At 46.6% G+C, this 70,742-nt stretch overlaps 3 protein-coding genes, 3 long non-coding RNA genes and 1 other non-coding gene across 93 annotated transcripts in view; 5 read left to right on the forward strand and 2 right to left on the reverse strand.

Annotated features, from left to right (window-relative positions):
• Positions 1 to 4,620: 4,620 nt before the first annotated feature.
• On the reverse strand, positions 4,621 to 13,364 carry LOC127910881 (uncharacterized). Its single transcript, XR_008076515.1, has 3 exons — positions 13,318 to 13,364; positions 7,280 to 7,533; positions 4,621 to 4,764 (listed from the first exon to the last, which is right to left on the reverse strand). It is a non-coding gene; the product is annotated as an uncharacterized LOC127910881 (long non-coding RNA).
• On the forward strand, positions 6,658 to 22,821 carry LOC118377486 (zinc-binding protein A33-like). The gene is made up of 5 exons (XM_052475959.1): positions 6,658 to 7,807; positions 16,118 to 16,348; positions 16,446 to 16,468; positions 21,884 to 22,002; positions 22,281 to 22,821. Exons 1-5 carry the CDS (start codon positions 7,757 to 7,759, stop codon positions 22,805 to 22,807), a joined length of 951 nt encoding a protein of 316 aa, XP_052331919.1. The 5' UTR covers positions 6,658 to 7,756; the 3' UTR covers positions 22,808 to 22,821.
• Positions 22,822 to 26,533: 3,712 nt separating this feature from the next.
• LOC118377485 (activin receptor type-2B-like) lies at positions 26,534 to 50,131 on the forward strand. The gene is made up of 11 exons (XM_052475960.1): positions 26,534 to 27,340; positions 34,892 to 35,099; positions 35,637 to 35,752; positions 35,978 to 36,129; positions 40,207 to 40,350; positions 41,221 to 41,364; positions 41,541 to 41,689; positions 41,787 to 41,901; positions 46,249 to 46,387; positions 47,256 to 47,386; positions 48,389 to 50,131. Exons 1-11 carry the CDS (start codon positions 27,289 to 27,291, stop codon positions 48,584 to 48,586), a joined length of 1,548 nt encoding a protein of 515 aa, XP_052331920.1. The 5' UTR covers positions 26,534 to 27,288; the 3' UTR covers positions 48,587 to 50,131.
• LOC127910883 (uncharacterized) lies at positions 49,695 to 50,861 on the reverse strand. Of its 24 annotated transcripts, none has more exons than XR_008076576.1 (5): positions 50,735 to 50,859; positions 50,471 to 50,678; positions 50,202 to 50,416; positions 49,945 to 50,037; positions 49,700 to 49,832 (listed from the first exon to the last, which is right to left on the reverse strand). It is a non-coding gene; the product is annotated as an uncharacterized LOC127910883 (long non-coding RNA). The 24 variants fall into 24 exon arrangements; XR_008076583.1 differs by having other exon boundaries at positions 49,702 to 49,832; positions 49,945 to 50,028; positions 50,277 to 50,416; XR_008076589.1 differs by having other exon boundaries at positions 49,695 to 49,888; positions 50,001 to 50,416; positions 50,735 to 50,861.
• On the forward strand, positions 50,664 to 54,962 carry LOC127910884 (uncharacterized). 15 transcript variants are annotated; one of them, XR_008076605.1, is made up of 4 exons: positions 50,664 to 54,285; positions 54,450 to 54,517; positions 54,586 to 54,701; positions 54,750 to 54,962. It is a non-coding gene; the product is annotated as an uncharacterized LOC127910884 (long non-coding RNA). The 15 variants fall into 15 exon arrangements; XR_008076602.1 differs by having other exon boundaries at positions 50,664 to 53,861; positions 54,006 to 54,285; positions 54,586 to 54,962; XR_008076592.1 differs by having other exon boundaries at positions 50,664 to 53,861; positions 54,054 to 54,285; positions 54,586 to 54,962.
• A 9-nt stretch (positions 54,963 to 54,971) lies between these two features.
• Positions 54,972 to 57,951, forward strand: LOC127910882 (uncharacterized). Of its 50 annotated transcripts, none has more exons than XR_008076533.1 (5): positions 54,972 to 55,999; positions 56,066 to 56,131; positions 56,165 to 56,387; positions 56,450 to 56,870; positions 56,970 to 57,951. It is a non-coding gene; the product is annotated as an uncharacterized LOC127910882 (transcript). The 50 variants fall into 50 exon arrangements; XR_008076534.1 differs by having other exon boundaries at positions 54,972 to 55,966; XR_008076529.1 differs by having other exon boundaries at positions 54,972 to 56,387; positions 56,450 to 56,674; positions 56,774 to 56,870.
• A 6,896-nt stretch (positions 57,952 to 64,847) lies between these two features.
• The window catches only part of LOC118380138 (rho GTPase-activating protein 29-like), a 99,325-nt gene continuing 93,430 nt past the window's right edge, over positions 64,848 to 70,742 (forward strand). The window contains exon 1 of the mRNA XM_052477393.1: positions 64,848 to 65,869. Within this exon, the coding sequence (XP_052333353.1) occupies positions 65,581 to 65,869 (289 nt within the window). The 5' untranslated portion in view covers positions 64,848 to 65,580. The remainder of the gene's footprint in view (positions 65,870 to 70,742) is intronic.

Below are 70,742 nucleotides of genomic sequence, written 5' to 3' on the forward strand. Positions count from 1 at the left end.
GAGCCCTGTCTGAATCTGCCACAGTGGGTTGAGCCCTGTCTGAATCTGCCACAGTGGGTTGAGCCCTGTCTGAATCTGCTACAGTGGGTTGAGCCCTGTCTGAATCTGCCACAGTGGGTTGAGCCCTGTCTGAATCTGCCACAGTGGGTTGAGCCCTGTCTGAATCTGCCACAGTGGGTTGAGCCCTGTCTGAATCAGCTACAGTGGGTTGAGCCCTGTCTGAATCAAACTTTTTTGACTGGTACCGTTTAATGTTGATGTTGTTATTGTTTATCTGTAATACTACAAGCCACCTAGCAATTTTATGATTTTGGCTTTAGGTGGCCCAGATATGAGGTCGGGAGGTTGGGCACCTAACTAGCTACCATTTCAGTCTATCAATCAAGTTAGAGTAGCTATCTCAGCTGGCATTCCTGCCAAGGTTGGTAGACTTTCGAAAAGCAAGGAATTAATAAAGGCTTTTTCACAGTGAATTGTGGGCCAGTGTTCCCAAACACATTTATTAACCCTGGGCTTGAACTTTTCTGGAACCAGGAGAAATCATGCAACAACTATTATCATGGATATATCCAATTAAATATCAATAGCAAAGTATATGAAAACATAGACCTTCCAACTGCAGAGCTTGTAGCTTGGCTAAGTGATAAGACGTTACTAGGTAGTGTGACTGATGTGAAATGGACGAGAAGCAATACTGTTACATTGGTGCCGTGACCCGGATCACTGGTTGCTGCGGAAAAGGAGGAGGTCAAAAGGGGGGTAAGTGTAACCAATGTGAAATAGCTAGCTAGTTAGCGGTGGTGCGCGCTAATAGCGTTTAAATCGGCTGACGTCCTTCTGTGGCTCAGTTGGTAGAGCATGGCGCTTGTAACGCCAGGGTAGTGGGTTCGATTCCTGGGACCACCCATACGTAGAATGTATGCACACATGACTGTAAGTCGCTTTGATAAAACGTCAGCTAAAAAATAAAAAAAAAAAATGGCTAAATGGCATATATTATTATTATTATACTCGCTCTGAGACCTTGAAGTGGTTGTTCCCCCTTTGCTCTGCAAGGGCCGCGGCTTTCGTGGAGCGATGGGTAACGATGCTTAGAGGGTGGCTGTTGTTGATGTGTGCAGAGGGTCCCTGGTTTGAGCCCAAGTAAGGGTGAGGAGAGGGACAGAAGCTATACTTTTACAGTAGCATGCATAGCAACTATTATTGTTAGGCATAGTGAGCAATGTTTTTGTACAGATGATGTATTCAGGTTTTTGTCTTCAGATGGAGTTCGTACAACTGAGTTCCCTCAACTTGTGCGAACGTGGCAAAAGTATCATTGATGTAAACGTCTGAAATAGTTGTAATGCCCTTTCTCTTCCCGAATAGAATACAGTATATACAGTATATACACCCTGATCTGTTTCACCTGTCTTTGTGCTTGTCTCCACCCCCCCTCCAGGTGTCGCCCATCTTCTCCATCATCCCCTGTGTATATAGTCAAGCACCAGTTTGTTTCTCAGCTCCTGCTTTTTCCCAGTCTATCTTTTCTCCCCCAGTCTCTCTGTTCTCCCCCCCCCCAGTCTCTCTTTTCTCCCCCAGTCTCTCTTTTTTCTCTCCTCCCCCAGTCTCTCTTTTCTCCTCCCCCAGTCTTTTTTTTCTCCCCCTCCAGTCTCTCTTTTCTCCTCCCCCAGTCTCTCTTTTCTCCCCCCACCCAGTCTCTCTTTTCTCTCCCCCCACCCGTCTCTCTTTTCTCCTCCCCCAGTCTCTCTTTTCTCCCCCAATCTCTCTTTTCTCCCCCTCCTGGTTTAGACCCTTGCCTGTCCTGACTGCGAGCCTGCCTGACCACTCTGCATGCCTGACCCTGACCCTGCCTACCGATCTGTACCTTTACCCCCAGCTGGATTTTTGACCTCTGCTGACCCTGAGCCTGCCTGCCGTCCGGTACCGTTGTCTCACCTCTGGTTTATTGACCCCTGCCTGCCTTGAACTGTCTATTCCCTGCCCCTATTGGATCATTAAAACTATTGTTATTTTTTTATTCTTACCTTCCCATCTGATAGATATGGGTAAAGCAGTATGTAAACACTATTAAAGTGACTAGTGTTCCATTATTAAAGTGACCAGTGTTCCATTATTAAAGTGACTAGTGTTCCATTATTAAAGTGACCAGTGATTCCATGTCTATGTATATGGGGCAGCGTTGCGTAACCGGCTGGAAGCCGGCTCTAGTGAGGGATATTTAACAGTCTAATGGCCTTGAGATAGAAGCTGTTTTTCTGTCTAACCTCTGGGTGAGCAGATCACATAACAAGCGTCACAATTAAAGGGATGGTTCACTCATTTTGAATGTTATCATTGTTTTTGTGCATCTCTTGAGGGATTGTTCTGTCGATTCCCTGGGTTTTCATGTTTCATGTTTTCATGTGTATCTGTCGTTCTGCCCCCTGAACAGGCAGTTAACCCCACTGTTCCTAGACCAGTTAACACACTGTTCCTAGACCAGTTAACCCCACTGTTCCTAGACCAGTTAACACACTGTTCCTAGACCAGTTAACCCACTGTTCCTAGACCAGTTAACCCACTGTTCCTAGACCAGTTAACCCACTGTTCCTAGACCAGTTAACCCCACTGTTCCTAGACCAGTTAACCCCACTGTTCCTAGACCAGTTAACACACTGTTCCTAGACCAGTTAACCCCACTGTTCCTAGACCAGTTAACACACTGTTCCTAGACCAGTTAACCCACTGTTCCTAGACCAGTTAACCCACTGTTCCTAGACCAGTTAACCCACTGTTCCTAGACCAGTTAACCCCACTGTTCCTAGACCAGTTAACCCCACTGTTCCTAGACCAGTTAACCCACTGTTCCTAGACCAGTTAACCCACTGTTCCTAGACAAGTTAACCCACTGTTCCTAGACCAGTTAACCCCACTGTTCCTAGACCAGTTAACCCCACTGTTCCTAGAGGCAGTTAACACACTGTTCCTAGACCAGTTAACCACACTGTTCCTAGACCAGTTAACACACTGTTCCTAGACCAGTTAACCCACTGTTCCTAGACCAGTTAACCCACTGTTCCTAGACCAGTTAACCCACTGTTCCACTGTTCCTAGACCAGTTAACCCACTGTTCCTAGACCAGTTAACCCACTGTTCCTAGACCAGTTAACCCACTGTTCCACTGTTCCTAGACCAGTTAACCCCACTGTTCCTAGACCAGTTAACCCCACTGTTCCTAGACCAGTTAACCCACTGTTCCTAGACCAGTTAACCCCACTGTTCCCAGGCCGTCATTGAAAATAAAAAATAAAAAAATAAAAAAATAAAGTAAAAAAATAAAAAAATAAGAATTTGTTCTTAACTGACTTGCCTAGTTAAATAAAGGTAAAATTCAAAAAAAATATATATTTTTATTATGTAGTATCGTGATAAAGTCGCTCCCACTACACTGGAAGTTTACGACTTTAAGATTGCTAAAAACATTATCATTCAGCGCATTCGGAAAGTATTCAGACCCCTTAACTTTTTCCACATTTGGTTACGTTACAGCCTTATTCTAAAATTGATTAAATCATTGTTTTCCCTTCTCAATCTACACACAATAACCCATAATGACAAAGCAAAAACAGGTTTTTAGACATTTTTGCAAATGTATTCATTTAAAAAAATCAAATGTACATCCTTTCCCGAATGCACATGTCTGATTTCAATACTGTCTGATGTCACAACTGTCTGATGTCACAACTGTCTGATGTCACAACTGTCTGATGTCACAACTGTCTGATGTCACAACTGTCTGATGTCACAACTGTCTGATGTCACAACTGTCTGATGTCACAACTGTCTGATGTCACAACTGTCTGATGTCACAACTGTCTGATGTCACAACTGTCTGATGTCACAACTGTCTGATGTCACAACTGTCTGATGTCACAACTGTCTGATGTCACAACTGTCTGATGTCACAACTGTCTGATGTGACAACTCGGGAGGATGTTGGCACAGTGATGCCATCTGTTATCTTTTCCTTGTTCTCGCTCACAATTTTGGTTGAACGACAGTTTCTGACAAATGATCAATCTTCTTTGGATGTTTCTTCGGTAGCCCACTCTATGATGGACACTTTGGAGAGCGTCTTGTTTAGTAGACAGGGACTGGATTGCAGAGAAAAGTTCTGACATGGAAATGTCGTTTTTTACTTTTTTCACCGGTGGATTTTTAATTGGGGTCTGAGGTAAAGAGGCTGCAAGGATTTCATCCTGGTCAGCTTTTTGTTCTTTCGCTTGCTTTGAGTTTGTGGCTTCTTGTGTGTCCATGCTGCTCTGGTTTTCGTTGTGGATAACTAGCATGTCTGCTGTCTTCTGTGAGACTTGGATATTTCGTCTACTCTTGTCTTTCTGTCATGTTCTTCCCATTCAACTTGACAAAAACTAACTCTGAACTTATCCCATGTCCATAAAACAATATTTGACTGTTAGCCACCTAACCCTCGATGTTGTTTTGAAGAGCGAGAAAACACTCCCTCTCGCAGCGACGCCATATTGGCTCCCTCTCACAGCGACGCCATCTTGGCTCCCTCTCACAGCGACGCCATCTTGGCTCCCTCTCACAGCGACGCCATCTTGGCTCCCTCCATCTTGGCTCCCTCTCACAGCGACGCCATCTTGGCTCCCTCTCACAGCGACGCCATCTTGGCTCCCTCTCACAGCGACGCCATCTTGGCTCCCTCTCACAGCGACGCCATCTTGGCTCCCTCTCACTTGATTTCCCTGAATTTACAAGCTAGTAAAAAAATCAAAAGGTACTTGAGGATATTGGAAAATAAACAACACACTTCTTAAAGATACTACTCTCACTGAAAACATCAAATCATTAACTAAAGATATTTTTGCAAGAAAAGACATGGGTCACGGAAGTAAGATGGGAATGTTTCATATATAAAGTCAGAGTGGTAGCCACTAAACGTGCCAAAGAGCTGATGCAATTAAAGAACCTTAGAGAAAAGGGAGATGATGAGCAAGCTTGGCAGTTTTCTAAAGAAATATAATCTATCTGAAGAAGAGGAGTCTGTGTTCAAGTCTTTACAACTAGAATTAGAACAGCTTTACACAGATCTGGCAAAGGGTGCCTTTGTAAGGTCATGAGCAAAATGGATTGAAGGGGGAGGGGGGAGTGATGCCATCAGTTGGTAAATGTTAATTACTGCAACTCATGTGTTTTACAGGTGTGCTTGAGATACCCGGATATAATTGCAATGTACTGAATAAGACTGGTTACTCGCCTCTGTCTCGTCTTTTAACATTCAAAAAGATGTCTTCATTCGAATGAGCCATCTAATCCTATTTTTTTAGAAGGGATTGCGTGACGATTAGCTTAGCAACCGCGTGACGCAGCATGACAAGGTGAACCGGATTGGTCGACAGTCTTGTTATACGTTAATTTGTTCATTGGGATTCCTTTCTCCATTCTATAATATCTACTTCACTTGCTTTGGCAATCTTAACATATGTTTCCTATGCCAATGAAGCCCTTAAAATGTATTGAATTGAGACAGAGAGAGAGAAAGAGAGGGAGCGATTGTAACTCATTGCTGTCATTCATCTTTGTCAAAGTGATTTCATTCACTATATTAGAAATTGTACTGACAGAGATCGATGTGTTATTTAGAGTTGCATACTGTATATACCTGTCATAGCAGGCAGGGACACCGTAGGGGTTGTGTCCCAAATGACACCCTATTCCCTATACAGTGGCTTGCCAAAGTATTCACCCCCTTTGGTATTTTTCCTATTTTGTTGCCTTACAACCTGGAATTAAAATGGATTTCTGAGGGTTTGTATCAGTTGATTTACACAACATGTCTACCACTTTCAAGATACAAAATATGTTTTATTGTGAAACAAACAAGAGATAAGACAAAAACACAGAAAACTTGAGAGTGCATAACTATCCCCCCCAAGTCAATACTTTGTAGAACCACCTTTTATAGCAATTACAGCTGCAAGTCTCTTGGGGTATGTCTCTATAAGGTTGACACATCTAGCCACTGAGATTGTTGCCGATTCTTCAAGGCAAAACTGCTCCAACTCCTTCATGTTGGATGAGTTCCGCTGGTGTACAGCAATCTTTAAGTCATACCACAGATTCCCAATTGGATTGAGGTCTGGGCTTTGACTAAGATATTTAAATGTTTCCCCTTAAACCACTCAAGTGTTGCTTTAGCAGTATGCTTAGGGTCATTGTCCTGTTGGAAGGTGAACCTCCGTCCCAGTCTCAAATCTCTGGAAGACTGAAACAGGTTTCCCTCAAGAATTCCCCTGTATTTAGTGCCATCCATCATTCCTTCAATTCTGACCAGTTTCCCAGTCCCTGCCGATGAAAATCATCATGGGATGGTGTTCTCGGGGTGATGAGAGGTGTTAGGTTTGCGCAAGACATAGGGTTTTCCTTGATGGACAAACAGCTCAATTTTAGTCTCATCTGGCCAGAGTACCTTCTTCCATATGTTTGGAGAGTCTCCCACATGCCTTTTGGTGAACACCAAACGTGTTTGCTTATTTGTTTATTTAAGCAATGGCTACTCTTCCGTAAAGCCAAGCTCTGTGGAGTGTATGGCTTAAAGTGGTACTATGGACAGATACTCCAATCTCCGCTGTGGAGCTTTGCAGCTCCTTCAGGGTTATCTTTGGTCTCTTTGTTGCCTCTCTGATTAATGCCCTCCTTGCCTGGTCCGTGAGTTTTGGTGGGGGGCCCTCTCTTGGCAGGTTTGTTGTGGTTGGTGCCATATTCTTTACATTTTTTAAATAATCGATTAAATGGTGCTCCGTGGGACGTTCAAAGTTTCTGATATTTGTTTATAACCCAACCCTGATCTGTACTTCCCCACAGCTTTGTCCCTGACCTGGTTGGAGAGCTCCTTGGTCTTCATGGTGTCGCTTGCTTGGTGGTGTTCCAGACCCTGGGGCCTTTCAGAACAGGTGTATATATACTATATATATATACTCATGATGTAAGAGATCATGAGACACTTAGATTGCACACAGGTTACACACACACACACACACACACACACACACACACACACACACACACACACACACACACACACACACACACACACACACACACACACACACACACACACACACACACACACACATACACACATACACACTCCTAAGCCCCACCCCTAAGCCACCTGTACTGCAGAGAGTCAAAAGTTCAGAAGGGTACAGTCCCAGATACGGTGGCCAGAAGACACTATAAAGGACTCTATAACTCACTACAACTAACTTACCACAACTTCAAGACTCACAGCATCTATTGAAGAGCAGGACAATATCATCAACACTAAGATTTAAACAACACTGAAGTCAATGTCTGCTTCTTTCAGGGGCTATTAGAGGGAAGTGACTGATTTCATTACAAAATGGCTTCTGGTTCATCTTTCCAATAGCAGGATCTCTCCTGTCTTGTGTGCCGTGACATCTTCAAGGATCCCGTTCTAGTGCCGTGTGGCCACAGCTTCTGTGACACCTGTCTGCGGGAAACCTGGAAACAAAGGGGATATCGGGAATGTCCGGTCTGCAGGAGAAAATGTTCCAAAGACTGGTATCCTCCTAACCTTCCTCTAGAGAGCCTGTGTGAGGCCTTCTCACAGTCACATACAGGTAGTCAGAAATCAACAAGCAAGATAAGCTCTGCACTCTGCGGTCTGCATGGAGAGACACTGGAGCTGGAGGACAAACAGCCTGTCTGTTTGGTGTGGCAGGATATGAGACAACGTAACCACAAACCGCTAGCTGAGGCTGTACAGGATCATAAGGTATCAATATGTTCTTGTGTATTTTCAGCTGTCTAAAATGGTGTGTGTGTGTGTGTGTGTGTGTGTGTGTGTGTGTGTGTGTGTGTGTGTGTGTTAATGCCTAAGAACACAGAGCTAGAACACAGAGGCTTTGTCCATAGTAACACTAGAACACAGAGACTCTGTCCATAGTAACACGAGAACACAGAGACTCTGTCCATAGTAACACTAGAACACAGAGACTCTGTCCATAGTAACACTAGAACACAGAGACTCTGTCCATAGTAACACTAGAACACAGAGACTCTGTCCATAGTAACACTAGAACACAGAGACTCTGTCCATAGTAACACTAGAACACAGATGCTCTGTCCATAGTAACACTAGAACACAGACTCTGTCCATAGTAACACTAGAACACAGATGCTCTGTCCATAGTAACACTAGAACACAGAGACTCTGTCCATAGTAACACTAGAACACAGATGCTCTGTCCATAGTAACACTAGAACACAGAGACTCTGTCCATAGTAACACTAGAACACAGATGCTCTGTCCATAGTAACGCTAGAACACAGAGACTCTGTCCATAGTAAAGCTAGGACACAGATGCTCTGTCCATAGTAACACTAGAACACAGATGCTCTGTCCATAGTAACACTAGAATACAGATGCTTTGTCCATAGTAACACTAGAACACAGAGACTCTGTCCATAGTAACACTAGAACACAGATGCTCTGTCCATAGTAACACTAGAACACAGAGACTCTGTCCATAGTAAAGTGTCAATGTTTCATTGTAGGAGGAGCTCCAGACTGCCCTGAAGCCCTTACAGGAGAAACTGGAAGTCTTTAATAAAGTTAAACTAACCTGTGATGAAACAGCTTGGCATATTAAGGTAAGAATGAGTTGTATTGTTCAGAGGGGTTCGATGCTTACTCCTTATGCAAACATTACAATCTGGACTTTGTTTGGCGTGTCAAGGAATGGAACGATAGCAGATGGTACCTAAGATTCCTTATAGAACCAAAAAGGGTTCTATTGCTTGCTTCCTGTGTGGAACTCCTCGACATTCTATATTAGAACCCTTTTATAGGGTTATTTGATCAGAACCCTAGAGCAGGGGTATTCAACTCTTACCCCTACGAGGTCCAGAGCCTGCTGGTTTTCTCTTCTACCTGATAATTAATTGCACACACCTGTTGTCCCAGATCGTAACCAGTCGCTGATTAGATGGGAGAAATATTTTTTTAAATGCAGTTGAACTGGCTTCGAGGTCCAGAGTTGAGTTTGAAGTCCCTGGAGGTTCTTCTTCACTGAACCAAAATGGGTCCATATAAAACACTGCCATTTATGAATTATGCTACTACTAATAAATAATCACTGAACCAGAGGGACGAAACCAGGAGCAAAAACATGAGTTCATCTGCACCAATCAGCATGAGTTGTCTGCACCAATCAGCATGAGTTCATCTGCACCAATCAGCATGAGTTAGTCTGCACCAATCAGCATGAGTTCATCTGCACCAATCAGCATGAGTTAGTCTGCACCAATCAGCATGAGTTCATCTGCACCAATCAGCATGAGTTCATATGCACCAATCAGCATGAGTTCATCTGCACCAATCAGCATGAGTTCATCTGCACCAATCAGCATGAGTTCATCTGCACCAATCAGCATGAGTTCATCTGCACCAATCAGCATGAGTTCATCTGCACCAATCAGCATGAGTTCATCTGCACCAATCAGCACGAGTTAATATGCACCAATCAGCACGAGTTAATATGCACCAATCAGCATGAGTTAATATGCACCAATCAGCATGAGTTAATATGCACCAATCAGCATGAGTTAATCTGCACCAATCAGCATGAGTTAATATGCACCAATCAGCATGAGTTAATATGCACCAATCAGCATGAGTTTAGAATTGAGTTCTCAGTGTTCATAAACCCAATTGAATTGATTACTCAGCCTGATACCCATAATTTGTAGGAAACTGCTTGTAAAGAATCATACCGAGGCCCATCTACAATTGTCAGGACTGTTTATTTAGAGAGCTCTGGTCATAATACCATGTACATTGGTTTATATACCGCTCATTTCGTCAGAAATGTCCCGCCTCCTCTCAGATACAATGGCAATATAGTTCACAAGCCTTCTCACATTGTCTGCCACCTGTTAAACAATCTACTACAAGCCCCAGGTCTCTCCCCTCCCTGGGTGGGGAGAGGATGTCCTGTAAGGAACACAGTATTCCGGCCGGTCTGACGATAGCTCCATTCGTTTCTAACAAGGAACAGACAGTCCTTCTAATTCTGGACGAAAACTACACACATTAGATTTAGTGTTATGATTCTAATAAGATTCATACAATCATACAGTGACAGGGTAGTATTCTGTTAGTTATAGTTCTACGTTAAATGTAAACATCATTCAGTCATTATTCCTAAAAAAATCCCATAACAGATTCCCAATCAGAGACAACGATAGACAGCTGATTGGGAACCATACCCGGCCAACAAAGAAATAGAAAACTAGAATGCCCACCCAAATCACACCCTGACCTCACCAAATAGAGAAATGAAAAGGCTCTCTAAGGTCAGGGCGTGACACAATATGCATGAGTTAATCTGCATCAATATGCATGAGGTAATGTGCATCAATATGCATGAGTTAATCTGCACCAATATACACAAATTAATCTGCATCAATATGCATGACTTAATCTGCACCAATAAACATGAGTTAATCTGCACCAATCAGCATGAGTTAATCTGCATCAATAAACATGAGTTAATCTGCATCAATAAACATGGGTTAATCTGCACCAATCAGCATGAGTTAATCTGCACCAATCAGCATGAGTTAATCTGCACCAATAAACATGGGTTAATCTGCACCAATCAGCATGAGTTAATCTGCATCAATAAACATGAGTTAATCTGCATCAATATGCATGACTTAATCTGCATCAATAAACATGAGTTAATCTGCACCAATCAGCATGAGTTAATCTGCACCAATAAACATGAGTTAATCTGCACAAATAAACATGAGTTAATCTGCATCAATAAACATGAGTTAATCTGCACCAATAAACATGAGTTAATCTGCACCAATAAACATGAGTTAATCTGCATCAATAAACATGAGTTAATCTGCATCAATCAGCATGAGTTAATCTGCACAAATAAACATGAGTTAATCTGCATCAATAAACATGAGTTAATCTGCACCAATAAACATGAGTTAATCTGCACCAATAAACATGAGTTAATCTGCATCAATAAACATGAGTTAATCTGCATCAATAAACATGAGTTAATCTGCACCAATAAAGCATGAGTTAATCTGCACAAATAAACATGAGTTAATCTGCATCAATAAACATGAGTTAATCTGCGTCAATAAACATGAGTTAATCTGCACCAATAAACATGAGTTAATCTGCATCAATAAACATGAGTTAATCTGCACCAATAAACATGAGTTAATCTGCATCAATAAACATGAGTTAATCTGCACCAATAAACATGAGTTAATCTGCACCAATAAACATGAGTTAATCTGCACCAATAAACATGAGTTAATCTGCATCAATAAACATGAGTTAATCTGCATCAATAAACATGAGTTAATCTGCACCAATAAACATGAGTTAATCTGCACCAATAAACATGAGTTAATCTGCACCAATAAACATGAGTTAATCTGCATCAATAAACATGAGTTAATCTGCACCAATAAACATGAGTTAATCTGCATCAATAAACATGAGTTAATCTGCACCAATAAACATGAGTTAATCTGCATCAATAAACATGAGTTAATCTGCACCAATAAACATGAGTTAATCTGCACCAATAAACATGAGTTAATCTGCACCAATAAACATGAGTTAATCTGCATCAATAAACATGAGTTAATCTGCATCAATAAACATGAGTTAATCTGCACCAATAAACATGAGTTAATCTGCACCAATAAACATGAGTTAATCTGCACCAATAAACATGAGTTAATCTGCATCAATAAACATGAGTTAATCTGCATCAATAAACATGAGTTAATCTGCACCAATAAACATGAGTTAATCTGCATCAATAAACATGAGTTAATCTGCACCAATAAAACAATAAACATGAGTTAATCTGCACCAATAAACATGAGTTAATCTGCACCAATAAACATGAGTTAATCTGCATCAATAAACATGAGTTAATCTGCATCAATAAACATGAGTTAATCTGCATCAATAAACATGAGTTAATCTGCACCAATAAACATGAGTTAATCTGCACCAATAAACATGAGTTAATCTGCACCAATAAACATGAGTTAATCTGCACCAATAAACATGAGTTAATCTGCACCAATAAACATGAGTTAATCTGCACCAATAAACATGAGTTAATCTGCACCAATAAACATGAGTTAATCTGCACCAATAAACATGAGTTAATCTGCACCAATAAACATGAGTTAATCTGCACCAATAAACATGAGTTAATCTGCACCAATAAACATGAGTTAATCTGCACCAATAAACATGAGTTAATCTGCACCAATCAGCATGAGTTAATCTGCACCAATAAACATGAGTTAATCTGCACCAATAAACATGAGTTAATCTGCATCAATAAACATGAGTTAATCTGCACCAATAAACAATAAACATGAGTTAATCTGCACCAATAAACATGAGTTAATCTGCATCAATAAACATGAGTTAATCTGCACCAATAAACATGAGTTAATCTGCACCAATAAACATGAGTTAATCTGCACCAATAAACATGAGTTAATCTGCACCAATAAACATGAGTTAATCTGCACCAATAAACATGAGTTAATCTGCACCAATAAACATGAGTTAAACACCAATAAACATGAGTTAATCTTAATAAACTGAGTTAATCACCAATAAACATGAGTTAATCTGCACCAATAAACATGAGTTAATCTGCACCAATAAACATGAGTTAATCTGCACCAATAAACATGAGTTAATCTGCACCAATAAACATGAGTTAATCTGCACCAATCAGCATGAGTTAATCTGCACCAATCAGCATGAGTTAATCTGCACCAATCAGCATGAGTTAATCTGCACCAATAAACATGAGTTAATCTGCACCAATAAACATGAGTTAATCTGCACCAATAAACATGAGTTAATCTGCACCAATAAACATGAGTTAATCTGCACCAATAAACATGAGTTAATCTGCACCAATAAACATGAGTTAATCTGCACCAATAAACATGAGTTAATCTGCACCAATAAACATGAGTTAATCTGCATCAATAAACATGAGTTAATCTGCACCAATAGATGTAGAACAACACTTTACATGCAGTTGTTGTCATCAGCAGCCGAAAGAGACATTAGCTCTGGGTTTACTGCCAGACTGAGCAAAACATAGACAGTGTGTTAAAAAAAGTAATGTAATCATTAACTAGAGTATCGAATCACAGAGACGTGATATACATAATTTATTATAGGCAAAATATTTTATACTGTACCTCCTGTCAGTCAGCAACAGTCTTCTAACGGCTTCATGAGACATAGTTCTTCTGTGGCTCAGTTGGTAGAGCATGGCGCTTGTAACGCCAGGGTAGTGGGTTCGATTCCCGGGACCACCCATACGTAGAATGTATGCACACATGACTGTAAGTCGCTTTGGATAAAAGCGTCAGCTAAATGGCATATATTATTATATATTATAGTCCCCCTCCATTGACTCCACTCTGAATACTGAAATAAAAGTTAAATCCTGAAGAGTCTATTAAGTGTAAAACTAACAATGACTCGACAATCCAGGCCTTCTGGGAATGTTATGACGTCATAAAGTTATGGGCGGAGTTTTGAGTCCGTCTGGCTGCATTATCCAAGACATATGCCATATGAGGGTGCAGTGAGATACCGGATGGGTTGGACGATACTTTTCACATCAATCATCTTGAAAAGGCGTCTACTTTAAAAACTAGAAATCGACCAATCCTCCATCGTTAACACAATCGAAAGCTCAAATACTTTATTATGTAAATGTTGAAAGTGTGTGGGGGTCGACGGAGAGAAACAAAATGGTGCAGTTTGAGGCCATGTGGCAGAGAGGGGTGTGGGCGCTGGAGATGAGGGGTGTGGGCGCTGGAGATGAGGGGTGTGGGCGCTGGAGATGAGGGGTGTGGGCGCTGGGGATGAGGGATGTGGGCGCTGGGGATGAGGGATGTGGGCGCTGGAGATGAGGGATGTGGGCGCTGGGGATGAGGGATGTGGGCGCTGGAGATGAGGGATGTGGGCGCTGGGGATGAGGGATGTGGGCGCTGGGGATGAGGGATGTGGGCGCTGGGGATGAGGGATGTGGGCGCTGGGGATGAGGGATGTGGGCGCTGGGGATGAGGGATGTGGGCGCTGGGGATGAGGGGTGTGGGCGCTGGAGATGAGGGTGTGGGCGCTGGGGATGAGGGTGTGGGCGCTGGGGATGAGGGGTGTGGGCGCTGGAGATGAGGGGTGTGGGCGCTGGGGATGAGGGGTGTGGGCGCTGGAGATGAGGGGTGTGGGCGCTGGGGATGAGGGGTGTGGGCGCTGGGGATGAGGGGTGTGGGCGCTGGAGATGAGGGATGTGGGCGCTGGGGATGAGGGGTGTGGGCGCTGGAGATGAGGGATGTGGGCGCTGGGGATGAGGGGTGTGAGCAGGTGGAGATGAGGGGTGTGGGCGCTGGAGATGAGGGGTGTGAGCAGGTGGAGATGAGGGGTGTGAGCAGGTGGAGATGAGGGGTGTGGGCACTGGAGATGAGGGGTGTGAGCAGGTGGAGATGAGGGGTGTGAGCAGGTGGAGATGAGGGGTGTGAGCAGGTGGAGATGAGGGGTGTGAGCAGGTGGAGATGAAGGATGTGAGCAGGTGGAGATGAGGGATGTGAGCAGGTGGAGATGAAGGATGTGAGCAGGTGGAGATGAGGGATGTGAGCAGGTGGAGATGAAGGATGTGAGCAGGTGGAGATGAGGGATGTGAGCAGGTGGAGATGAAGGATGTGAGCAGGTGGAGATGAGGGATGTGAGCAGGTGGAGATGAGGGGTGTGAGCAGGTGGAGATGAGGGGTGTGAGCAGGTGGAGATGAGGGGTGTGAGCAGGTGGAGATGAGGGGTGTGAGCAGGTGGAGATGAGGGGTGTGAGCAGGTGGAGATGAGGGGTGTGAGCCGGTGGAGATGAGGGGTGTGAGCAGGTGGAGATGAGGGGTGTGAGCAGGTGGAGATGAGGGGTGTGAGTCGCTGGAGATGAGGGATGTGAGCAGGTGGAGATGAGGGGTGTGAGCAGGTGGAGATGAAGGATGTGAGCAGGTGGAGATGAAGGATGTGAGCAGGTGGAGATGAGGGATGTGAGCAGGTGGAGATGAGGGATGTGAGCAGGTGGAGATGAGGGATGTGAGCAGGTGGAGATGAGGGATGTGAGCAGGTGGAGATGAGGGATGTGAGCAGGTGGAGATGAGGGATGTGAGCAGGTGGAGATGAAGGATGTGAGCAGGTGGAGATGAGGGGTGTGAGCAGGTGGAGATGAAGGATGTGAGCAGGTGGAGATGAAGGATGTGAGCAGGTGGAGATGAGGGATGTGAGCAGGTGGAGATGAGGGATGTGAGCAGGTGGAGATGAAGGATGTGAGCAGGTGGAGATGAGGGATGTGAGCAGGTGGAGATGAGGGGTGTGAGCAGGTGGAGATGAGGGGTGTGAGCAGGTGGAGATGAGGGGTGTGAGCAGGTGGAGATGAGGGATGTGAGCAGGTGGAGATGAAGGATGTGAGCAGGTGGAGATGAGGGGTGTGAGCAGGTGGAGATGAAGGGTGTGAGCAGGTGGAGATGAGGGATGTGAGCAGGTGGAGATGAGGGATGTGAGCAGGTGGAGATGAAGGGTGTGAGCAGGTGGAGATGAGGGATGTGAGCAGGTGGAGATGAGGGATGTGAGCAGGTGGAGATGAAGGATGTGAGCAGGTGGAGATGAAGGGTGTGAGCAGGTGGAGATGAAGGGTGTGAGCAGGTGGAGATGAAGGGTGTGAGCAGGTGGAGATGAAGGGTGTGAGCAGGTGGAGATGAGGGGTGTGAGCAGGTGGAGATGAAGGGTGTGAGCAGGTGGAGATGAGGGGTGTGAGCAGGTGGAGATGAAGGATGTGAGCAGGTGGAGATGAAGGGTGTGAGCAGGTGGAGATGAAGGGTGTGAGCAGGTGGAGATGAGGGGTGTGAGCAGGTGGAGATGAAGGGTGTGAGCAGGTGGGTCTGGACAAATCAGACTATCAAAAAGGCTATCATCATCTAGTCCTCTCACTGTCTCCAGAGCCAGGCCCAGAACACAGAGAGGCAGATTAAGGAAGAATTTCAGAAGCTTCACCAGTTTCTACAAGAGGAGGAGGAGGCCAGTATAGCGACACTGAGGGAGGAAGAGGAGCAGAAGAGTCAGACGATGAAGGAGAAGATTGAAGAGATGAACAGACAGGTATCATCACTTTCAGATACAATCAGAGCCATAGAGAAGGAGATGAGAGCTGAGGACATCTCATTGCCGCTGGTAAGGACTAATATCTGAACAGTAACTAGATTATTGTGACTGATTTGATTTCAGGAAAAAGTATTTTGTATTAATTTACTATTTTCTCCCCCGGCAGAACTACAAGGCCACAGTGAAAAGGTAAGTGATCTGCCTCCTGTCTCTCTTGACTCTGTGGTTCTGAACCCAACCCCCACAGCAGCACTGACTTGACTCTGTGGTTCTGAACCCAACCCCCACAGCAGCACTGACTTGACTCTGTGGTTCTGAACCCAACCCCACAGCAGCACTGACTTGACTCTGTGGTTCTGAACCCAACCCCCACAGCAGCACTGACTTGACTCTGTGGTTCTGAACCCAACCCCCACAGCAGCACTGACTTGACTCTGTGGTTCTGAACCCAACCCCACAGCAGCACTGACTTGACTCTGTGGTTCTGAACCCAACCCCCACAGCAGCACTGACTTGACTCTGTGGTTCTGAACACAACCCCCACAGCAGCACTGACTTGACTCTGTGGTTCTGAACTAACCCCCACAGCAGCACTGACTTGACTCTGTGGTTCTGAACCCAACCCCCACAGCAGCACTGACTTGACTCTGTGGTTCTGAACCCAACCCCCACAGCAGCACTGACTTGACTCTGTGGTTCTGAACCTAACCCCCACAGCAGCACTGACTTGACTCTGTGGTTCTGAACCCAACCCCCACAGCAGCACTGACTTGACTCTGTAGTTCTGAACCCAACCCCCACAGCAGCACTGACTTGACTCTGTGGTTCTGAACCCAACCCCACAGCAGCACTGACTTGACTCTGTGGTTCTGAACCCAACCCCCACAGCAGCACTGACTTGACTCTGTGGTTCTGAACCCAACCCCACAGCAGCACTGACTTGACTCTGTGGTTCTGAACCCAACCCCACAGCAGCACTGACTTGACTCTGTGGTTCTGAACCCAACCCCCACAGCAGCACTGACTTGACTCTGTGGTTCTGAACACAAACCCCCACAGCAGCACTGACTTGACTCTGTGGTTCTGAACCCAACCCCACAGCAGCACTGACTTGACTCTGTGGTTCTGAACCCAACCCCCACAGCAGCACTGACTTGACTCTGTCGTTCTGAACCTAACCCCACAGCAGCGCTGACTTGACTCTGTGGTTCTGAACCCAACCCCCACAGCAGCACTGACTTGACTCTGTGATTCTGAACCTAACCCCCACAGCAGCACTGACTTGACTCTGTGGTTCTGAACCCAACCCCACAGCAGCTCTGACTTGACTCTGTGGTTCTGAACCCAACCCCACAGCAGCACTGACTTGACTCTGTGGTTCTGAACCTAACCCCCACAGCAGCACTGACTTGACTTTGTGGTTCTGAACCCAACCCCCACAGCAGCACTGACTTGACTCTGTGGTTCTGAACCCAACCCCCACAGCAGCACTGACTAGACTCTGTGGTTCTGAACCCGCCCACCAAAGCAGCACTGACTTGACTCTGTGGTTCTGAACCCAACCCCACAGCAGCACTGACTTGGCTCTGTGGTTCTGAACCCAACCCCCACAGCAGCACTGACTTGACTCTGGGGTTCTGAACCCAACCCCACAGCAGCACTGACTTGGCTCTGTGGTTCTGAACCCAACCCCCACAGCAGCACTGACTTGACTCTGTGGTTCTGAACCCAACCCCCACAGCAGCACTGACTTGACTCTGTGGTTCTGAACCTAACCCCACAGCAGCACTGACTTGACTCTGTGGCTCTGAACCCAACCCCACAGCAGCACTGACTTGACTCTGTGGTTCTGAACCTAACCCCCACAGCAGCACTGACTTGACTCTGTGGTTCTGAACCCAACCCCCACAGCAGCACTGACTTGACTCTGTAGTTCTGAACCCAACCCCCACAGCAGCACTGACTTGACTCTGTGGTTCTGAACCCAACCCCCACAGCAGCACTGACTTGACTCTGTGGTTCTGAACCCAACCCCACAGCAGCACTGACTTGACTCTGTGGTTCTGAACCCAACCCCACAGCAGCACTGACTTGACTCTGTGGTTCTGAACCCAACCCCCACAGCAGCACTGACTTGACTCTGTGGTTCTGAACCCAACCCCCACAGCAGCACTGACTTGACTCTGTGGTTCTGAACACAACCCCCACAGCAGCACTGACTTGACTCTGTGGTTCTGAACCTAACCCCACAGCAGCACTGACTTGACTCTGTGGTTCTGAACCCAACCCCCACAGCAGCACTGACTTGACTCTGTCGTTCTGAACCTAACCCCCACAGCAGCACTGACTTGACTCTGTGGTTCTGAACCCAACCCCACAGCAGCACTGACTTGACTCTGTGATTCTGAACCTAACCCCCACAGCAGCACTGACTTGACTCTGTGGTTCTGAACCCAACCCCCACAGCAGCTCTGACTCGACTCTGTGGTTCTGAACCCAACCCCCACAGCAGCACTGACTTGACTCTGTGGTTCTGAACCTAACCCCCACAGCAGCACTGACTTGACTTTGTGGTTCTGAACCCAACCCCCACAGCAGCACTGACTTGACTCTGTGGTTCTGAACCCAACCCCCACAGCAGCACTGACTAGACTCTGTGGTTCTGAACCCGCCCACCAAAGCAGCACTGACTTGACTCTGTGGTTCTGAACCCAACCCCCACAGCAGCACTGACTTGGCTCTGTGGTTCTGAAACCAACCCCCACAGCAGCACTGACTTGACTCTGGGGTTCTGAACCCAACCCCCACAGCAGCACTGACTTGGCTCTGTGGTTCTGAACCCAACCCCCACAGCAGCACTGACTTGACTCTGTGGTTCTGAACCCAACCCCCACAGCAGCACTGACTTGACTCTGTGGTTCTGAACCCAACCCCACAGCAGCACTGACTTGACTCTGTGGCTCTGAACCCAACCCCCACAGCAGCACTGACTGGACTCTGTGGTTCTGAACCCAACCCCCACAGCAGCACTGACTTGACTCTGTGGTTCTGAACCCAACCCCCACAGCAGCACTGACTTGACTCTGTGGTTCTGAACCCAACCCCCACAGCAGCACTGACTTGACTCTGTGGTTCTGAACCTAACCCCCACAGCAGCACTGACTTGACGCTGTGGTTCTGAACCCAACCCCACAGCAGCACTGACTTGACTCTGTGGTTCTGAACACAACCCCCACAGCAGCACTGACTTGACTCTGTGGTTCTGAACCCAACCCCCACAGCAGCACTGACTTGACTCTGTGGTTCTGAACCCAACCCCCACAGCAGCACTGACTTGACTCTGTGGTTCTGAACCCAACCCCCACAGCAGCACTGACTTGACTCTGTGGTTCTGAACCCAACCCCCACAGCAGCACTGACTTGACTCTGTGGTTCTGAACCCAACCCCACAGCAGCACTGACTTGACTCTGTGGTTCTGAACCCAACCCCCACAGCAGCACTGACTTGACTCTGTGGTTCTGAATCCAACCCCACAGCAGCACTGACTTGACTCTGTGGTTCTGAACCCAACCCCCACAGCAGCACTGACTTGACTCTGTGGTTCTGAACCCAACCCCCACAGCAGCACTGACTTGACTCTGTGGTTCTGAACCCAACCCCCACAGCAGCACTGACTTGACTCTGTGGTTCTGAACCCAACCCCCACAGCAGCACTGACTTGACTCTGTGGTTCTGAACCCAACCCCCACAGCAGCACTGACTTGACTCTGTGGTTCTGAACCCAACCCCCACAGCAGCACTGACTTGACTCTGTGGTTCTGAACCCAACCCCACAGCAGCACTGACTTGACTCTGTGGTACTGAACCCAACCCCACAGCAGCACTGACTTGACTCTGTGGTTCTGAACCCAACCCCCACAGCAGCACTGACTTGACTCTGTGGTTCTGAACCCAACCCCCACAGCAGCACTGACTTGACTCTGTGGTTCTGAACCCAACCCCCACAGCAGCACTGACTTGACTCTGTGGTTCTGAACCTAACCCCACAGCAGCACTGACTTGACTCTGTGGTTCTGAACCCAACCCCCACAGCAGCACTGACTTGACTCTGTGGTTCTGAACCCAACCCCCACAGCAGCACTGACTTGACTCTGTGGTTCTGAACCCAACCCCACAGCAGCACTGACTTGACTCTGTGGTTCTGAACCCAACCCCACAGCAGCACTGACTTGGCTCTGTGGTTCTGAACCTAACCCCCACAGCAGCACTGACTTGACTCTGTGGTTCTGAACCCAACCCCACAGCAGCACTGACTTGACTCTGTGGTTTAACCCCACAGCAGCACTGACTTGACTCTGTGGTTCTGAACCCAACCCCCACAGCAGCACTGACTTGACTCTGTGGTTCTGAATCCAAACCCCCACAGCAGCACTGACTTGACTCTGTGGTTCTGAACCTAACCCCACAGCAGCACTGACTTGACTCTGTGGTTCTGAACCCAACCCCACAGCAGCACTGACTTGACTCTGTGGTTCTGAACCCAACCCCACAGCAGCACTGACTTGACGCTGTGGTTCTGAACCCAACCCCACAGCAGCACTGACTTGACTCTGTGGTTCTGAACACAACCCCCACAGCAGCACTGACTTGACTCTGTGGTTCTGAACTAACCCCACAGCAGCACTGACTTGAATCTGTGGTTCTGAACCCAATCCCCACAGCAGCACTGACTGGACTCTGTGGTTCTGAACCCAACCCCCACAGCAGCACTGACTTGACTCTGTGGTTCTGAACCCAACCCCCACAGCAGCACTGACTTGACTCTGTGGTTCTGAACCCAACCCCACAGCAGCACTGACTTGACTCTGTGGTTCTGAACCCAACCCCACAGCAGCACTGACTTGACTCTGTGGTTCTGAACCCAACCCCACAGCAGCACTGACTTGACTCTGTGGTTCTGAACCCAACCCCCACAGCAGCACTGACTTGACTCTGTGGTTCTGAACCCAACCCCACAGCAGCACTGACTTGACTCTGTGGTTCTGAACACAACCCCCCAGCAGCACTGACTTGACTCTGTGGTTCTGAACCAACCCCCACAGCAGCACTGACTTGACTCTGTGGTTCTGAACCCAACCCCACAGCAGCACTGACTTGACTCTGTGGTTCTGAACCCAACCCCCACAGCAGCACTGACTTGACTCTGTGGTTCTGAACCCAACCCCCACAGCAGCACTGACTTGACTCTGTGGTTCTGAACCTAACCCCACAGCAGCACTGACTTGACTCTGTGGTTCTGAACCCAACCCCCACAGCAGCACTGACTTGACTCTGTGGTTCTGAATCCAAACCCCCACAGCAGCACTGACTTGACTCTGTGGTTCTGAACCCAACCTCCACAGCAGCACTGACTTGACTCTGTGGTTCTGAACACAACCCCCACAGCAGCACTGACTTGACTCTGTGGTTCTGAACCCAACCCCCACAGCAGCACTGACTTGAATCTGTGGTTCTGAACCCAATCCCCACAGCAGCACTGACTGGACTCTGTGGTTCTGAACCCAACCCCCACAGCAGCACTGACTCCTTAATGTTTTTTTCAGAGCCCATTTCACACTGCCGGATCCACAGCTGGTCTCAGGTGCACTGATTGATGTGGCCAAACACCTGGGCAACCTACAGTTCAGAGTCTGGGAGAAGATGCAGGGGATTGTGAAATACAGTAAGTATCATTTTTATCTACCTACAATTGCCTTAATTTATGATGTTTTTTAAACAGTAAAACACTAATGCATTGAAACAAACAGGACGAAAGCAGGTATTATGATATTCTGTCAAAAATATATTATAGGAAAACACTTTGTTGCATGTAACAGTGTTCAAAAACATGAACCACCTTTTAATCAATAAAGTGTATCAACTAATTACAAGTTCCCTCTGTCCTGGTGTCAGTCCTGGTATCACGACCAGTTCTAATCATCTCTAGTTCTGTCTGTTCAGGTCCTGTGATTCTGGACCCAAACACCGCTTACCGATATTTCGTCCTGTCCGAGGATCTGACCAGTCTAAGATTCTGTGCGAGTCAGCAGCTTCCTCACAACCCAGAGAGGTTTGATTACAATGCATTGGTCCTGGGCTCCGAGGGCTTTACCTCAGGGACACACAGCTGGGACGTTGAGGTTGGGGACAGCACAGTCTGGTCCGTGGGTGTCGTACAAGAGGCTGCCCAGAGGAAGGGAAACATGAAGCCTGAACGGTGGATTGTGTATTATAGTGGAGGTAAATACAGAGCACGCCCCGCATCAGGGCCAGGTGTTCCCATCACAATGAGACCAAAACCCCAGAGGATCAGAGTGCTGCTGGACAGGGACCGAGGACAGCTGTCATTCTCTGACCCTGATAATAACACACACCTGCACACATTCACACACACCTTTACTGAGCAAGTCTTTCCAGCCGTAGGTCACGTTTCTAAAGTTCACCGTCTGAGGATCGTACCAGGGAAGATCTCTATAAAGATGGAGTAGACTCTCAAAACCGTCTGAGGATCGTACCAGGGAAGATCTCTATAAAGATGGAGTAGACTGTCAAAACCGTCTGAGGATCGTACCAGGAAAGATCTCTATAAAGATGGAGTAGACTCTCAAAACCGTCTGAGGATCGTACCAGGGAAGATCTCTATAAAGATGGAGTAGACTCTCAAAACCGTCTGAGGATCGTACCAGGGAAGATCTCTATAAAGATGGAGTAGACTCTCAAAACCGTCTGAGGATCGTACCAGGGAAGATCTCTATAAAGATGGAGTAGACTCTCAAAACCGTCTGAGGATCGTACCAGGGAAGATCTCTATAAAGATGGAGTAGACTCTCAAAACCGTCTGAGGATCGTACCAGGGAAGATCTCTATAAAGATGGAGTAGACTCTCAAAACCGTCTGTAGAGCCCGAACGGTTCGGCTTACAAACTATTATGACGACTCTATGGAAAGATGAGACTCTCACGAACATGTACATGTCGGTTGTTTTCCTCACAAGACTCATCTAAAGGTCCCGCTGTACAAGTTTTTGTTTTAATTATGGAAGTACAATGCCTTCGGAAGTATTCAGACCCCTTGACTTCTTCTATATTTTCTTACGTTACAGCCTTACTCTAAAGTCAATTTAATAAATAAAAATGCTCAATTCTCTAAGGACCAACTGCTTTAGGAATGTTTTGGGAAACTATCTGTTATTCAATGTGTTTCTATGGGCTAATAGCATTAAGGACTATCTGTTATTCAATGTGTTTCTATGGGCTAATAGCAGTAAGGACTATCTGTTATTCAATGTGTTTCTATGGGCTAATAGCAGTAAGGACTATCTGTTATTCAATGTGTTTCTATGGGCTAATAGCAGTAAGGACTATCTGTTATTCAATGTGTTTCTATTGGCTAATAGCAGTAAGGACTATCTGTTATTCAATGTGTTTCTATTGGCTAATAGCAGTAAGGACTATCTGTTATTCAATGTGTTTCTATGGGCTAATAGCAGTAAGGACTATCTGTTATTCAATGTGTTTCTATGGGCTAATAGCAGTAAGGACTATCTGTTATTCAATGTGTTTCTATGGGCTATTAACAGTAAGGACTATCTGTTATTCAATGTGTTTCTATGGGCTATTAACAGTAAGGACTATCTGTTATTCAATGTGTTTCTATGGGCTAATAGCAGTAAGGACTATCTGTTATTCAATGTGTTTCTATGGGCTAATAGCAGTAAGGACTATCTGTTATTCAATGTGTTTCTATTGGCTAATAGCAGTAAGGACTATCTGTTATTCAATGTGTTTCTATGGGCTAATAGCAGTAAGGACTATCTGTTATTCAATGTGTTTCTATGGGCTATTAACAGTAAGGACTATCTGTTATTCAATGTGTTTCTATGGGCTAATAGCAGTAAGGACTATCTGTTATTCAATGTGTTTTTATTGGCTATTAGCATTAAGGACTGTCTGTTATTCAATGTGTTTTAATTGGCTAATAGCAGTAAGGACTATCTGTTATTCAATGTGTTTCTATGGGCTAATAGCAGTAAGGACTATCTGTTATTCAATGTGTTTCTATGGGCTAATAGCAGTAAGGACTATCTGTTATTCAATGTGTTTTAATTGGCTAATAGCATTAAAGGACAAGTTCAATTTTTCATCAAAATATATTTTAAAAAATCAAAAAAAGTTTTCTTTTGATACTTCAAGGAGTCTTAATTCTAAATGAAATAGCTAAAGGATCCTTGGAATGAACTTAAAACCCCGACCAGTGACGTTTCAACGAACCCTGACTTATCCACGTAGTGTTGAGGTTAGAGCTCATGTTATCGGGTTAGTTGAAATGTCACTGAATGTTACTGATAGTCTGTAAATAGTCTTCATCTACAAGATGGCCTATGAAAATGAAAGTGTTTACCCCTATTTGGGTTGAACCAATTCATTTTCATGTAGTAGCTATTTTGGTAATAAACAGTCATACATTCTATTTTCTGTGTCAAAAGTTTTATATTCCACCAAACACACACACACAAGATGTGGAGAGACCCCCACAGCAGCACTGACTTGACACTGTGGTTCTGAACCCAACCCCCACAGCAGCACTGACTTGACTCTGTGGTTCTGAACCCAACCCCCACAGCAGCACTGACTTGACTCTGTGGTTCTGAACCCAACCCCCCACAACTTGACCTGTGGTTCTGAACCCAACCCCCACAGCACTGACTTGACTCTGTGGTTCTGAACCCAACCCCCACAGCAGCACTGACTTGACTCTGTGGTTCTGAACCCAACCCCGCAGCAGCACTGACTTGACTCTGTGGTTCTGAACCCAACCCCCACAGCAGCACTGACTTGACTCTGTGGTTCTGAACCCAACCCCCACAGCAGCACTGACTTGACTCTGTGGTTCTGAACCCAACCCCCACAGCAGCACTGACTTGACTCTGTGGTTCTGAACCCAACCCCCACAGCAGCACTGACTTGACTCTGTGGTTCTGAACCCAACCCCCACAGCAGCACTGACTTGACTCTGTGGTTCTGAACCCAACCCCCACAGCAGCACTGACTTGACTCTGTGGTTCTGAACCCAACCCCCACAGCAGCACTGAGAGACTTAACAGAGTCAGTGCTGCTGTGGGGGTTAGGTTCAGCATGTTGGCAATGCAGCTATTGAGGTTCCACCCATCATGTGAATCTTCATGGTCTGAATGACAATAAAAACACAAACAACACTTCAATGGCTAATAATCAGGGTTTCATCCACATTTTATTTTATTTGTAATAGTTTATTTAGTTATTCTGAAATGTCACTAAAGTCAAAGTAACAGTCATACTTTTATTCTCCTCCTGGAACCCGAGAGACAAATAAACAAACACACACACACACAATAACTAATATCTTCCGATATGTGATCAAGCGTAAAGCTTTCTCGGTTGACAAATGGTATAACGGCATCATGTGGGGCAGAAGCTCGAGCTGGTTTAAAAAATAAATAAATGAAAATCAGTTCTGATTGATTCTGACCAGACGGTCTCTATATTATGATTTTCTCTACATCTCTAGCCATGTTTGTTGTGGTCTCTCGTCACTCTCTTATCTCTTGTTATGGAAAAAAAAGAAGGTATTGTCTTGTGATTATATTTGTTCCAACCTTTGACCAGCTCTACCAGCGTAAGTTTACATAAAAATAAATAAATATGTATCTTCAGTTGCCATGACGATATATGAGAGAACATCTGTCTGTAACACAGTTTCACGGATCCAGCTATATTGAGTTTACACACCAGGGTCAACACGGTGTGTGCGTGTGTAAGACAGGGTCAACATAGAGTAATGAGGCTAATGCTTTGTCTCAGGTTACACTCGTCCATTGTTTTAGAAGAAGGCCAGTATGACCCTGGTTTCAGACATGTTATTAGCACCTTTTAATTAGAGGCGTCGTGGAGAAAATCATGTTGAGGCGCCACCGAGGGCCAAAGTCAAATATTTGTGATTTAAGTCTGTGTAAAAGAAAATCAAGCAACAACATTTTTATTTTTTTTATCCACTAAAGGAAACTAGGCAAAAAAAAATCTGTTTTATTCTTCCTATATCACATTGAGGGGGCACGTGCTGCTCAGTTTCAAGGACCCAACAGCCCAGCTGAACTATAATGAATTCAGAACAATAGTGATGTAGCCTAATAATCGATGTCAATGGCAATAATATACTTGTATTATATTATATTTATTTCTAATGTTTGTGAGAGAAAACAAATGACTGGATATTTCAAATTAATTCTGGATAAAACATACATTTAAAAAAAGTTCAAAATCACATGGATGACTGTTAGCAGTTGTTGTGATGTAATTGTATATTTCTAATGAATATCTCCTCTTTGTGTTTATACAACCGGGTTTCCCTGCTCGCAACCATTCCCGCTAGGCACTAGTTACCACAGTCACAACGTCCTAAAGGCTATGTCGTCCTAATTTAAGGTTAGGGTTAGGCATAAGGTTAGTCGTGTGGTTAAGGTTAGGTTTACATTCAGATGTTAGGAAGATAAATGGTAGAAATGGGCGGGGTTTAGCCGTCATTATGACTTTGTGGCTGTGGTAACTAGTGACGACCCCCATCAGGAGCCATTTTGTACCCAGATCAATAACATACATGTAAACTCCGATCTCTCGGCGCAGCGGTGGACTCGGCTCGTCTAGTAGAGCGCAAACCTGGATTATCTATTAGCTAGACTACATTTCAATCGGAATCCGGACCAAACGGAAATGGTGAATTTACTAGTGCACACGGGTTACTAAACAGTGTCTTTCTCTAACCGTCCCGCGAAGGTGTTGTTGCCGCCACCGACACGCTGTGCTTAGATGATGGATCCGAGAAGCCAGTGGTTATTGTGACTTCGGACTGATGTCGGGACGATATCCGGTTTAAATGTTCGCGACGGGAAAACAAGGAGAACGTCTTCCCTGTCTTCTATCAAGACGAGAACATCATGTCTTTTTCCTGGCTGACTTGTTCGCTTCTCCTGGGAACTTCGTGTGCAGGTAAGAAACCACGTCACATTGAAGAAACGGCAACAGTTGCAAAAAAACAACAACATAATTTGGCATAACTGGTAGCGTCGTTTTTAATTTGTAATTGAACCTTTATTTAACTAGGCAAGTTTCCATCCCTTTTTTAATTTAGTTATTGTCGGGGCACGTGTTGTCAAGGTATATTTCCCTTCACGTGGATATGGGTCTTGCTTTTTTTTATTTGCAGTTAAATAATTCAATCGATTTCTGTCATTAGATGTGGTCTTCCAACATCATGCTTTCCGTAGATTGAGGATAATTTTTTTATTTATGCTATAGCCTACTCTGATGGAATGCCTATGTTGTGTGTGTGTGTGTGTGTCGAAACGGGATAATTGTGTCGTCATGTGCTTTGTTCTCCTGTGCAGATTCACAACATAAAACAATGTCTGGATCCTCTACACCAGTGGTTCCCAAACTGTTTACAGTCTCGTACCCCTTCAAACATTCACCCTCCAGCTGTATCCCCTCTAGCACAAGGGTCAGCGCACTCTACAATGTAATTTTTTTTCTCCATCACTGTCACACACACTATATGATACATTTATTAAACATAAGAGTGAGTGTTAGTTTTTGTCACAATCCGGCTCGTGGGAAGTGACAAAGAGCTCTCATAGGACCAGGGCGCAAATAATAATAATATAATAAATAATTTTGCTCTTTATTTAACCATCTTGCATATCAAACCTTATTTTTTTCACTGGAAATTGTGAATAACTCACCACAGGTTAATGAGAAGGTTGTGCTTGAAAGGATGCACATAACTGCAATATTGGGTTGTATTGGAGAGAGTATGAGTCTTAAATCATTTTCCACACAGTCTGTGCCTGTATTTAGTTTTCATGCAAGTGAGGGTTGAGAATCCACTCTCACATAGGTATGTGGTTGCAAGATTGGATCCCCGGGCTGACAAGTTGAAAATTTGTGGTTCTGCCCCTGAACAAGGCGGTTAACCCACTGATCCTAGGCCGTCATTGAAAATAAGAATGTGTTCTTAACTGACTTGCCTAATTAAATAAAGGTATAAAAAATATATATTAAAAAAATCGGCGCCCAAATATAACAATTTCCGATTGTTATGAAAACTTGAAATCGGCCCTAATCAATCGGCCATTCCGATTAATCGGTCGACCTCTACTGCCTATGCCGCTCGGCCATCGCTCATTCATATACTTACATGTACATATTCTCATTCACTCCTTTAGATTTGTGTGTATTAGGTTGTTGTTGGGGAATTGTTAGATATTACTGCATTGTCGGAACTAGAAGCACAAGCATTTCGCTACACTCGCATTATCTGCTAACCATGTGTATGACCAAAAACATTTGATTTGAGTGCTACGGGGTGGTAATCATTTAGGCAGGTTACCTTTCGCTTCCTTGAGCACAGGGACTATGCTGGTCTGCTTGAAACATGTAGGTATTAGGCACATGCTTTGAGTACACGTCCTGGTAATCCATCTGGCCTCGCGGCTTTGTGAATGTTGAGCTGTTTAAAGGTTTTGTTCACATCAGCTTCCGAGAGCGTTATCACACTGTCCTCCAGAACAGCTGGTGCTCTCGTGGATGCTTCAGTGTTGCTTGCTTCAGTGTCGCTTGCCTCAAAGCGAACCTAAAAGGCATTTAGCTCGTCTGGTAGGCTCGCGTCACTGGGAAGCTCGCGTCTGGGTTTCACTTTGTAGTCTTTCAAGCCCTGCCACATCCGACGAGTGTCAGAAGCCGGTGTAGTAGGATTCAATCTTAATCCTGTGTTGACGCTTTGCTTGTTTGATGGTTCGTCTCAGGGCATGCCAGGATTTCTTATAGGCGTCTGGATGAGTGTCCCACTCCTTGAAAGTGGCAGTTCTAGCCTTTAGCTCGGTGCGGATGTTGCCTGTAATCCATGGCTTCTAGTTGGGATATGTACGTACAGTCACTGTGGGGACAACGTTATTGATGAAGCCGATGACCGAGGTGGTGTATTCCTCAATGCCTATGGATGAATCCCGGAACATATTCCAGTCTGTGCTAGCAAAACAGTCCTGTAGCTTAGCACCTGCTTCAACGGACCACTTCCGTATTGAGCGAGTCACTGGTACTTCCTGCTTTAGTTTTTGCCTGTAAGCAGGAATCAGGAGGCTAGAATTATGGTCATATTTGCCAAATTTAGGGAAGGGGAGAGCATTGTATGCATCTCTGTGTGGAGTAAAGGTGGCCTAGGATTGTTTTCCCCCTGGTTGCACATGTGACATGCTGGTAAAACTGTTTTAAGTTTGCCTGCTTTAAAGTCCCCGGCCACTAGGAGTGCCGCTTCTGGGTGAGCATTTTCTTCTTTGCGTATGGCCTTCTAGAGTTGTTTGAGAGCGGTCTTAGTGCCAGCTTCGCTTTGTGGTGGTAAATAGACGGATACAAATAATACAGATGAGAACTCTCTTGGTAGATAGTGTGGTCTAATGCTTATCATAAGGTACTCTACCTCAGGCGAGCAATACCTTGAGACTTCTTAAATATTAGACATCGCGCACAAGCTGTTATTGACAAAAAAGACACACACCCCCACCCCTCGTCTTACCACACGTAGCTTCTTTGTTCTGCCGTTGCATTGGAAATCCCTCCAGCTCTATAATATCCGGGTCGTCATTCAACCACGACTTAATGTCCAGTTGGTAGGATAATCGTAATTGTAGGTCATCAATTTTCCATTGATTGCATGTTAGCAAGTAGAACGGAAGGCAGTGGGAGTTTACTCGCTCACCTACGGATTCTCAAAAGGCAGTGGGAGTTTACTCGCTCACCTACGGATTCTTAAAAGGCAATGGGAGTTTACTCGCTCACCTACGGATTCTCAAAAGGCAATGGGAGTTTACTCGCTCACCTACGGATTCTCAAAAGGCAATGGGAGTTTACTCGCTCCCCTACGGATTCTCAAAAGGCAATGGGAGTTTACTCGCTCCCCTACGGATTCTCAAAAGGCAATGGGAGTTTACTCGCTCACCTACGGATTCTCAAAAGGCAGCCCGATCTGCTTCCTCTTTTCCTCCGTCTTTTCTTCACGCAAATGACGGGTATCTGGGCCTGTTCCCGGGAGAGCACTATATCATTCACATCGGACTCGTTAAAGGAAAAAGGTTGGCTGTTTGTCTAATGGGTAGATTAGGGCGGCAGCATAGCCTAGTGGTTAGAGCGTTGGACTAGTAACCGGAAGGTTGCGAGTTCAAACCCCCGAGCTGACAAGGTACAAATCTGTCGTTCTGCCCCTGAACAGGCAGTTAACCCACTGTTCCCAGGCCGTCATTGAAAATAAGAATGTGTTCTTAACTGACTTGCCTGGTTAAATAAAGGTAAAATAAAAAATTAGGCCTAATGACGGGATGCTCATGTCTCCGCCCTAACAATGGGAGTTGTCCCAAAGCACGCTAGCTTTGACCAGGGCCCTATGGCACCCTATTCCCTAGTGTACTACTTTAGACCAGGGCCCATTGGCACCCTATTCCCCAGTTCCAAAATAAGGCCATAGAAACGCATTGGGCTTATTTTGGACATATTTTGAAACCTCTCACTGTACCTCTTCTTCTCAGACAGAGGGATACCACCGCAGGGGGATGGGTGGCCAGGCTCCTATAGACAAGGATTTAAAGAGACAGGCTTTATTTTTTTTCTCTCCAGGGAACAAAGACTCAGAAGCATCTACATGCTACTTTCAAACCATATTATGATGTCATCACTTCTGATATTTTTCCTTTACACACAAAAATATTTGTTGGAACGGTTTGGTTGATGTTTTTTGTTATTTCACTATGAGCTCACAGTTTTGATTCAATAACTGAATAAACACACCAGAATGAAAGACCTAAACTTCAAACTGACATTAAAAACAGTTTTCAGGCTGTATTGCAGGTCAACACTAGCGTTCTCCTCCATTGTGATGAACAGTCAACATGACAACTTTTACTGTCTCAGTAGCCTATTCTACCACTAAACACCATTGCGCTCAATGGTGCCTCAATGGGCTGTTTTGGGTTTGAAGTCAATTATGATTATTCTGCTCATAGAACCTCATCTTTCTTCCCAGATGTGCTATAGTCATCTAGTTAAAGGGTTAATCTGCGATTTGTTAACCAAAACAGTGGTGGGGTGGTCCGCTTTGTTTGTTTGAAATGCAAATTGTCCCTTTTTTTTAATGCAACAAATAAAAACGGTCAGGGTTGCTGCTGTCTTTAGACCAGGGCCCTATGGCACCCTATTCCCTAGTGTACTACTTTAGACCAGGGCCCTATGGCACCCTATTCCCTAGTGTACTACTTTAGACCAGGGCCCTATGGCACCCTATTCCCTAGTGTACTACTTTAGACCAGGGCCCTATGGCACCCTATTCCCTAGTGTACTACTTTAGACCAGGGCCCTATGGCACCCTATTCCCTAGTGTACTACTTTAGACCAGGGCCATATGGCACCCTATTCCCTAGTGTACTACTTTAGACCAGGGCCCTATGGCACCCTATTCCCTAGTGTACTACTTTAGACCAGGGCCCTATGGCACCCTATTCCCTAGTGTACTACTTTAGACCAGGGCCCTATGGCACCCTATTCCCTAGTGTACTACTTTAGACCAGGGCCCTATGGCACCCTATTCCCTAGTGTACTACTTTAGACCAGGGCCCTATGGCACCCTATTCCCTAGTGTACTACTTTAGACCAGGGCCCAATAGGGATTAGGGTGCCATTTGGGATGCAATTATTATGTTTGTGACGTCTTCACCCGGCATATTAAGGTGGTATAATGACATCATTACAGAGTTTTATCAGGTTCGTGTTCAGAAGGCATCAAACAGAAGGTTAACTGAGTAACTATCAGAAGGCTACTTGTCCAATAGGACATGTTTATTTTGTTTTAACGGGTTGTCAGGTGAGAACACTAGCTAGGCGTGGGCGGTTTTGGCGAGAGCAGCATAGAGAAACAGTACGTTCACAGTACATATACAGGTAACTGCCAAAATAATGGAAACTCCTTGAGTAAATGAGGGCCCTATGGCACCCTATACAAAGTATATTGAAAGCAGGTGGTTCCTGAGGTAATCATAAAACCTTTTTATATAAAATAAAAAAAAAAAAAGTATTGTCTCATCGTTGCAACTCCCGTACAGACACGGGAGAGGTGAAGGTCGAGAGCCATGCGTCATCCGAAACACAATCCAACCAAGCCGCACTGCTTCTTGGTGGTTCAAGGACATCCCTGCCGGCCAAACCCTCCCCTAACCCAGACGACGCTGGGCAAATTGTGCGCCACCCCTCGGGTCTCCCGGTCGCGACCAGCTGTGACGGAGCCTGAACTCGAACCCAGAATCTCTAGTGGCAGTTAGCACTGAAGTGCCTTAGTGCCTTAGACCACTGTGCCACTCGGGAGGCCTTCTGAGTTAATTAAAGGGAAGATTGCTGTTTAAACATGTTGATTTGTTGCATCCTTCCAACTAAAAATCCCAATACGACATATTAACTTTATATTTTGTATTTTGGGAGAAATGTACATTTTATCCAAATTTGACCGAAGTTATGACGGATAAGCGTTTGGAAAAGTGACGTCGAGCAGAACACTGGGCCGGAGCAGAACACTGGAACACTGGGCCGGAGCAGAACACTGGAACACTGGGCCGGAGCAGAACACTGGGCCAAAGCAGAACACTCGGCCGGAGCAGAACACTGGGCCGGAGCAGAACACTGGGCCGGAGCAGAACACTCGGCCGGAGCAGAACACTCGGCCCGGAGCAGAACACTCGGCCGGAGCAGAACACTGGGCCCGGAGCAGAACACTGGGCCCGGAGCAGAACACTGGGCCCGGAGCAGAACACTGGGCCCGGAGCAGAACACTGGGCCCGAGCAGAACACTGGGCCCGAGCAGAACACTGGGCCGGAGCAGAACACTGTCCACATAAGACTCTAAAGACCCACATCATACCGAGTCCTCCTATTGGACCATGTCCTTAGATTACATTCAACTTTGTCAATGAACAAGTACAAGTACAACGAAATGCAGTTAGCATCTTACCAGAAGTGCAAATTAAAGAGTAAAAAAAATGTTTTACAAGTGAAACAATTAAAAATACAATGTATATTATTAAGTGGGATGTATAAATGTGAAATGAAGGCAGATTATCAGACCATATCCCGTGGCTTCTTGATTCTCTATCACCTATACAGCGCGCAGGCTTTTAGCATAGCCTCTTTTCCATCCCTGCTGGCTTACCTCTAAAAGCTAACCGCTAGCAGGCTTTTAGCATAGCCCCTTTTCCACCCATGCTGGCTTACCTCTAAAAGCTAACCGCTAGCAGGCTTTTAGCATAGCCCCTTTTCCACCCATGCTGGCTTACCTCTAAAAGCTAACCGCTAGCAGGCTTTTAGCATAGCCCCTTTTCCACCCATGCTGGCTTACCTCTAAAAGCTAACCGCTAGCAGGCTTTTAGCATAGCCCCTTTTCCACCCATGCTGGCTTACCTCTAAAAGCTAACCGCTAGCAGGCTTTTAGCATAGTCCCTTTTCCACCCATGCTGGCTTACCTCTACTAGCTAACCGCTGGCAGGCTTTTAGCATAGCCTATTATCCTCCCCTGCTGGCTTACCTCTACTAGCTAACCGCTAGCAGGCTTTTAGCATAGCCCCTTTTCCACCCATGCTAGCTTACCTCTAAAAGCTAACCGCTAGCAGGCTTTTAGCATATCCCCTTTTCCACCCATGCTGGCTTACCTCTACGAGCTAACCGCTAGCAGGCTTTTAGCATAGTCCCTTTTCCACCCATGCTGGCTTACCTCTACTAGCTAACCGCTAGCAGGCTTTTAGCATAGCCTATTATCCTCCCCTGCTGGCTTACCTCTACTAGCTAACCGCTAGCAGGCTTTTAGCATAGCCTATTATCCACCCGTGCTGGCTTACCTCTACTAGCTAACTACTAGCAGGCTTGAAACACATCACTTATTAGGAGTTCAGCACATCAGAATTTCTTGTACTGTTACCGATGAACTTTTACCGATGCTATCCCCAAACTCCACGCCTTGGGGGTTTGTGGTATATGGCCAATATACCACGGCAAAGGACTGTGTCCAGGCACTCCGTGCTGCATCGTGCATAAGAACAGCCCGTAGCCGTGGTATATTGTCCATTTACCACACCCCCTTTGGCCTTATTGCTTAAACATACACCTCCACCTTTATTTTTCCCGGAGAGCTCTTTCTTCATTTCCGCGTGATGGACGGAGAACCCCAGTGGCTAAATGGACGGGGGCTGTGTCTCCAGAGGGGGCTGTGATTCTGTAAAACTGATTACGTTACAGTTCCCGATGTCTCGCTGGAAGGAGATCCTCGCCTTGAGCTCATCTACTATGTTGTCCAGGGACCGAATGTTAGCAAATAATATACTCAGAAGCGGTGGATGGCATGCATGCCTCTTGAGTCTGGCTAATTCTTCATCGGAGACTTGGAGCAGCCCCCGGGATGAATGGAATTGCCTCTAACCATGATCCTCCTCTGTCCTCTCTCTCCTGTCTCTCCACTAGGCTGGGGCCATGGCGACGTGGAGACCAGAGATTGTGTGTACTACAATGATAACTGGCGTACAGAGCGTACCAACCAGAGTGGTGTGGAGAGGTGTGAGGGGGAGAAGGATAAACGACTACACTGTTACTCTTCCTGGCTCAACATCTCAGGAACCATCAAACTGGTGAAGAAAGGCTGCTGGCTGGATGACTTCAACTGCTATGACAGGTACCAGGCACTACTTATCAACTGCTATGACAGGTACCAGGCACTACTTATCAACTGCTATGCCAGGTACCAGGCACTACTTACCAACTGCCAGGTACCAGGCACTACTTGCCAACTGCTATGCTAGGTACCAGGCACTACTTGCCAACTGCTATGCCAGGTACCAGGCACTACTTACCAACTGCTAGGTACCAGACACGATTTACCAACTGCTATGCCAGGTACCAGACACTACTTGCCAACTGCTATGCCAGGTACCAGACACTACTTACCAACTGCTATGCCAGGTAGCAGACACTTTTTGATTTAAGTGTGTGTTAGGATAGGATGTACTGGTCCTTATTCCACTTGTGTAATTACAAAAAAAATGCCTCATGGCAATACTATGGCAATACAAATCAATCACAGATCAACTATGTAGCACCATGATGTCACAATGGCCTTACTCAAATCATCCTAGCACTGCTACAGAAAAATGTGAGGAACGTTTGGGACTAATAGATCTTGTAAATAATGTGTGTGTGTGTGTCTCGTCAGGCAGAAGTGTGTGTCCATGGAAGAGAACCCCCAGGTGTTCTTCTGCTGCTGTGAGGGGAACTACTGCAATGAGAGGTTCACACACCTGCCTGACCTCGTTGCCGCCGGCAACAGAGGTGAGTGGACATGAACTTTGAACCCCGTTCTTAAAAAAAAAAAAAAAAACTTTAATAAAATGTTTTATTTATTTAGAGTCAGAACACAAATCATACAGACTGGATATCAGGCATCACAAGTAAAATAAATGAAGATATCGTTAAAGATTGATTGTGTTCTCTTCCACAGTGAAAATGTGTATGACTGATTGATTTTCATCTTCTGTGATCTGTTCTCCTCCCTAGTGAAAATCCGCCCCCCTCCCAGAGTGCCATCTCTGTTGAATAGCCTCGTGTTCAGTCTGATATCTCTGTGTGTTCTGTCTCTGACCCTGCTACTTGCCCTGTGGATGTACCGGCAGCACAAACCACCCTACGGACATGTTGACCTCCTTGAGGTGAGATCATACCACATAACGAGTGCTGATCTAGGATCAGGTCCCCCCCTGTGACCATATCATCTGGTCTAGGATCAGGTCCCCCCCCTGTGGCCATATCATCTGGTCTAGGATCAGGTCCCCCCCTGTGGCCATATCATCTGGTCTAGGATCAGGTCCCCCCCTGTGGCCATATCATCTGGTCTAGGATCAGGTCCCCCCCTGTGGCCATATCGTCTGATCTAGGATCAGGTCCCCCCCTGTGGCCATATCATCTGATCTAGGATCAGGTCCCCCCCTGTGGCCATATCATCTGATCTAGGATCAGGTCCCCCCCTGTGGCCATATCGTCTGATCTAGGATCAGGTCCCCCCCTGTGACCATATCATCTGATCTAGGATCAGGTCCCCCCCTGTGGCCATATCGTCTGATCTAGGATCAGGTCCCCCCTGTGGCCATATCATCTGATCTAGGATCAGGTCCCCCTCTGTGACCATATCGTCTGGTCTAGGATCAGGTCCCCCTCTGTGACCATATCGTCTGGTCTAGGATCAGCCCCCCTGTGACCATATCGTCTGGTCTAGGATCAGGTCCCCCTGTGACCATATCATCTGATCTAGGATCAGGTCCCCCCTGTGGCCATATCATCTGATCTAGGATCAGGTCCCCCCTGTGACCATATCGTCTGATCTAGGATCAGGTCCCCTGTGGTCATATCATTTGATCTAGGATCAGGTCCCCCTGTGGCCATATCATCTGATCTAGGATCAGGTCCCCCCCTGTGGCCATATCATTTGATCTAGGATCAGGTCCCCCCTGTGACCATATCATCTGATCTAGGATCAGGTCCCCCTGTGGCCATATCATCTGGTCTAGGATCAGGTCCCCCTGTGGCCATATCATCTGATCTAGGATCAGGTCCCCCCCTGTGGCCATATCATCTGATCTAGGATCAGGTCCCCCCCTGTGGCCATATCATCTGATCTAGGATCAGGTCCCCCTGTGACCATATCATCTGATCTAGGATCAGGTCCCCCTGTGGCCATATCATCTGGTCTAGGATCAGGTCCCCCCCTGTGGCCATATCATCTGGTCTAGGATCAGGTCCCCTGTGGCCATATCATCTGGTCTAGGATCAGGTCCCCTGTGGCCATATCGTCTGGTCTAGGATCAGGTCCCCCCCTGTGGCCATATCATCTGGTCTAGGATCAGGTCCCCCCCTGTGGCCATATCGTCTGATCTAGGATCAGGTCCCCCCTGTGGCCATATCGTCTGGTCTAGGATCAGGTCCCCCCTGTGGCCATATCATTTGATCTAGGATCAGGCCCCCCTGTGGCCATATCGTCTGGTCTAGGATCAGGTCCCCCCTGTGACCATATCGTCTGGTCTAGGATCAGGTCCCCCTGTGGCCATATCGTCTGGTCTAGGATCAGGTCCCCCTGTGGCCATATCATTTGATCTAGGATCAGGTCCCCCTGTGACCATATCGTCTGGTCTAGGATCAGGTCCCCCTGTGACCATATCATCTGATCTAGGATCAGGTCCCCCCTGTGGCCATATCGTCTGGTCTAGGATCAGGTCCCCTGTGGCCATATCGTCTGGTCTAGGATCAGGTCCCCCTGTGGCCATATCATCTGATCTAGGATCAGGTCCCCCTGTGGCCATATCATCTGATCTAGGATCAGGTCCCCCCTGTGACCATATCGTCTGGTCTAGGATCAGGTCCCCCTGTGGCCATATCATCTGATCTAGGATCAGGTCCCCCCTGTGGCCATATCGTCTGGTCTAGGATCAGGTCCCCTGTGGCCATATCGTCTGGTCTAGGATCAGGTCCCCTGTGACCATATCATCTGATCTAGGATCAGGTCCCCCCTGTGGCCATATCGTCTGATCTAGGATCAGGTCCCCCCTGTGACCATATCGTCTGGTCTAGGATCAGGTCCCCCTGTGGCCATATCATCTGATCTAGGATCAGGTCCCCCCTGTGGCCATATCGTCTGATCTAGGATCAGGTCCCCTGTGGCCATATCATCTGGTCTAGGATCAGGTCCCCCTGTGGCCATATCGTCTGATCTAGGATCAGGTCCCCTGTGACCATATCATCTGATCTAGGATCAGGTCCCCTGTGACCATATCGTCTGGTCTAGGATCAGGTCCCCCTGTGACCATATCATCTGGTCTAGGATCAGGCCCCCCTGTGACCATATCGTCTGATCTAGGATCAGGCCCCCCTGTGACCATATCGTCTGATCTAGGATCAGGTCCCCTGTGGCCATATCATCTGGTCTAGGATCAGGTCCCCCCTGTGGCCATATCGTCTGATCTAGGATCAGGCCCCCTGTGGCCATATCATCTGGTCTAGGATCAGGCCCCCCTGTGGCCATATCATCTGATCTAGGATCAGGCCCCCCTGTGGCCATATCATTTGATCTAGGATCAGGTCCCCCTGTGACCATATCATCTGATCTAGGATCAGGTCCCCCCTGTGACCATATCATCTGGTCTAGGATCAGGTCCCCCTGTGACCATATCATCTGATCTAGGATCAGGTCCCCCCTGTGACCATATCATCTGGTCTAGGATCAGGCCCCCCTGTGACCATATCGTCTGATCTAGGATCAGGCCCCCCTGTGACCATATCATCTGATCTAGGATCAGGCCCCCCTGTGACCATATCATCTGGTCTAGGATCAGGCCCCCCTGTGACCATATCGTCTGATCTAGGATCAGCCCCCCTGTGACCATATCATCTGATCTAGGATCAGGCCCCCCTGTGACCATATCGTCTGATCTAGGATCAGGCCCCCCTGTGACCATATCATCTGATCTAGGATCAGGCCCCCCTGTGGCCATATCATCTGATCTAGGATCAGGCCCCCCTGTGACCATATCGTCTGATCTAGGATCAGGTCCCCCCTGTGACCATATCATCTGATCTAGGATCAGGTCCCCCTGTGGCCATATCATCTGATCTAGGATCAGGTCCCCCCTGTGGCCATATCATCTGATCTAGGATCAGGTCCCCTGTGGCCATATCATTTGATCTAGGATCAGGTCCCCCTGTGGCCATATCGTCTGGTCTAGGATCAGGTCCCCCCCTGTGACCATATCGTCTGATCTAGGATCAGGTCCCCCTGTGGCCATATCATTTGATCTAGGATCAGGTCCCCCTGTGGCCATATCATTTGATCTAGGATCAGGTCCCCCCCTGTGACCATATCATCTGATCTAGGATCAGGTCCCCCTGTGGCCATATCATTTGATCTAGGATCAGGTCCCCCTGTGGCCATATCATTTGATCTAGGATCAGGTCCCCCTGTGGCCATATCGTCTGATCTAGGATCAGGTCCCCTGTGGCCATATCATCTGATCTAGGATCAGGTCCCCCTGTGGCCATATAGTCTGATCTAGGATCAGGTCCCCCTGTGGCCATATCATCTGGTCTAGGATCAGGTCCCCCTGTGACCATATCATTTGATCTAGGATCAGGTCCCCCCTGTGGCCATATCGTCTGATCTAGGATCAGGTCCCCCTGTGGCCATATCATTTGATCTAGGATCAGGTCCCCCTGTGGCCATATCATTTGATCTAGGATCAGGTCCCCCTGTGGCCATATCATCTGATCTAGGATCAGGTCCCCCCCCCTGTGACCATATGATCTGATCTAGGATCAGGTCCCCCCCCCCTGTGGCCATATCATCTGGTCTAGGATCAGGTCCCCCCCTGTGACCATATCGTCTGGTCTAGGATCAGGTCCCCCCTCTGTGACCATATAGTCTGATAGAAACAACGGCTTTGTTTACACAGGCAGCCCAATTCTGATATTTTGCCTAATTCTTGGCAAAAGATCTGATCTGATTGGTCAAAAGGCAAATTATTGGCAAAAGATCTGATCTGATTGGTCAAAAGGCAAATTATTGGCAAAAGATCTGATCTGATTGGTCAAAAGACAAATTATCGGCAAAAGATCAGAATTGGACTGCCATTGTAAACACAGCTCAACACATACAGGAGATCAAGGAAAGAATCAGAGAATTGATGGAGTGTGATATGGACTTGTTCTTCAGGTTGTAGCGTTTTCTCCCCTCTGTCTGTCAGGACCCTCGGCAACCCCCCCCCTCTCCCATGGTGGGGCTGAAGCCTCTGCAGTTACTGGAGGTGAAGGCAAGGGGGCGCTTCGGCTGTGTGTGGAAGGCTCAGCTGATGAGTGAATACGTGGCTGTGAAGGTCTTCCCTGTTCGGGTAAGACATGCAGGGTTTTAGTCTATGGCAGGGGCCTCAAATTAACCCCCTTACGGTTAGAGGGGGGGGCAACATTCAGTCTTTAATGAGGTCCGGAGGGTTATATTTGCTTGGTTAATTTTTGACGCCTTGGTGGTTCTTAACTGGACAGTGAAGACCCACTGTATGAATGTGCTGGTGGTCCGTTGTCGTGACTACACGGCTTCCATTTTGTTTGTCGTCGTTTGAAAGTACATTAAGATCTCGAGCTTAAACTAGAGATTTTTCTGGTGGAATTTTTTTGATGATGATAAATTAGATTTCTGATGGACATCTAGAGGGTTAAACGAGCTCTTGACTCAAACTCCCGCGGGTTTTATGTTTGACACCCCTGGTCTATGGGATAGTAACATTCAGCTCTGGGTGAGTACAGGTGATAGCAGAAATGATTCGCCGCTAAACCTGGTTCCTCTTGAGGGTTCTTCCTTCTCGGGACTTTTCCACTGTGCTACTGCTTGTGCTTTGGGGATCTAAGGTTACTGGATCCTACTTGTGTAAATAGAGTTTCATAAATGTATTGTGATTTAATTTGATTAAAATAGAAATGGGAGAGGGAAATACCTAGTTAGTTGTACAACTGAAATGTGTCTTCCGCATTTAACCCGACCCCTCTGAATCAGAGAGGTGCTGGGGGGGGGGGGGCTGCCTTAATCGACATCCACGTCTTCGGCGCCCGGGGAAACAGTGGGCAGAACTATAGATTATTTTACCTTGTCAGATCAGGGATTCGATCCAGCAACCTTTCGGTTACTGACCCAACGCTCTAACCACGAGGCTACCCTGCCGACCCTGTAAGTTTCCATTATAACATGTGATTGTATGGGTGTGCAGGACAAGCAGTCGTGGCAGAATGAGAGGGATATCTTCCTGACTCCCGGTATGAGACATGAGAACCTGCTTCGTTACATCGCTGCGGAGAAACACGGCAGCAACATGGAGACGGAGCTCTGGCTCATCATGGAATTCCATGAGCGGGTGAGGAAAAACAGCCAATCGATCAATTAATTTATCAATAAATTAATCTATTCATTTATAGAAGGGCATGTTGTGTTTTATATTGTGGTCTATTCCAGTTTGTTATCTAAGCCATAGTCAAAACCTCTTTTTTTAAGTCTGTGTGCATCTGCGTTCGTGTGTGTGTGTGTGTACAGGGTTCGTTGACTGACCATCTGAAGGACCGTACAGTGACCTGGTCTGAAATGTGTCATATTGCTGAGACGATGTCCCGTGGTCTGGCCTACCTCCATGAAGACACAGCCATCAACAAGGGAGAAGGCCCCAAACCCACCATCGCACACAGGTGACATCGTGTGTTTTCAAAGTCAATAACTTACCTGCTTAGATAAACATAATAATATATCAAGCCTGTCGGGTTAATAATAAACTGTGTTTCCCAGGGACTTCAAGAGTAAGAACGTGATGTTGAGACGTGATCTGACAGCCGTCATCGGAGACTTTGGTTTGGCCGTCCGGTTTGAGCCGGGGAAACCTCCAGGAGACACCCACGGACAGGTAGTTTAACACACACGCACACACACAGGTCTTACAATTACTTTACTTGCCTTCACTCTCTCTCTCTCTCTCTCGTTCTACTTTCTGTCTCTCTCTCTGTCTCTCTGTCTCTCTCTCGTTCTACTTTCTGTCTCTCTCTGTCTCTCTCTCTCTCTCGCTCTACTTTATCTCTCCCTCTCTCTCTGTCGTTATCTCTCCCTCTCTCTCTCTCTGTCGTTCACTATCCCTCTCTCTCTCTCTCTCTCTCTGTCGTTCACTATCCCTCTCTCTCTCTGTCGTTCACTATCCCTCTCTCTGTCGTTCACTATCCCTCTCTCTCTGTTGTTCACTCTCTCTCTCTCTCTCTCTCTCTGTCGTTCACTCTCCCTCTCTCTCTCTCTCTGTCGTTCACTCTCCCTCTCTCTCTCTCTCTCTCTCTGTCGTTCACTCTCTCTCTCTCTCTCTGTCGTTCACTCTCTCTCTCTCTCTCTGTCGTTCACTCTCCCCTCTCTCTCTCTCTCTCTCTGTCGTTCACTCTCCCTCTCTCTCTGTCGTTCACTCTCCCTCTCTCTCTGTCGTTCACTCTCCCTCTCTCTCTCTCTCTCTCTCTCTCTGTCGTTCACTCTCCCTCTCTCTCTCTCTGTCGTTCACTCTCCCTCTCCTCTCTGTCGTTCACTATCCCTCTCTCCTCTGTCGTTCACTATCCCTCTCTCCCTCTGTCGTTCACTATCCCTCTCTCCCTCTGTCGTTCACTATCCCTCTCTCCCTCTGTCGTTCACTATCCCTCTCTCTCTCTGTCGTTCACTATCCCTCTCTCCCTCTGTCGTTCACTATCCTCTCTCTCTCTGTCGTTCACTATCCCTCTCTCTCTCTGTCGTTCACTATCCCTCTCTCTCTCTGTCGTTCACTATCCCTCTCTCTCTCTGTCGTTCACTATCCCTCTCCCTCTCTGTCGTTCACTATCCCTCTCTCTCTCTGTCGTTCACTATCCTCTCTCTCTCTGTCGTTCACTATCCCTCTCTCTCTCTCTGTCGTTCACTATCCCTCTCTCTCTCTCTGTCGTTCACTATCCCTCTCCCTCTCCCTCTCTGTCGTTCACTATCCTCTCTCTCTCTCTGTCGTTCACTATCCTCTCTCTCTCTCTCTCTGTCGTTCACTCTCCCTCTCCCTCTCTGTCGTTCACTATCCCTCTCTCTCTCTGTCGTTCACTATCCCCTCTCTCTCTCTCTGTCGTTCACTATCCCTCTCTCTCTCTCTGTCGTTCACTATCCCTCTCTCTCTCTCTGTCGTTCACTATCCTCTCTCTCTCTCTGTCGTTCACTATCCCTCTCTCTCTCTGTCGTTCACTATCCCTCTCTCTCTCTCTGTCGTTCACTATCCCTCTCTCTCTCTCTCTCTCTCTCTCTCTCTCTCTCTCTCTCTCTCTCTGTCGTTCACTATCCCTCTCTCTCTCTGTCGTTCACTATCCCTCTCTCTCTCTCTCTCTCTCTGTCGTTCACTATCCCTCTCTCTCTCTGTCGTTCACTATCCCTCTCTCTCTCTCTGTCGTTCACTCTCCCTCTCTCTCTCTCTCTCTCTCTGTCGTTCACTCTCTCTCTCTCTCTCTCTGTCGTTCACTCTCCCTCTCTCTCTCTCTCTGTCGTTCACTCTCCCTCTCTCTCTCTGTCGTTCACTATCCCTCTCCCTCTCTGTCGTTCACTATCCCTCTCTCCCTCTGTCGTTCACTATCCCTCTCCCTCTCTGTCGTTCACTATCCCTCTCTCTCTCTCTGTCGTTCACTATCCCTCTCTCTCTCTCTGTCGTTCACTATCCCTCTCTCTCTCTCTGTCGTTCACTATCCCTCTCTCTCTCTGTCTGTCGTTCACTATCCTCTCTCTCTCTCTCTGTCGTTCACTATCCCTCTCTCTCTCTGTCGTTCACTATCCCTCTCCCTCTCTGTCGTTCACTATCCCTCTCTCTCTCTCTGTCGTTCACTATCCCTCTCTCTCTCTGTCGTTCACTATCCCCTCTCTCTCTCTCTGTCGTTCACTATCCCTCTCTCTCTCTCTGTCGTTCACTATCCCTCTCCCTCTCTCTCTCTGTCGTTCACTATCCCTCTCCCTCTCTCTCTCTGTCGTTCACTATCCCTCTCCCTCTCTGTCGTTCACTATCCCTCTCCCTCTCTCTCTCTCTCTCTCTCTGTCGTTCACTATCCCTCTCTCTCTCTCTCTCTCTGTCGTTCACTATCCTCTCTCTCTCTGTCGTTCACTATCCCTCTCTCTGTCGTTCACTATCCCTCTCTCTCTGTTGTTCACTCTCTCTCTCTCTCTCTCTCTCTGTCGTTCACTCTCCCTCTCTCTCTCTCTCTGTCGTTCACTCTCCCTCTCTCTCTCTCTCTCTCTCTGTCGTTCACTCTCTCTCTCTCTCTGTCGTTCACTCTCTCTCTCTCTCTCTGTCGTTCACTCTCCCTCTCTCTCTCTCTCTCTCTGTCGTTCACTCTCCTCTCTCTCTGTCGTTCACTCTCCCTCTCTCTCTCTCTCTCTCTCTCTGTCGTTCACTCTCCCTCTCTCTCTCTCTGTCGTTCACTATCCCTCTCCCTCTCTGTCGTTCACTATCCCTCTCTCCCTCTGTCGTTCACTATCCCTCTCTCTCTCTGTCGTTCACTATCCCTCTCTCCCTCTGTCGTTCACTATCCCTCTCTCCCTCTGTCGTTCACTATCCCTCTCTCCCTCTGTCGTTCACTATCCCTCTCTCTCTCTGTCGTTCACTATCCCTCTCTCCCTCTGTCGTTCACTATCCCTCTCTCTCTCTGTCGTTCACTATCCCTCTCTCTCTCTGTCGTTCACTATCCCTCTCTCTCTCTGTCGTTCACTATCCCTCTCTCTCTCTCTGTCGTTCACTATCCCTCTCTCTCTCTCTGTCGTTCACTATCCCTCTCTCTCTCTCTGTCGTTCACTATCCCTCTCTCCCTCTCTGTCGTTCACTCTCCCTCTCCCTCTCTGTCGTTCACTATCCCTCTCTCTCTCTGTCGTTCACTATCCCTCTCTCTCTCTCTGTCGTTCACTATCCCTCTCCCTCTCCCTCTCTGTCGTTCACTATCCCTCTCTCTCTCTCTGTCGTTCACTATCCCTCTCTCTCTCTCTGTCGTTCACTATCCCTCTCCCTCTCTCTCTCTGTCGTTCACTCTCCCTCTCCCTCTCTGTCGTTCACTATCCCTCTCTCTCTCTGTCGTTCACTATCCCTCTCTCTCTCTCTGTCGTTCACTATCCCTCTCTCTCTCTCTGTCGTTCACTATCCCTCTCTCTCTCTCTGTCGTTCACTATCCCTCTCTCTCTCTCTGTCGTTCACTATCCCTCTCTCTCTCTCTGTCGTTCACTATCCCTCTCTCTCTCTGTCGTTCACTATCCCTCTCTCTCTCTCTCTCTCTCTCTCTCTCTCTCTCTCTCTCTCTCTCTCTCTCTCTCTCTCTCTCTCTCTCTCTCTTTCACTCTCCCTCTCTCTCTCTCTCTCTGTCGTTCACTATCCCTCTCTCTCTCTGTCGTTCACTATCCCTCTCTCTCTCTGTCGTTCACTCTCCCTCTCTCTCTCTCTCTCTCTCTGTCGTTCACTCTCTCTCTCTCTCTCTCTCTGTCGTTCACTCTCCCTCTCTCTCTCTCTCTGTCGTTCACTCTCCCTCTCTCTCTCTGTCGTTCACTATCCCTCTCCCTCTCTGTCGTTCACTATCCCTCTCTCCCTCTGTCGTTCACTATCCCTCTCCCTCTCTGTCGTTCACTATCCCTCTCTCTCTCTCTGTCGTTCACTATCCCTCTCTCTCTCTCTGTCGTTCACTATCCCTCTCTCTCTCTCTGTCGTTCACTATCCCTCTCTCTCTCTCTCTGTCGTTCACTATCCCTCTCTCTCTCTCTCTGTCGTTCACTATCCCTCTCTCTCTCTGTCGTTCACTATCCCTCTCTCTCTCTGTCGTTCACTATCCCTCTCTCTCTCTCTGTCGTTCACTATCCCTCTCTCTCTCTCTGTCGTTCACTATCCCCTCTCTCTCTCTCTGTCGTTCACTATCCCTCTCCCTCTCTCTCTCTGTCGTTCACTATCCCTCTCCCTCTCTCTCTCTGTCGTTCACTATCCCTCTCCCTCTCTCTCTCTGTCGTTCACTATCCCTCTCCCTCTCTGTCGTTCACTATCCCTCTCTCTCTCTCTGTCGTTCACTATCCCTCTCTCTCTCTCTGTCGTTCACTATCCCTCTCTCTCTCTCTGTCGTTCACTATCCCTCTCTCTCTCTCTGTCGTTCACTATCCCTCTCTCTCTCTCTCTCTCTCTGTCGTTCACTATCCCTCTCTCTCTCTGTCGTTCACTATCCCTCTCTCTCTCTGTCGTTCACTCTCCCTCCTCCAGGTGGGTACGTGGCGTTACATGGCCCCTGAGGTTCTAGAAGGGGCTATAAACTTCCAGAGAGACTCCTTCCTGAGGATCGATATGTATGCTATGGGGCTGGTGCTTTGGGAACTGGTGTCACGATGCATCGCCACAGACGGTGAGAGTTCCTGCTCAGGATCCCCCCGTTACAAACACGTTTCTTTAACTGCTAGACCACACCCCCTCCGATTCTGTTTGATGTCTAGACCACACCCCCTCCGATTCTGTTTGATGTCTAGACCACACCCCCTCCGGTTCTGTTTGATGTCTAGACCACACCCCCTCCGATTCTGTTTGATGCCTAGACCACACCCCCTCCGATTCTGTTTGATGCCTAGACCACACCCCCTCCGATTCTGTTTGATGTCTAGACCACACCCCCTCCGGTTCTGTTTGATGTCTAGACCACACCCCCTCCGATTCTGTTTGATGCCTAGACCACACCCCCTCCGATTCTGTTTGATGCCTAGACCACACCGCCTCCGGTTCTGTTTGATGCCTAGACCACACCCCCTCCGGTTCTGTTTGATGCCTAGACCACACCCCCTCCGGTTCTGTTTGATGCCTAGACCACACCCCCTCCGATTCTGTTTGATGTCTAGACCACCCCCCCTCCGGCTCTGTTTGATGCCTAGACCACACCCCCTCCGGCTCTGTTTGATGCCTAGACCACACCCCCGGCTCTGTTTGATGCCTAGACCATACCCCCTCCGATTCTGTTTGATGCCTAGACCACACCCCCTCCGGCTCTGTTTGATGCCTAGACCACACCCCCTCCGGCTCTGTTTGATGTCTAATATATATTTTCATATACACCAAATGTCTACCTTGTTTTAGTTTCTCTATAAACAATGCATTTACTAATAATAAACAATGCATTTACTAATAATAAATAATGCATTTACTAAAAACAGTGTGTTTACTAAAAACAAACAGCCTATCAGTAACTTGTAAAGCCTTCAATATAATGTTTTCTTGTCTCTCAGGTACCGTAGGGGAGTTCATGCTGCCGTTTGAGGAGGAGATTGGCCAACACACGTCACTACAGGAACTGCAGGATGTGGTCGTTCACAAGAAGATGAGACCGGTCTTCAAGGACACCTGGCTCAAACACCCGGTCAGTAACACTGGGAGGGTACGCTGGGATGGATCGCTGGGATGGATCCCTGGGATGGATCCCTGGGATGGTACGCTGGGATGGTACGCTGGGATGGTACGCTGGGATGGATCGCTGGGATGGTACGCCGGGATGGTACGCCGGGATGGATCCCTGGGATGGTACGCTGGGATGGTACGCTGGGATGGTACGCTGGGATGGATCCCTGGGATGGATCCCTGGGATGGTACGCTGGGATGGTACGCTGGGATGGTACGCTGGGATGGATCGCTGGGATGGATCCCTGGGATGGATCGCTGGGATGGTACGCTGGGATGGTTCGCTGGGATGGTTCGCTGGGATGGTACGCTGGGATGGATCGCTGGGATGGTACGCTGGGATGGTACGCTGGGATGGTACGCTGGGATGGTACGCTGGGATGGTACGCTGGGATGGATCCCTGGGATGGATCCCTGGGATGGTACGCTGGGATGGATCGCTGGGATGGATCGCTGGGATGGATCGCTGGGATGGATCGCTGGGATGGTACGCTGGGATGGTACGCTGGGATGGTACGCTGGGATGGTTCGCTGGGATGGTACGCTGGGATGGTACGCTGGGATGGTTCGCTGGGATGGTTCACTGGGATGGTACGCTGGGATGGTACGCTGGGATGGTACGCTGGGATGGTACGCTGGGATGGTACGCTGGGATGGTTCACTGGGGTAACAGTAGAACGGTGGTTCCCAACTCCAGTCCTCCAGTACCCCCACCAGTACTAATGTCTGTTGTCGTTCCTCTATAAACTCACCTGATTCAACTCATTAAGAGCTTGACGATTGGTTGACCAGTTGAATCAGGTGTGTTTGTCCGGGGCCACGACAAACAATGTGTTCTGTTGGGGGTACTGGAGGACTGGAGAAAATATTTAACTCTTTGGGGACTTAAAAAAACTCTTTTGTTTGTTTTATATTGTATTTCCTGTAACCTCTTGGCTTCTTGCTGTGTGTGTCGGTGCCACAGGGTCTGTCTCAGTTGTGTGAGACTATAGAGGAGTGTTGGGACCATGACGCCGAGGCTCGTCTCTCCGCCGGCTGTGTCGAGGAACGCATCTCCCAGATCGCCAGGACAACCGTCAGCACTACCTCAGACTGCCCAGTTGCCGTAGTAATGTCGGTAACCGTCGACGACGACCTACCTCCTAAAGAGTCCGGCACCTGAGTTCTGTGTTAATGTGACGTCAGAGCAGTGACGTCATCACGGAACGATGCTCCTGACTTTTCTAGCCTAAACTTTGAAACAACTTGAATACAGCTGCTATTTTTATAGACTTGATATTGGGTATTATTGTTTTTAAGATTTTTTTTTTTTAATGTTATTTTGGATCAAGTCTTCTCTTCTGTCCGTCTTGTGTGATTTTCTCAGTGAAAACTACACGACAGAAATAAGCTATATGCTGGACAAATACCTCTCTTAAGACATGAACTTGTATTAATCTTCTATTCAGTCAATACCTCATGTTGTGTTTAGTGGGTTTGATTATTACCTCATCCTGTCGTCTGGTCAAGATGGCGGCCAGCCAAAGAAAGCTAACCGTATTCCAAACCTCTGACGTACACAGAGCCCGGGCGATAGACATACACACTGTAGATCCGCAGGACTCATGTCCGATGAACCACGAGAATGTTCCAACGTATTTATCTTCCTCGGGATGAAACGTGGCTCTTTACTCAGCGTTCTGTCGTCCATCTTTGTTTGGCGAGGAACGCCTTTTTGAAATAACGACACAGACACCTGAACCAACCCTCCATAGAGCCTCATCCATCAGTGCTATCCTGAATCCTTGGGACGTCCCTACTCTAAACCCAGGGCCTAAAAGTAGAGTAGTGTTTACAGTTAACTAGGGGAGGTAGAGAGGGGAGGGGGGGGGGGGCAAGAGGCCCGGACGCTACGCAGGAGTAGCATTGGACGAACGGACTTGGAAAGGATTAGGACAAAATTAGACTTGTGGTTTTGGATTGGAACTACGACATCTCAGGATTCCAGCCTATTGGAACATTTTCTACACATGTAGAGAAGCCAAGCTATCAGGAAACACTTTTTATCTGACATTACTCAATGAAATCTGAAATTGAAATGTTATACATTCTGGATGTAACTTTTTTTTGTGCGTATGTGTTTTGTACGTGTGTCTGTGTGTGAAAGTGTGTGTGAAAGTGTGTGTGCGTGTTTGTGGAATAGACTGAGAGTATTTTTGTATTTTTTTGTCTGAACTGCAGTTGAAGCTGTGAATAAGTATTTGAAGGGCCGTGCTTGAGTTGGTTACAAGTTTCTGTTTTTCTCTCTCTGTCTGCTCAGTAGACCAGTTTCACAAAGCTATGATTTCCAGTCATTTATTTTGGAAACAAATTGTCTGACTTGTGAGACTACTTTTCAGTTACCTCAGCAACCCCTGTCGTTCAGTTACCTCAGCAACCTGTATGTCTTTCAGTTACCTCAGCAACCTGTATGTCGTTCAGTTACCTCAGCAACCTGTATGTCTTTCAGTTACCTCAGCAACCTGTATGTCGTTCAGTTACCTCAGCAACCTGTATGTCGTTCAGTTACCTCAGCAACCTCTATGTCGTTCAGTTACCTCAGCAACCTCTATGTCGTTCAGTTACCTCAGCAACCTGTATGTCGTTCAGTTACCTCAGCAAACTCTGTCGTTCAGTTACCTCAGCAACCTCTGTCGTTCAGTTACCTCAGCAAACTCTATGTCGTTCAGTTACCTCAGCAACCTGTATGTCGTTCAGTTACCTCAGCAACCTCTATGTCGTTCAGTTACCTCCGCAACCTCTATGTCGTTCAGTTACCTCAGCAACCTCTATGTCGTTCAGTTACCTCAGCAAACTCTATGTCGTTCAGTTACCTCAGCAACCTCTATGTCGTTCAGTTACCTCAGCAACCTCTATGTCGTTCAGTTACCTCAGCAACCTCTATGTCGTTCAGTTACCTCAGCAACCTCTATGTCGTTCAGTTACCTCAGCAACCTCTATGTCGTTCAGTTACCTCAGCAACCTCTATGTCGTTCAGTTACCTCAGCAACCTCTGTCGTTCAGTTACCTCAGCAACCTCTGTCGTTCAGTTACCTCAGCAACCTCTGTCGTTCAGTTACCTCAGCAACCTCTGTCGTTCAGTTACCTCAGCAACCTCTGTCGTTCAGTTACCTCAGCAACCTCTGTCGTTCAGTTACCTCAGCAACCTCTGTCGTTCAGTTACCTCAGCAACCTCTGTCGTTCAGTTACCTCAGCAACCTCTGTCGTTCAGTTACCTCAGCAAACTCTATGTCGTTCAGTTACCTCAGCAACCTCTATGTCGTTCAGTTACCTCAGCAACCTCTATGTCGTTCAGTTACCTCAGCAACCTGTATGTCATGCAAGAAAAACCAAACACAGTGGCTGTCTTTATTTATTTTTTTTTTTAAATTTAAATTTGACCTTTATTTTACTAGGCAAGTCCATTAAGAACAAATTGTTATTTTCAATGACGGCCTAGGAACAGTGGCTGTTCAGGGGCAGAACGACAGATTTGTACCTTGTCAGCTCGGGGATTCGAACTTGCAACCTTTCGGTTACTAGTCCAACGCTGTAACCACTAGGCTACCCTGCATACCAGACTAGCCTGGTTCCAGATCTGTTTGTGCTGCCTTGCCAACTGCCTTTCCAACTCCTATGGTCAATAACAACACAAACACATCTGGAACCAGGCTAATATGACCAGACTATAACAAACTAGTGAACATCCACACAATGCTGCTGACACTCACTACCAGGTTTGGGATCTGGCGGCGGACTCGCAATCTGGCATTTCGGGCAAATTCCATATGGGCTGGTACATTTTTAGCCCAGTGGGCCTGTCTAACTTGTTATTTTGAGCCAAAATTATAATTATCTGGCTAATAATATAATGGGGCGGTGTGGTTTCATTGAGGTAGAGGTCTACACAGGATGGATCATTGAGGTAGAGGTCTACGCAGGATGGATCATTGAGGTAGAGGTCTAAGCAGGATGGATGTCCCGCCGTACTGAGCCTGCCCACACAACCGCTGGCTTTCTGTCCCGACTCCCACCCGCTACCATTTAAATTCCTATCAGTTCAGATTGGAATTTCCAATGGCAAAGTTTCCTATTTGAAAAGAAATGGAATTTCATTGTACTTCCTGAAATTGAATTGTCCCCTACCGCGCTCACTACTCCAGGGTCCTTGACGATCGATAATGTCGATGTCGTCACGTATTCTCTGTTCTGTGAATGTAACTGTAAGTGATGCTCATTGTAATAATATGTATTTTTTTTTTATGTTAGTTCTCAACTGTTTACCCTCTGACCGCACATATATACCTCAGGTTTTTATACAGATTAATATCTCTTGTTATATTATGTTACTTATCGTGTTTTTAGTCGTTATATTTTACTGCAAGTTTTACTTTTATGTACCGTGGAGATTTCAAATTCTATTCGACTCATTAGTTGCATATAGGACGTTGCATATAGGACGTTGCATATAGGACGTTGCATATAGGACGTTGCATATAGGACGTGTTTAATGCTGTTCAACCCAAATTAGAGGCTTGAACTTGGTATGTAAATACCTGTTGTAATGTACACAGTTGCAGAACACTGATTTTACACCGTATCCTGTTGGGGAAATAATGTTTTTTTTCCCTCCATTTTTTTCCCTCCAATTTGAAGAGTGTCTCTGTGGTTTTTATAATTTATTTTCTAAATATCATGGTTCTCCCCTAAATAATATAAGAGGGACTCTGCACCACCTTGCGGGCCCGGCTGAGCCACCTTGCGGGGCCAGCTGAGCTGCGCCACCTTCCGGGCCGGCTGCGGTGCCTTGTGGGCTGGCTGAGCCACTATGCAATTTTATATAGTACCAGTCAAAAGTTTGGACACACCTACTCAAAGGGTTATTCTTTATTTTTACTATTTTCTACATTGTAGAATAATAGTGAAGACATCAAAACGGTGTGTGTGTGTGGAGTCATATAGTAACCAAAAATGTGTTAAACAAATGAAAATATATTTAAGATTCTTCACAGTAGCCACCTTTGCTTTGATGACAGCTTTGCATTCTTGCAACTGACCCAATGAGGTAGTCACCTGAAATGCTTTTCCAACAGTCTTGAAGGAGTTCCCACATATGCTGAGCATTTTTTGTTTGTTTTTCCTTCACTCTGCAGTCCAACTCATCCTAAACCATCTCAATTGGGTTGAGGTCAGGTGATCTGGGTCATTGTCCTGTTAAAAACAAATTATAGTTCCACTAAGCCAAACCAGATGGGACGTTTGTATCACTGCAGAATGCTGTGGTAACCATGCTGGTTAAGTGTGCCTTGAATTCAAATAAATCACAGACAGTGTCGCCAGCAAAGCACCCCGACACCATCACACCTCCTCCATGCTTAACGGTGGGAACGAGACATGTGGAGATCATCCGTTCACCTACACTGCGTCTCACAAAGACATGGCGGTTGGAACCAAAAAAAGTTCTTAATTTTCTAGATTGACTGACCTTCATGTCTTAAAGTAAAGATGGACTGTCGTTTCTCTTTGCTTATTTGAGCTGTTCTTGCCATAACATGGACTTGGTCTTTTACCAAATAGGGCTGTCTTCTGTATACCACCACTACCATGTCACAACACAACTGAAGTGGGAAAGAAATTCCATAAATTAACGTTTAACAATGCACACCTGTTAATTGAAATGCATTCCAGGTGACTAACACATGAAGCTGGTTGAGAGAATGCCAAGAGTGTGCAAAGCTGTTATCAAGGAAAAGGGTGTCAACTTTGAAGAATCTCAAATTATTTTGATTTGTTTAACACTTTTGGTTACATGATTTCATGTGTTAATTCATAGTTTTGATGTCTTCACTATTCTACAATGTAGAAAATAGTCAAAATAAAGAAAAACCCTGGAATGAGTAAGTGTCCAAGCGTTTGACTAGTAGTGTGTGTTTTGTATGTATGTGAGAAACTTGATTTGTTATCATTTATGGCAATGTTTTGCTCTAGATTGCAGGAAATGGCAGTTACAGGTGTTAAAAAATACAACTATCTCAGAGTCCAAAACCCTGGCGGAGAACCCTGAAATAAGGTTTTGTGTTCTTTATTTTTATAATATATACGATTGGTATGAGTGGCTCGGGGTCAAAAGCTATGCAGCTAGTGCTTACATTTCACTCTAAGGTAATATGTTGCTAGATTGTGTAATGAACACGATGGAAGACAGAGAGCTGGTTTAAAGAGCAGGGCACAGCAGGTGTTTATTGGAGGAGGCAGGTAGCTGGGTCCAGGGGCAGGCAGAAGGTCATACACAGGAGGAGGCAGGTAGCTGGGTCCAGGGACAGGCAGAAGGTCATACACAGGAGGAGGCAGGTAGCTGGGTCCAGGGGCAGGCAGAAGGTCATACACAGGAGGAGGCAGGTAGCTGGGTCCAGGGGCAGGTAGCTGGGTCCAGGGGCAGGCAGAAGGTCATACACAGGAGGAGGCAGGTAGCTGGGTCCAGGGGCAGGCAGAAGGTCATACACAGGAGGAGGCAGGTAGCTGGGTCCAGGGGCAGGCAGAAGGTCATACACAGGAGGAGGCAGGTAGCTGGGTCCAGGGGCAGGCAGAAGGTCATACACAGGAGGAGGCAGGTAGCTGGGTCCAGGGGCAGGCAGAAGGTCATACACAGGAGGAGGCAGGTAGCTGGGTCCAGGGGCAGGTAGCTGGGTCCAGGGGCAGGCAGAAGGTCATACACAGGAGGAGGCAGGTAGCTGGGTCCAGGGGCAGGTAGCTGGGTCCAGGGGCAGGCAGAAGGTCATACACAGGAGGAGGCAGGTAGCTGGGTCCAGGGGCAGGCAGAAGGTCATACACAGGAGGAGGCAGGTAGCTGGGTCCAGGGGAAGGCAGAAGGTCATACACAGGAGGAGGCAGGTAGCTGGGTCCAGGGGAAGGCAGAAGGTCATACACAGGAGGAGGCAGGTAGCTGGGTCCAGGGGCAGGCAGAAGGTCATACACAGGAGGAGGCAGGTAGCTGGGTCCAGGGGCAGGTAGCTGGGTCCAGGGGCAGGTAGCTGGGTCCAGGGGCAGGCAGAAGGTCATACACAGGAGGAGGCAGGTAGCTGGGTCCAGGGGCAGGCAGAAGGTCATACACAGGAGGAGGCAGGTTGCTGGGTCCAGGGGCAGGTAGCTGGGTCCAGGGGCAGGCAGAAGGTCATACACAGGAGGAGGCAGGTAGCTGGGTCCAGGGGCAGGCAGAAGGTCATACACAGGAGGAGGCAGGTAGCTGGGTCCAGGGGCAGGTAGCTGGGTCCAGGGGCAGGCAGAAGGTCATACACAGGAGGAGGCAGGTAGCTGGGTCCAGGGGCAGGCAGAAGGTCATACACAGGAGGTCCAAAAGGGCAACAGTACAGGCAGGGAAAATACTAGTAATGTAGTCCGGGAGATCAGGCAATAGGTAGATGACAGGCTGAAGTGCAGGCAGATAATAGGCAAAAAAAAATTTAAACACGGGAAAACCAGCTCTCCGAAAGAAGTGTCACAAAACAAACAAGACTGCTCTGGCCCCCAATGGTGGAACAAACTCCCTCACGACGCCAGGACAGCGGAGTCAATCACCACCTTCCGGAGACACCTGAAACCCCACCTCTTCAAGGAATACCTAGGATAGGATAAAGTAATCCTTCTCACCCCCCGCCCCCTAAAAGATTTAGATGCACTATTGTAAAGTGGCTGTTCCACTGGATGTCATAAGGTGTATGCACCAATTTGTAAGTCGCTCTGGACAAGAGCGTCTGCTAAATGACTTAAATGTAAAAATGTAAAGACCTCACAATGATGTGGTGCAAAGAACTGAACTAAATAGTGTGTGATAATGACATTCAGGTGTGTGATCAGAATTCAGGTGATCTGGAAAGTGAGCTGCGTTCAGGGGATCTAAGTGTTTTGAGGGTGTGAGCTGGAAGGGCCAATCTGTAACGTCTGCTATCTAGAAGAGACCCCTACCACCTGCTCTTGAGTCTAGACCCTTGTGTGGATCTTGGAGAATTGTATGTGTGTATAAGTAATATGGTAATAACGCCACTTTTCCCTCTGACAGGATAGGTGGAAGTTACACCCTATTCCTATCCAATCACCTCTGATCTAAGGTTTAGACTTGAGTAGGGGCTAGGGTTGTTTCTGGACGGGGCTAGATTGTTTTGTGATGTCATTGGTGATCACCTGATATTTTCTACCTGCCAGTATCAACATTATCATGCTCTAGTAATGTTTCAATACCAGTCCTGGTGGTTATGGCTCAGCCAGGTTGGACTGTAGTGGTAGTTAGGGCTCAACCAGGTTGGACTGTAGTGGTAGTTAGGGCTCAGCCAGGTTGGACTGTAGTGGTAGTTAGGGCTCAGCCAGGTTGGACTAGTGGTAGTTAGGGCTCAGCCAGGTTGGACTGTAGTGGTAGTTAGGGCTCAGCCAGGTTGGACTGTAGTGGTAGTTAGGGCTCAGCCAGGTTGGACTGTAGTGGTAGTTAGGGCTCAGCCAGGTTGGACTGTAGTGGTGGTTAGGGCTCAGCCAGGTTGGACTGTAGTGGTGGTTAGGGCTCAGCCAGGTTGGACTGTAGTGGTAGTTAGGGCTCAGCCAGGTTGGACTGTAGTGGTAGTTAGGGCTCAGCCAGGTTGGACTGTAGTGGTAGTTAGGGCTCAGCCAGGTTGGACTGCAGTGGTAGTTAGGGCTCAGCCAGGTTGGACTGTAGTGGTAGTTAGGGCTCAGCCAGGTTGGACTGTAGTGGTAGTTAGGGCTCAGCCAGGTTGGACTGTAGTGGTAGTTAGGGCTCAGCCAGGTTGGACTGCAGTGGTAGTTAGGGCTCAGCCAGGTTGGACTAGTGGTAGTTAGGGCTCAGCCAGGTTGGACTAGTGGTAGTTAGGGCTCAGCCAGGTTGGACTAGTGGTAGTTAGGGCTCAGCCAGGTTGGACTAGTGGTAGTTAGGGCTCAGCCAGGTTGGACTAGTGGTAGTTAGGGCTCAGCCATGTTGGACTAGTGGTAGTTAGGGCTCAGCCAGGTTGGACTAGTGGTAGTTAGGGCTCAGCCAGGTTGGACTAGTGGTAGTTAGGGCTCAGCCAGGTTGGACTGTAGTGGTAGTTAGGGCTCAGCCAGGTTGGACTGTAGTGGTAGTTAGGGCTCAGCCAGGTTGGACTAGTAGTAGTTAGGGCTCAGCCAGGTTGGACTGTAGTGGTAGTTAGGGCTCAGCCAGGTTGGACTGTAGTGGTAGTTAGGGCTCAGCCAGGTTGGACTGTAGTGGTAGTTAGGGCTCAGCCATGTTGGACTGTAGTGGTAGTTAGGGCTCAGCCAGGTTGAACTGTAGTGGTGGTTAGGGCTCAGCCAGGTTGGACTGTAGTGGTAGTTAGGGCTCAGCCAGGTTGGACTGCAGTGGTAGTTAGGGCTCAGCCAGGTTGGACTAGTGGTAGTTAGGGCTCAGCCAGGTTGGACTGTAGTGGTAGTTAGGGCTCAGCCAGGTTGGACTGTAGTGGTAGTTAGGGCTCAGCCAGGTTGGACTGCAGTGGTAGTTAGGGCTCAGCCAGGTTGGACTAGTGGTAGTTAGGGCTCAGCCAGGTTGGACTAGTGGTAGTTAGGGCTCAGCCAGGTTGGACTAGTGGTAGTTAGGGCTCAGCCAGGTTGGACTAGTGGTAGTTAGGGCTCAGCCAGGTTGGACTAGTGGTAGTTAGGGCTCAGCCAGGTTGGACTAGTGGTAGTTAGGGCTCAGCCAGGTTTTTTTCATATTTTGAAAGATGGGGGGTGTAAATTACCTCCATGTAATTTACACTTCTTTGTTTTGTTAATTTCTATGGAGGTGTGATTGGGATCAGGTCATTGGGGTTATTCCAAAGAGCTAGATCATTAAGTTAGCCAGCAACTAACTCTTAATAAACAGTCACAGATATCTCTTGATTTTTCTGTTTTACTTTAGAAACAGAAACTTGACTTTTGTTTTTCGTTTTAATTATTTTGAGTCAATTATACCGTGCTAATTTCAAGTGTAATATTTCTGGGAAATGGGATGTTATTGCAGAATATTTAGGACCGTTAACATGATTAATGTATATATCCTGCTTTCTGGATGTAAAAAACCATGAGGCCCTGCGTCGTCTGTGGTGCGTATGGATGGATGAACGTCATGTTGACTACAGTGAGTCAGAACATTTAGAAAGAACTAGATAAGAATGCATCCATCTTTTTTTGTATATTGAAAAAAAATACTGACTTAACCAACTGTGTGTTTATTCTCAGACCAATTAAGTCCTGTGTGTGGACGCAGTACACACAAATCCATGTGTAGCCCCATGATGGAAAAACACACAACACAACCAGTGCACACTGAAGTGTCTTTGTGTGTTAGTGTAGACTAGGGCTGGGATTCAACCCCTTCAGCTGTAGATCTGGGTTATAAACAAGCTTGACATTTTCAAGGTAATATCTGATTGAGCCAATATATGCAGTGTTCACAGTGAATGTGGGATTGGATTGAATACATTAAAAAGACAAAAATAAAGCTAATATTGATTACACATTCAAGGAAAATAAGGTTATTGCACTGCATAGGCTAAAGAATAAGAATTATGTGGAACAAAATAATCAATATCTTCCAGTTTACTGTACAGTTAACCAAGTTGTAAGATGTCGCCGTCGACTAACCAACAGACTGGAAAATTCTCTCTCACTCACACACACCAGGTGTGTGTGTTACTGATGATGCCCAGTAGGGGGCAGAGTCTACTAAATCTTTAAAGAGATCTTCCCTGGTACGATCGTGGTGATCATTGACAGCTGCTACTTAGATCAGTGAAATGTAGGCTAAATTGAGAACGGAGTGGAGAGCAGAAATCTCAACTAGCAAGCAAGTCGCAGCAAAGAAGAATTGAGTGGGGGGGTCCTCATTGTGGGGGGAGATTCTGGCGGGGGGGTTCGGCACAACACTGGCTCCAGGCAAAAGCAACACAATCTTTTTTAACATCTCAGTCTGGGTCTCAACTTCCTGTTGACAGTTAGAATAGTAGAATATAAAAGGTGCAATGTGTCTTGTGAGTCACTGACAGTCACTCACTTCGCTATGTCGGCTAACAATTTTTAGATTAGTAAATTTAGTAAATTATCTAAACTGCATGTTCCATACTTGACGCCCATTTATGCGTTCAAAAATATTGAACGCAGCGTAGTGCGGCACCCACTACGTAGCTGTTTGAATGTTAAATGACGAGACAGAGGCATTGATGCGAGTAACCAGTCTTGTTCAGTACATCACAATAACATCCGGGTATCTCAAGCACACCGGTAAAACACACGAGTTGCAGTAATGAACATTTACCAACAGATGGCATCACTGTGCCATCTTACACCCATAACAGTAGCGTTGCCAAATTGCCAATCCATTGACAGCGGATGACTTCAGTCATAGCGCAAGGAGTTAGCCTGGTGTTGTATTTTTCTATTTGTTGACAATAAATTCCGTTTTCGACTAAAACTGTTTCTGAGAAACCTTTTTATGTACACGAGGTAACGGTCAAATTCGTCACGGCGCGCGTGTACTTCCATCGGGAACACACGTGTTGCGGCCACTTGAATGCATCCTGTCTCTGACACTAGATGGCAGGATTTAAAAAACGACTGACCAGTTTAATTACGTTTGGCAATGTAGTTATTAAGGATCCCCCCTCCCCCCCCCAATTTTCGCCTAAAATGACATACCCAAATCTACCTGCCTGTAACTCAGGACCTGAAGCGAGAATATGCATATTCTTGATACCATTTGAAAGGAAACACTTTGAAGTTAATGGAAATGTGAAAGGAATGTAGGAGAATATAAGACAATAGATCTGGTCAAATATAATACAAAGAAAAAAAAACATTATTTTGTATGTTTTTGTACCATCATCTTTGAAATGCAAGAGAAAGGCCATACTGTATTATTCCAGGCCAGATGCAATTTAGATTTTGGCCACAAGATGGCAGCAGTGTATGTGCAACGTTTTTTTGTGTCAAGACTGCCCAAATGTGCCTAATTTGTTTATTAACCCTCCTGTTGTGTTCGTTTCATGTTAATTAATTATGTGTTCCCAGTCCAAAATGGTCGCCCCATTATAGCTGATTTATAAATCCATAATAATAGATATATATTATCACCTAATGTTGTCTTTTTATCAACTTACGTTATTGTAAACATTACAAGTTTTTAACTTCTATTTGCTATTTATGTCCTGTAAGCCTCATTGACCTGAGATCATACAACTCCTTTTTGAGTAAAAAAAGCAGCATCATGTATGGATTATTTTGACTATAACAAATACTCAAATGAAACATATTGTGCTATTTATCACAGACTACTTCACTGTCCGTTTCCTGGCCTCTCTCCTCCTCACCAGTGTCAAAAAAAAGCACAAAAGTGCAAATCAGTCCCAGAACAACAGCAAATGGCCTTGAGGACTCTGGAGGAAACGTACACTAAGTTGACTGTGCCTCTAAACAGCTTGGAAAATTCCAGAAAATTCCGTCATGGCCTTAGAAGTTTCTGATAGGCTAATTGACATCATTTGAGTCAATTAGAGGTGTACCTGTGGATCTATTTCAAGGCCTAACTTCAAACTCAGTACATCTTTGCTTGGCATCATGGGAAAATCTAAATAAATCAGCCAAGACCTCAGAAAAAATTGTAGACCTCCACAAGTCTGGTTCATCCTTGGGAGCAATTTCCAAATGCCTGAATGTACCGCGTTCATCTGTACAAACAATAGTACGCAAGTATAAACACCATGGGACTACGCAGCTGTCATACCGCTCAGGAAGGAGACACATTCTGTCTCCTAGAGATGAACGTACTTTGGTGCGAAAAGTGCAAATCAATCCCAGGAACAACAGCAAAAGACCTTGTGAAGATGCTGGAGGAAACAGGTACAAAAGTATATATCCACAGTAAAACGAGCCCCATATTGACATATCCTGAAAGGCCGCTCAGCAAGGAAGAAGCCACTGCTCCAAAACCCCCATAAAAAAGCCAGACTACGGTTTGCAACTACACATGGGGACAAAGATCGTACTTTTTGGAGAAATGTCCAATGGTCTGATGAAACAAAAATAGAACTGTTTGGCCATAATGACCATCGTTATGTTTAGAAGAAAAAGGGGGAGGCTTGAAGCGGAAGACCACCATCCCAACTGTGAAGCACGGGGGTGGCAGCATCATGTTGTGGGGGTGCTTTGCTGCAGGAGGGACTGGTGCACTTCACACAATAGATGGCATCATGAGGGAGGAAAATTATGTGGCTATATATTGAAGCACCATCTCAAGACATCAGTTAAAGCTTGGTCGCAAATGGGTCTTCCAAATGGCAAAATGGCTTAAGGACAACAAAGTTAAGGTATTGGAGTGGCCATCACAAAGCCCTGACCTCAATCCTATAGAACATTTGTGGGCAGAACTGAAAAAGCGTGTGCGAGCAAGGAGGGCTTACAAACCTGACTCAGTTACACCAGCTGTGTCAGGAGGAATGGGCCAAAATTTACCCAACTTATTGTGGGAAGCATGTGGAAGGCTACCCGACATGTTTGACCCAAGTTAAACAATTTAAAGGCAATGCTACCAAATAGTAATTGAGTGTATGTGAACTTCTGACCCACACAATCTGAAATTAATCCTTCTCTGTACTACTATTCTAACATTTCACATTCTTAAAATAAAGTGGTGATCCTAACTGACCTAAGACCGGGAATAATTACTAGCATTAGTAATTATTAAAACTGAGTTTAAATGTATTTGGCTAAGGTGTATGTAAACTTCAGACTTTATAAAAGTTATATATATTATTGAAACAATTTTGCAATTGTTTTGTGAGAATGCCAACAGGTGTGGTTCCCCTGGGGGAAAGATTCTATTGGGGATAGATTCCCGTGGAGGTTGCCATGGAAGCCAAGAAGGGGAGTGAAGTGTGTGTGTGTGTGTGTGTGTGTGTGTGTGTGTGTGTGTGTGTATATATATGCTCAAACACATATGCATGTGGGGGTCTGGGAGAAGAAGTGTGTCCATTTGATGAATGGGCATGTGCCTGAACTCAATTTTATACAATAATTGTAGTCTCACCCATTCATTTCTAATGACCGGTCATATTTGACCGGGAACACCACAGGTTTATAAAAGTTAGATAAAACACCCAAAATGTAATGAAAATCATCACAATGTATTTTGTGTGTTCAGATGCCCAGTGTGGACAAAGTCATGGAACCTTTTCAGGGAGAGAACTTGTAAATCGATCCAATTCGACCAGAACACAACAGGAGGGTAATAACTTTTCATGTTCTAAATTGTGCACTCTCTTCAAACAATAGCATGGTATTCCTTCACTGTAATAGCTACTGTAAATTGTGCACTCTCTTCAAACAATAGCATGGTATTATTTCACTGCAATAGCTACTGTAAATTGGACAGTGCAGTTAGATGAACAAGAATTTAAGCTTTCTGCCAATATCAGATATGTCTATGTCCTGGGAAATGGTCTTGTTACTGACAACTTCATGCTAATCGCATTAGCCTACGTTAGCTCAACTTCATGCTAATCGCATTAGCCTACGTTAGCTCAACCTCATGCTAATCGCATTAGCCTACGTTAGCTCAACCTCATGCTATTCGCATTAGCCTACGTTAGCTCAACCTCATGCTATTCGCATTAGCCTACGTTAGCTCAACCTCATGCTATTCGCATTAGCCTACGTTAGCTCAACCTCATGCTATTCGCATTAGCCTACGTTAGCTCAACCTCATGCTATTCGCATTAGCCTACGTTAGCTCAACCTCATGCTATTCGCATTAGCCTACGTTAGCTCAACCTCATGCTATTCGCATTAGCCTACGTTAGCTCAACCTCATGCTATTCGCATTAGCCTACGTTAGCTCAACCTCATGCTAATCGCATTAGCCTACGTTAGCTCAACCGTCCCGTGGAAGGGACATCGATCCCGAATAAGTTTAACAAGTACAGGCTATACACACTTCGTTTGAATAGTATAGCGACATAAGCCTAAATTGTGCATTTTACAAAAATGGGTCATTAATTAACAGTAATGTAGTAGTATTTGTGTGGGTCTACTAATATCAATCAAATGTCAATAAACTGTATTTTTAAAGCCTTTTCTTACATCAGCTGATGTCACAAAGTGCTGTACAGAAACCCAGCAGCCTAAAACTCCAAACAGCAAGTTACACTGAACAAAAATACAAACGCAACACGTAAATCAAATATGCCAGAAATCTTCCATATGTACAAAAAAAGTTTATTTCTCTCAAATTTTGTGCACAAATTTGTTTACATCCTCTGTTTGTCAGCATTTCTCCTTTGCAAAGATAATCAATAAACCTGACAGATGTGAAGAAGAAGCTGATTAACCAGCATGATCATTACACAGCTGCACCTTGTGCTGGGGGTAATAAAAGGCCATTCTAAAATGTGCAATTTTGCCACAACAACACAATGTCAGAGATGTCTCAAGTTTTGAGGGAGCATGTAATTGGCATGCAGACTGCAGGAATGTCCATCAGAGCTGTTGCCAGAAAATTGAACGTTCATTTCTCTACCATGAGCCACCTCCAATGTCGTTTTAGAGAATTTGGCAGTACATCGGCCTCAGAACCGCAGACCACATGTAACCGCGCCAGCCTCCGACCTCCACATGCAGGATGGTCTGAGACCAGCCAATCAGACAGCTGATTAAAATGTGGGTTTGCACCACCTTCGAATTTACAGTAACCATCTCGGGGAAGCTCATCATGCCTGTCGTCCTCACCAGAGTCTTGACATGACTGCAGATCCGCGTCGTAACCGACTTCAATGGGAAAATGCTCACCTTCGATGGCCACTGACACACTGGAGAAGTGTGCTCTTCACAGATGAATCCCGGTTTCAACTGTACCGGGCAGATGGCAGACAGCGTGTGCGGCGTTGTTGTGAACCGAGTGCCCCATGGTGGCGATGGCGTTATGGTATGGGTAGGCATAAGCTACGGACAACAAACACAATTGCATTTTGTCGATGGCAATTTCAATTCACGGAGATACCGTGACGGGATCCTGAGGCCCATTTGTCGTGCCATTCATCCGCCGTCGTCACCTCATGTTTCAGGATGATAATGCACAGCCCCATGTCACAAGGATCTGTACCCAATACCTGGAAGCTGAAAATGTCCCAGTTCTTCCATGGCCTGCACACTCACCAGACATGTCACCCATTGAGCATGTTTGGGATGCTCTGGATCGACGTGTACGACAGCGTGTTCCAGTTCCCGGCAATATCCAACAAATTTGCACAGTCATTGAAGAGGAGTGAGACAACATTCCACAGGCCACCAATCAACAGCCTGATCAACTCTAGGTGGAGGAGATGTGTCACGCTGCATGAGACAAATGGTGGTCACACCAGATACTGACTGGTTTTCTGATCCACGCTCCTACCATTTTTTTTTTATCTGTGACCAACAGATGCATATCTCTATTCCAAGTCATGTGGAATCCATAGATTAAGGACTAATTTAATTTATTTAAACTGACTTATTTCCTGTAACTCAGAACAATCTTTTAAATTGTTGCATGTTGTGTTTATTTTAGTTCGGTCTAAATGTGTTATTACAGTGTTAATTCATCTATAAGTCTTTGCTAGGTAAATCCCCGCCTTATCTCAGCTCACCGGTCACCATAGCAACACCCACCGGTAGCACGAGCTCCAGCAGGTACATATCTCCCTCTCAAACTTTAAACATCAGCTGTCTGAGCAGTTTACCGAACACTGTACCTGTACACAGCCCATCTGTAAATAGCACACCTGACTACCTCATCCCCATATTGTTATTTATCTTCTTGCTCTTTTGCACCCCAGTATCTCTACTTGCACATCATCATCTGCACATCTTATCACTCCAGTGTTAATGCTAAATGGTAATTATTTGGTCTCTAGGGCCTATTTATTGTCTACTTCCCTACTCTTCTACATTTGCACACACTGTACATATATATTTTTCGATTTTTCTTTTCTATTGTGTTATTGACTGTATGTTTATTCCATGTGTAACTTCTGTGTTGTTGTTTGTGTCTCACTGCTTTGCTTTATCTTGGCAGCAGTTGTAAATGAGAACTTGTTCTTGCCTACCTGGTTAAATAAATAAAACATATTTTAAAAATAAAAATAAATAAACACACTAATGTTAAAATGTACTAAACCATCATCAGGCAACATTACTACATTCTACATCAATCTATTATTTACAGTGCATTTATCGCAACACGTGAATTCGTCGTGGTTCACGGACGCGGTGTAAAATATTCGTCGAAGCGACGAGTGTAGATGAAGTATTGTAGGAAGTGTGTGAGGGACAGCCAGGAACAAGGAGGTTCCAGCATCACATGACTGGAGGCTGGAACAGGCAAAGTTGTGAACGCTAAGTGACTCAAACTTAACACGAAGAAGAAGCTATTCTCCTTTTGAAACATGTGGGGGGGTTTTTTCATTTGTTTTTTTCAGATTGTATAAATAACTTGTTATTTGATTTTTTTTATTGAGAATGCCACTGGAGTACACAAGTCAGGTGAGTTTCTGATGTTTCTGATAGAGAGAAGAAATGCTACTGCTTAGTCCTCGACTCAAACTAACGTTATTTGGGATGCCAGCACGGCGGAGTTACAGACTCCCTGCTCTATCGGTGCTGACTAGGCGGATATTTTTCCGGTGTAACGTTAGAGCTGGAAATAGACGGTCCCGGTTGATTGTATAGTAGGTGAGGTGACTAAAAATATAATAACAGCACATTTACATTTGTAGCTAACAGTTGTAAGAACATCGTAACAAATGTTTACCAACTCTACACTGTAATTGAACTAAATAGCTAACTTAACTATTTAACTTCATGCTACTAATACTTGCTAAATTCTCTTCATGTATTTAACACACATGACAAACATGAGATATGATAGAAATAAGTTAAATAACATTGCCAGACAAGTAGCAAGTCAAACAAACAAAACGACACAACATCTAGTGTTATAGAGCCAACCTGGGACTTAGGATCGGTCAGGACCACCCACACCGGGGGCCAACACCATCCCAGTGGCCTGTAGCGTACTCTAGGTAGACGGACGGACGGACGGGCACCACAACCTCTGGGATGATACGGAAGAGCAGCAGTGGTACTGGAGGAGGAGAAGAAGAAGAGAATAATACAAAACACCAACAGAACAAACAGCATCGCGCCAGCATCACCACCCAGGGCCCGTCTCGTCTCTCCAACATGGGCCGGAGCTCCAGGACCACCAACCCACTGGGGAGTATGGGTCTTGGGTCCACCGTGGTAGGAGCGCCCGGGGTAGATCCGGACTATGTGATGCAGCTGGTGAATGACGTACGGAGGTTTTCCGATATGCTGCTCAGCCTTGAAGAAGCCTTCCGTTCTGAAGGTGAGTCTGGGTTCACGTTCCAAATTGCACCCGATTCAGTGCACTATCTTTGAGTATAGATCATAGGGGGAGACCAGGAAGCCCTAGTGGTTACTGTACTAGGACCTGGTGTGTGGCAGGATGGGTGGTTGGTTGTGAATATTTTTTTGGGGGGTAGATACAATAGGCTACATTATGCGAAGGTTTCTCAGAAGTAATGTGTGTGTGTGTATCTCTGTGTGTGTGTGTGTGTGTGTGTGTGTATATGTCTCTTTCTCTCTCTCTGTGGGTGTGTGTGTATCTCTCTTTCTGTGTGTGTGTGTGTGTGTATCTCTCTTTCTGTGTGTGTGTGTGTGTATCTCTCTTTCTGTGTGTGTGTGTGTGTGTGTATCTCTCTTTCTGTGTGTGTGTATCTCTCTTTCTGTGTGTGTGTGTGTATCTCTCTTTCTGTGTGTGTGTACACACTGTCCTGTTAAAGCAATATAATAAAGGTGAGTGTTCATCAGAGTCAGCTATGGAAAGTGTCAGCTCCTAGAGAGGGCTGACGCAGCCTTAATTTAGCATTCCCCTCAGTGACTCCACAGCTATAAAGCCTTAATTTAGCGCTCCCCTCAGTGACTCCACAGCTACTCAGCGTTAGCTTAGCGCTTCCCTCTGCTCGCCCTGTCCACTAGGTCAGTGACTCCACAGCTATAAAGCCTTAATTTAGCGCTCCCCTCAGTGACTCCACAGCTATAAAGCATTAATTTTAGCGCTCCCCTCAGTGACTCCACAGCTATAAAGCCTTCATTTAGCGCTCCCCTCAGTGACTCCACAGCTATAAAGCCTTAATTTAGCGCTCCCCTCAGTGACTCCACAGCTATGAAGCCTTGATTTAGCGCTCCCCTCAGTGACTCCACAGCTATGAAGCCTTGATTTAGCGCTACCCTCTGACTCCACAGCTCCTCAGCGTTAGCTTAGCGCTTCCCTCTGCTCGCCCTGTCCACTAGGTCAGTGACTCCACAGCTATAAAGCCTTAATTTAGCGCTCCCTCAGTGACTCCACAGCTATAAAGCATTAATTTTAGCGCTCCCCTCAGTGACTCCACAGCTATAAAGCCTTCATTTAGCGCTCCCCTCAGTGACTCCACAGCTATAAAGCCTTAATTTAGCGCTCCCCTCAGTGACTCCACAGCTATGAAGCCTTGATTTAGCGCTCCCCTCAGTGACTCCACAGCTATGAAGCCTTGATTTAGCGCTCCCCTCAGTGACTCCACAGCTATGAAGCCTTGATTTAGCGCTACCCTCTGACTCCACAGCTCCTCAGCGTTATCTTAGCGCTTCCCTCTGCTCGCCCTGTCCACTAGGTCAGTGACTCCACAGAAACACAGCGTTAGCTTAGCGCTCCCCCTGTCCTGTGCACTAGGTCAGTGACTCCACAGCTACACAGCGTTAGCTTAGCGCTCCCCTCAGTGACTCCACAGCTAGACTGCCTTAATTTAGCACTCCCCTCAGTGACTCCACAGCTACACAGCCTTAATTTAGTGCTCCCCTCAGTGACTCCACAGCTCCACAGCCTTAATTAGCGCTCCCCTCTGCACCCCCTGTCCTGTTCACTAGGTCAGTGACTCCACAGCTACACAGCCTTAATTTAGTGCTCCCCTCTGCTCCCCCTGTCCTGTCCACTAGGTCAGTGACTCCACAGCTACACAGTGTTAGCTTAGCGCTCCCCTCAGTGACTCAACAGCTACACAGCGTTAGCTTAGCGCTCCCCTCAGTGACTCCACAGCTACACAGCCTTAATTTAGCGCTCCCCTCAGTGACTCCACAGCTACCCTCAGTGACTCCACAGCGTCATCTTAGCACTCCCCTCTGCTCCCCCTGTCCTGTCCACTAGGTCAGTGACTCCACAGCTACACAGCCTTAGCTTAGTGCTCCCCTCTGCTCCCCCTGTCCTGTCCACTAGGTCAGTGACTCCACAGCTACACAGCGTTAGCTTAGCGCTCCCCTCTGCTCTCTCTGTCCTGTCCACTAGGTCAGTGACTCCACAGCTACACAGCGTTAGCTTAGCGCTTCCCTCTGCTCCCCCTGTCCTGTCCACTAGGTCAGTGACTCCACAGCTACACAGCGTTAGCTTAGCGCTTCCCTCTGCTCTCTCTGTCCTGTCCACTAGGTCAGTGACTCCACAGCTACACAGCGTTAGCTTAGCGCTCCCCTCAGTGACTCCACAGCTACACAGCGTTAGCTTAGCGCTCCCCTCAGTGACTCCACAGCTACACAGCGTTAGCTTAGCGCTCCCCCTGTCCTGTCCACTAGGTCAGTGACTCCACAGCTACACAGTGTTAGCTTAGCGCTCCCCCTGTCCTGTCCACTAGGTCAGTGACTCCACAGCTACACAGCCTTAGCTTAGCGCTCCCCTCAGTGACTCCACAGCGTTAGCTTAGCGCTCCCCTCAGTGACTCCACAGCTACACAGCGTTAGCTTAGCGCTCCCCCTGTCCTGTCCACTAGGTCAGTGACTCCACAGCGACACAGCGTTAGCTTAGCGCTCCCCCTGTCCTGTCCCCAAGGTCAGTGACTCCACAGGTCCCGGTCTGGAATACTGTTACGTCCATTCAGGGTTGTGTTCAGTAGGTAAAAAGTGTTAAGTAAAATAAAAAATTTAAAAAAGTATCTAATGATTGCTGCAGTAAAATAACAGGCGAGGCTATTTACAGGTGGTACCGGTTCAGAGTCAATGTGGAGGCTATATACAGGGTGTACCGGTTCAGCGTCAATGTGGAGGCTATATACAGGGGGTACCGGTACAGAGTCAATGTGGAGGCTATATACAGGGGGTACCGGTACAGAGTCAATGTGGAGGCTATATACAGGGTGTACCGGTACAGAGTCAATGTGGAGGCTATATACAGGGGGTACCGGTACAGAGTCAATGTGGAGGCTATATACAGGGTGTACCGGTACAGAGTCAATGTGGAGGCTATATACAGAGGGTACCGGTACAGAGTCAATGTGGAGGCTATATACAGGGGGTACCGGTACAGAGTCAATGTGGAGGCTATATACAGGGTGTACCGGTACAGAGTCAATGTGGAGGCTATATACAGAGGGTACTGGTACAGAGTCAATGTGGAGGCTATATACAGAGGGTACTGGTACAGAGTCAATGTGGAGGCTATATACAGGGGGTACCGGTACAGAGTCAATGTGGAGGCTATATACAGAGTCAATGTGGAGGCTATATACAGAGTCAATGTGGAGGCTATATACAGAGTCAATGTGGAGGCTATATACAGGGTGTTACAGTACAGAGTCAATGTGGAGGCTATATACAGGGTGTTACGGTACAGAGTCAATATGGAGGCTATATACAGAGGGTACCGGTACAGAGTCAATGTGGAGGCTATATACAGGGGGTACCGGTACAGAGTCAGTGTGGAGGCTATATACAGGGTGTTACGGTACAGAGTCAATACGGAGGCTATATACAGAGGGTACCGGTACAGAGTCAATGTGGAGGCTATATACAGAGTCAATGTTGAGGCTATATACAGAGTCAATGTGGAGGCTATATACAGGGTGTTACGGTACAGAGTCAATGTTGAGGCTATATACAGGGGGTACCGGTACAGAGTCAATGTGGAGGCTATATACAGAGTCAATGTGGAGGCTATATACAGAGTCAATGTGGAGGCTATATACAGGGTGTTACAGTACAGAGTCAATGTGGAGGCTATATACAGGGTGTTACGGTACAGAGTCAATGTTGAGGCTATATACAGAGTCAATGTGGAGGCTATATACAGAGGGTACCGGTACAGAGTCAATGTGGAGGCTATATACAGAGGGTACCGGTACAGAGTCAATGTGGAGGCTATATACAGGGGGTACCGGTACAGAGTCAATGTGGAGGCTATATACAGGGGGTACCGGTACAGAGTCAATGTGGAGGCTATATACAGAGTCAATGTGGAGGCTATATACAGAGTCAATGTGGAGGCTATATACAGAGTCAATGTGGAGGCTATATACAGGGTGTTACGGTACAGAGTCAATGTTGAGGCTATATACAGGGTGTAACGGTACAGAGTCAATGTGGAGGCTATATACAGAGTCAATGTGGAGGCTATATACAGAGTCAATGTGGAGGCTATATACAGGGTGTTACGGTACAGAGTCAATGTGGAGGCTATATACAGAGTCAATGTTGAGGCTATATACAGAGGGTACCAGTACAGAGTCAATGTGGAGGCTAGATACAGGGGGTACCGGTACAGAGTCAATGTGGAGGCTATATACAGGGGGTACCGGTACAGAGTCAATGTGGAGGCTATATACAGGGTGTTACGGTACAGAGTCAATATGGAGGCTATATACAGAGGGTACCGGTACAGAGTCAATGTGGAGGCTAGATACAGGGGGTACCGGTACAGAGTCAATATGGAGGCTATATACAGAGGGTACCGGTACAGAGTCAATGTGGAGGCTAGATACAGGGGGTACCGGTACAGAGTCAATGTGGAGGCTATATACAGGGGGTACCGGTACAGAGTCAATGTGGAGGCTATATACAGGGTGTTACGGTACAGAGTCAATATGGAGGCTATATACAGAGGGTACCGGTACAGAGTCAATGTGGAGGCTATATACAGGGGGTACCGGTACAGAGTCAGTGTGGAGGCTATATACAGGGGGTACCGGTACAGAGTCAGTGTGGAGGCTATATACAGGGTGTTACGGTACAGAGTCAATGTGGAGGCTATATACAGGGGTACCGGTACAGAGTCAATGTGGAGGCTATATACAGTGGGTACCGGTACAGAGTTAATGTGGAGGCTATATACAGGGGGTACCGGTACAGAGTCAGTGTGGAGGCTATATACAGGGGGTACCGGTACAGAGTCTATGTGTGGGGGC

This window comes from Oncorhynchus keta, chromosome 23 (assembly GCF_023373465.1).
Source record: "Oncorhynchus keta strain PuntledgeMale-10-30-2019 chromosome 23, Oket_V2, whole genome shotgun sequence".
Taxonomy (NCBI): Eukaryota; Metazoa; Chordata; class Actinopteri; order Salmoniformes; family Salmonidae; genus Oncorhynchus; species Oncorhynchus keta.

What these genes read in the sequence shown, in the direction of transcription:
- LOC118377485 (XM_052475960.1), top strand. Translation starts at nt 27,289, where the DNA reads ATGTCTTTTTCCTGGCTGACTTGTTCGCTTCTCCTGGGAACTTCGTGT. An exon ending in GACATGTTGACCTCCTTGAG is followed by an intron (nt 36,130 to 40,206) that starts GTGAGATCATAC and finishes TCTGTCTGTCAG; the next exon opens with GACCCTCGGCAACCCCCCCC. An exon ending in AAACCCACCATCGCACACAG is followed by an intron (nt 41,690 to 41,786) that starts GTGACATCGTGT and finishes TGTGTTTCCCAG; the next exon opens with GGACTTCAAGAGTAAGAACG.
- LOC118377486 (XM_052475959.1), top strand. Translation starts at nt 7,757, where the DNA reads ATGAGACAACGTAACCACAAACCGCTAGCTGAGGCTGTACAGGATCAT. An exon ending in AGGCTGTACAGGATCATAAG is followed by an intron (nt 7,808 to 16,117) that starts GTATCAATATGT and finishes CACTGTCTCCAG; the next exon opens with AGCCAGGCCCAGAACACAGA. An exon ending in GCAGGGGATTGTGAAATACA is followed by an intron (nt 22,003 to 22,280) that starts GTAAGTATCATT and finishes CTGTCTGTTCAG; the next exon opens with GTCCTGTGATTCTGGACCCA.